Source organism: Molossus molossus, unplaced genomic scaffold (genome assembly GCF_014108415.1).
Source record: "Molossus molossus isolate mMolMol1 unplaced genomic scaffold, mMolMol1.p scaffold_m16_p_10, whole genome shotgun sequence".
NCBI lineage: Eukaryota > Metazoa > Chordata > Mammalia > Chiroptera > Molossidae > Molossus > Molossus molossus.
The window spans coordinates 61,385,391-61,446,864 of NW_023425345.1; the positions used below are offsets into that span (position 1 = coordinate 61,385,391).

The window sequence follows — 61,474 nt, forward strand, 5'->3', positions numbered from 1 at the left end:
TTATCTGGCAGCTCTGGAAGAAAGGTTCCTATCTGGACTTTATAAGGTCAAAATTGAGAGTACAGCTCTCCAATTATCAGGCTTTATAACTCTATTTTTAAAAATAAAACTTAATTTCATCTCTAGTTTTATAAACCTATTTCACTCCAGGCCCGGCCAGTGTGGCTCAGTGGTTGAGCACTGACCCATGCACCAAGAGTTCGCCGGTTCAATTCCCGGTCAGGGCACATGCCCGATCCCCAGTGGGGGGCATGCAGGAGGCAGTCAATTGATGTTCTCTCTCTCTTCAATGTTTCTCTTCCTCTCCCTCTCTAAAAATCAATAAAGAAAAAAAAAAATTTAAACCTTTTCACTCCAATGCACGAGCTTATTTCCCATCTACATCTACAATAGGAGGCGTGGCAAGGCGTTCTCTACACCTGAAAGAAGGCCCGAACAATTTTCCTCTGTGGTACTCATGATTCCCTCTGCTTTCCCCAAGCCCCTGAACAAACACCAACTTCACAGGAAACTGAGAAACCAGAGTACAGTCACCCCATAAAAGAATTTTAGCTTATCTCCCTGACTTTTCCCACCCCACTCTCCCCAACACACACAACAGAGGTCAGTGTGTTGAGTTTGGCAAGGACAATAATTAGAAAAGGTAAAGTGAGGGCTCACAGAACCGCTAATACTAAGTTAAAATTCTAACATCATAAAATTAAGGTGTCAATTCATTCCATTTTTAACCCAGATTAAGGTTTTAACTTAAAAATATGGTAGTACATCTTTATATTCTCTTAATTGCTCATGCTAACAACTTTATTGCATACTACTGCTTCTTATAAGAAGTGAATCCAGGGACCATTCCATTTTATCTCAGACATAACATTTACTAGTTTTCCAAGCATGACAGAAATGGAAAAATATATATATTAGAACAAGAACAATTTACGTTGATTTCTACAACTTGTGTTCCTTCGTGAGCAGTGCCTGATTCTATTAAAATTAACAAATTTAAGTTCAGTCCTATGCTCCATGTAAAAAAAAAAAATCTAATGAGAGACTAATTTACAAAGTACACAAGAATATAATTTTATAATAAATCTTTCCAGTGTTCGCTGTAACTGCATTACATGAAATGTTTCCCTTCACAGAAACTCAGAACAGCTCTTACAAAATTAAACAAAACTTTGTGTTCATCTCTGGCAAGCATTGAACGAAGACAATTGTCACAAAGGATCTAAAAGTGCTGCCTCAGGAGCATAAACCACCACTAACATTCTGCATGGATGAGTCTTGGTGAGTGGCTACTATCTGGGATCTCTTCCTTTCTTCTCGCACCAGTGAACCCATCTCACAGAAAGCCTAAGAGAAAACTAAAGCCATTGAAGAAGTAAAATTCAGCATGTGCTGCTCAAGTATTTCTAAGATAACCATTCTAAAGCAAAATTGGCAGAAGTCATCTCTTTCATAAAAAAAATTAAAACACAAATAAAACCCAAACCAAAAGGCAAATGCTGTTGTTCAATCATCAGATGGACTTACAGAGGGAAAAATATGTGACAACAGCAATAATTCAAGTAAAGTATATGTGAAAAATTAAACACGCCACTTTCAAGTTAAGACAAAAGTGAAGGGAGCTATGATCTTTATATATCAGAGTCAGAAAGCTTAGGCATTATCATCAAATGTTAATCACTTTACAGTCATCAATGAGACTACTGTATATATTTTTGCACCTTGCGCTTGTAAAAGCAGATAAAATATTTAATATGTAATTTACAATGTATTTTACTAGCTCAGCATACAGGATGTATATAGATTATATCAAAGTAGTAGACAGTTAGGGGACTGTGCAAACCCTGCAAAAATAGTACTTCAGGTATCTGCTAATTAAAAAACAAAAACAAAAACAGTTTGCTGTTTAGAAGTGATACAATTCAAACTACCACAAAATACAAAGGGCTGCAAAATGTATACCATTCCAACAACGTACATAAGTTATTAAATAAAGATTTGATTTAAAAGAATATAAATGAAGCCTTTAAGTAGGTCTTTTCTACATGCATATTATTCCTTATTAAAGAAAAAAATATGTAAAAAGGCCATTGGTAATTGCTTTGTTAACATTTGTAGAAAATGCCAATTCTCTGGTCACAAACTCCACTAAGTTTAGCACTTAAGGTCTCTGCAGTGTTATAAACGTAATTTAAAATACTGTTAATTCTATAATTCCATTGGTAAAATAATGTGACTTGGAATATGGCAGTCTTCATGTTGAGGGCAATGATCCACAGTTTGTTTTAATTTCTTAGGTGTGAACAGTTATCCAGAAGAACAGCACCCTCCACCACCACTCTGGACTTGAGGTTCATCATCAATAATCTGTACACCTCGCCTGGCAGCTCCTGGTTGACTGGAGCCATTGCCTTTTGCCCTCTCATCCACTTGTGCTGTTTCTATCATCCCTAAGAGAGGAAGAAAACAAATAATTTAGGACTACAATCTTTGAATTCTCTTTCTATAATTTTAGTATACCACCATGATAGACATTTCTGACTTTAAACCAGCAAAGACACTAAATATAATAAACATTTTGTCAGCTCACTAAACAGCTTTTCCTGCAAGTTTAAAAAATTAATAGGAAGTTTACTTGTCCAGATAATAGCCACAATGACATAAATAGAGAAAAAAAAGTTTTGCCTTTTAACAAATGATTGTATACAAGTATAATCCTTACAATTTTCCAAATATACTTAAAAATATGTCAAAGAAGTCCAAATTATTCCAAGTACTTAAGGTAAAAGATTTATTCTTCAACTAGTAATGCATATTTGACAAAATAAAAGAGTTAAAAATGATGAACAAAGCTGAAGAAGTCACACTATCTAATTTAAAAATACAGTAGAAAGTTTCTCTAATGAAGACAGATATTGGTGAAAGGAGAAATAGAGATCAATGGAAATAGTTCAGATACAAACCCCATACATGGTCACCTGATTTTTGACATATGTTGCTAAGATTATTCAACAGAGGATAATCTTTTCAAGAAATAGTACTGGAACTGGACATATACAAAAATTAACAAAAAATGAATTACAGACCTAAATGTAAAACACAAAACTTCTAGAAGAAAACATACAAGGAAATCTCTATAAAAGAAAATCTTTATATATGCATAACCAATGGACATACACAACAATGCTGGGGGCGGGGGAGATCTGGAGGAGGGTGTCTATGGGGGAAAAAGGAGAAATATCTGTAATAAAATAAATTAATTTTGAAAATTTAAGAAAAAGAAAACCTTTGTGACTTTTGAGTGACAAAGATTTCTCTCATAAGACACAAAACAAATCATAAGAGAAACTGACAAATTGAACATCATTAAATTTTAGAACTTCTGCTCTTTGAGAGACAGTTAAAAATGAAAATGTAAGACACAGACTAGGAGTAAGTAACTGAAAAACACGTATCCGAAAAGATGAGGACAGAAAAGAAGAAATCCTCAGAATAGAACAAGGATTCTTCAATTTGGGTCAAGAGACTGCTCTTGAATGGTAGTTTCCAAACTGAGGTTGTTAGACAAGCCACCGAGATGAAATTAGAAAACATTACAAAATCTAACTTCTACTTAGTTTTCCTCAACTTTAAAATGTTTCTATTTTTTTATGTGTTTTATAATGTACAAAACATTACTGCAGTTGTCCCTCATTTATCGTGGTTAATCCGTTCCAGACTCTAGCAGTTGCACCTGGTGTTAAAGGGTTCCTGGGGTGCTCGAATACATAGGCCTACAGTCCATAAGTACAGTAATTTTAATTTAATTGTAATACAGAGTGTATAATTGACTCAGACAACCAAGCATGCACTGTATTATTTTCACTGTCTTGATCAACGTTTTAATGTATTTGAAAAAACCATGAAAGAGTGAAGCCATGAAAGTCGAAGCGCGAAGTGGTGAGGGACGACTGTAGTTATTATATATGTTCTGCATTTTAAAATAAACATATGGGGAATATTCAACATTTTTTATAAAGACACGTGATTTAAACATTTATAAGCCAGATCTAGAGCCTTTATACTCAAAGTATGGTCTGAAGAAGGACCAGCATCATGATCACTGGGGTTAGATATGAGCAGCTCAGGTCCACACCAGAGCCATTTTAACAAGATCCACAAATGATTGGAATGTACAGCAGTGCTTTTCAACTTTTAGTGTATATCAGAATCACAGAGGGATTGTTAAAACACAGAATCTTGGCCCTACCTCCTGAAATTTTGATTCAGTAGGTTTGGGGTAGGGCTCAAGAATTTGCAGCATCTCTAACACAGTCTCAAGTGATGCTGATGGTGGTGCTGATGCTGCTGATTAGGGGACCTCACTTAGAAAATTACTACTCTAGAAGAATTATGAATGACTTTCAGGTTTTCATAGAACTGAAATTCACTCCAAAGTTTATGTACATGTACATTTTTCTACAGAGAAAAACCAATTGCATCAAATTCTCAAGAGCCTAAGATGTCCATAAATTCAAGGAATGTAATTTGATAAAATCATTTCAATCCATTATTACATAGACTTAGATTTTCCAAAATACGGTATGTAATTTTATTGGTGAGATGAGAAATGACTTTCAGGTTGTATATAAACAAACATTTTCCTTTCTCTCTTTAAATGACTTTTTAATATGGAAAATTTCAAACATATATATAAAAGTAGAAAGAATAAGATAATGAAAATTTGTATGTCCATCACACAATTTCAATCCATACTTGGCAAGCATCCCTATCATTATTTTGAATCAAATCCCACATACATACACACATAAATCACATATATATTATTCATAAATTATTCTAATATGATTTGTAAAAGAACTTTAAAAAAATAACTATGTGATTTTTTTAAAAATTATTTTTATCAGTTTTTCATTACAGATGTTTCTCCTTCCACCCCCCCCACTGACACCCTCCTCCCCGTACCCCCCACCCCTTCCCCAGCTTTGTTGTCTAAGTCCATTGGTTATGCATACAAAAAAAACTCTTAAAAAAAAATAAAAACAAAAAAAACTCTTTTTAAAGCATAACCATACCACCATAATCACATCTAAAAGTTTTACAATACTGTTTTTTTCTAATTTACTTTTTAATTTGATGTAACATTGGGTAATAACATCATATAAAGTTCAAGTGTACAGCACTATAATTTGATATCTGTATATGCTATTATGTGCTCACCACCAAAAGCCTAGTTTCCATTGCTCACCATATAATTTGACTCCCTTTACCCATTCCGCCCTCCCACAGTCTCTCCAATAATTTCTTAATATCATCACATATCCAGTGAATGTTCATAGTTTTGTTTCATGAATGTTTTTTTCACTACTTGGTCAATTAGGATTCAAATAAGGTCCATCCACTGCAATAGATTGTTACATCTCTCAAATCTGTTTTAATCTGTATATTCTCCCTCCATTTATACTTGTAACAGCTATGCATTTTAATATGCATTTAGCACATACCACACTCATAAGATTTCATATCCACTCATTACTGCTTGAAGTAGAGCTAAAGTAGATATTTACATGTAGGTATTTATAAAAAATATTAATAATAGTACTGGTAGATGTGACAAATCATCAATATGGTCATTAATGGAGACTGTAAAACATCACTTTAAACATATTACAAATATTTTAAAAAGAGTCATTTCTAAATATACTAAATCTGAATATACCTACTTTTACAAAGGTCAAGAAAGAGTTCCTCAATTCCTTTGTTTTGTTTGGCTGATGTATGATAATGTTTTGCTCCCACAGATTCTGCATACCTTAAAGAAAAAAATAACATCAGTTATCAATATAAAAAATACTTTTCATGTTTTTGTCATGACTGCTATGTGAATTTTTTTATGGTACAAATTTAGTGACTTTTAACTAATAAGCCCAGATTTAATAAAACTAAGATTATAGCCCTGGCCAGTGTGGCTCAGTTGGTTGGGCACTGTTCTGTGCACCAAGAGGTTGCCAGTTCCATTCCTAATTAGGGCACATGCCCAGGTTGTGGCTCAATCCCTGGTGATGGGGCGTGCAAGAGGCAGCCAATCAATGTTCTGCTCTCACATCAATGTTTCTCTTTCTCTCTCTCTAAAGATCAATAAATATATATTTATATTTTTAAAACTGATAAAAAATAAAAAAAGATTATACATAGCCATTTCACATCTCTGTACATTACCAAATTTTAAATCAGCACAAGTTAACAAGAGTTAACATTGTTAATAACTTGGAACACAAGTATTTGTAAAGATTTTGTGACACACCATTTGATCATGATAGTTTTCTTTTGCATTACTTTATATTTTTCACTTAAATAAATGAGAGTGGCTTATCTTTATATGTTGCCAAAAGTCTAGAAATTACCAACTTTAACATGCTTCACTGAAACCAACAGATAAATCTATATTAAGACATTTGAGTAACACCTAAATGGTAAACCACACTGTGCTAAGAGGAAGACTTCTACTGAGGAGTGATTGTTGGGGGGCGGGTCACTGGGAAAGTGGCAGGGATAATACTTACGATTCTGCTTCCTGAATGGATACATGTCTTTCCTTTTCCAAGTCTATTTTATTACCTAATTTGAAAAAGTAAATGCCAATATTTAACAGTAATTCATTTTGTAACAAAATTAAGCCAATTCTAAATATACAATTGCAACTTTAATCACCTGAAAAAATAATACAAATCCCCATGAAACTTCTAAATGTCCTAAAATTAGAAAACGTAACCCCTATGAGGGTTGATCATGATTATCAAAGTGAATGCCTCAACCTCCCTCAAATGGCTCAATGCACAGCATTCCTGAAGCTGCCATCTGTCAGAGAAAATAACTTTTCCAAAGAGAAGGGCACTATTCCTTCATTTAAGGTATCACAGAGACTAAGATTCACTAGGGAACCTAGTGATAAATCTATGTTTTGTAGGCAAGTGTAAATGGTCCTGAATCAACTTGCAAGGAAACCTAATTGTTCACAAAAATATAACAGGTTAGCCTCTTGGATCCTAAGGGTATTTTTGTTTCCTGGATGATATATAAACTGGTTGAAGAAAGCATTAATTGTATGGCTTTTTAAGCACTTCACCACCACAGAGGAGAAAACTATACTCTGTTTTAAAATCATGAGAGAGATGCCCTGGCCGGTTTTGCTCAGTGGTTAGAGCGTCAGCCTGCAGACTGAAGGGTTGCAGATTTGATTCCCAGTCAAGGGCACATACCAGTGTTGTTGGTTTGATCCCCAGCCCTGGACAGGGTCATGCAAGAGACAACCAACTGATGTGTCTCTTTCACATCAATGTTTCTCTCTCTCGCTCTCCCTCCCTCCTGTCCACTATATCTAAAAAAAATCAAAGAAAAAATATCCTTGGGTGAGGATTAACCAAAAAATAAATGAAAACATGCGAGAACTTAATATATGTACCTTATGACCTAGAGAATATTAAGTGAAATAAGTCAGACAGAAAAAGACAAATACCATACAATTTCACTTACATGTGGAATCTAAAACACAGAATTGAACCAAATACAAAAAAAACCTCACAGATAGAAAAAAATTGATGACTGCCAGATAAGTGGGGAGTTGGAGAGATAAGTGAAAGAGTGGAAGGGATTAAGCTGTACAAATCGCCAGTTATAAAAACAGTCACAGGGATGTAAAACACAGCACAGGGAATATAGTCAATAATATTCTAATAACTATGTATAGTGTCAGATGGGTACTACACTTATCAAGGTGAAAACTATTAAGTTATATGTTTAATCACTATGTTGTACATCTGAAACTAACATGTTTTATGTCAACAGTAACTGAAAATTAAAAGTTTTAAATATATATGTACATCATACAGATGTGAAATGACTGAAAATAAGTTTAGCTTAGCCCTCCTTAAACAAGGGAACCAAACTAAGAGTATGCTAAAAAGCCACCAGAACAAAAGTAAAGTAACTGCAAAATACAGATTCCTTATTAAATACAGGATAGAGGTTAATATGAGTTGGCTGGACACATTAAGTGCTAAAAGTAATGAAAATAACAGATAGAAATGGGGACAAATACCCTAAGGAAGAACACTGCAAACAACATTTTAATTTATTCTATTGACTTAGGGGGTGGGCCTTGTAAATAAAGTAATTTTTCTTAGGACCTTAAAGAATCTAGAAGACAATTTCAGATAGAGCACCAAAGTACCTAGTGAAAGATGCAATGCTTAGAATTGAGAAGTACAAGCCCAGAGATTCTATATATAAAGGATCTCTGAGCACCTAACTGTAAGCAGCTGCAATCAACTGCTTGTCTCCATAGCCTAAGGATGAGAGGGAAGGAAGTAGTCTAAAGTCCAGTAGGTACTAACACATTCAGTAATGAACTCTTCCGTCTTTGAACAGTTATTTGTCTGCCTCAGCATATATTAGTCTTGATTTCCTACATTAAACTTTGTCAATAAAATTTTTAATTTGCTAAATATTATAGCCAATATATTCAACAGTCACCAGAGGAAAAAGTAGTTTTATTTATGCTATAAAGAATGCAAAAAGCACCACCTAGTGGCCAGTGGCTCTAGCAAACAAAGGCACAACATTCTGCCACTCTTAAAAAGATAAAACAGGATTGTCTTCTAGAGGTAGCAAGAACTAAAACCCTATGAATTTTTCCTAGGACTTTCTGCTTCCTTTTTTTTTAAAATATATTTTTCTTTATAGATTTCAGAGAGAGAGAAAGGAAGAGGAAGAGAGAGAAACACCGATGAGAGAGAACATCGATTGGCCGCCTCCTGCATGTCCCCCACTGGGGATTGGGTCCACAACCTGGGCATGTGTCCTGACCAGGAATCAAACCGGTGACCTCTTGGTGCATGGGTCGACATTCAACTAATGAGTTACACCAGCCGGGCTGCCTCTTTTTTCAAATTCCATCTGAATTATCAATATCTTTTTTTTTTTTAAAGGTATAGGGAGAGTACTGCCTCAAATGACTAACTGGAGGAAATTATTGTTTTCTTATTTAATAACATTTTAAACTAACCTAACTTTAATAAATCCAGTTATTCAAATAGCTATTTTAGCCCTGGCTGGTTTGGTTTGGCAGTTGGAGCGTTGACCTGCGGTCCAGAGAGACCCGGGTTTGGTTCCCACTAAGGGGACGTACCTTGGTTGCAGTTTGTCCCCGACCCTGGCTCGGTCGTGCAGGTGGCTGCCACTCGATGTGTCCCTCTCATGTCAATGTTTCTCTTTCCCTCCCTCCCTCCCACTCTATCTGAACAAAACATGGAAAGATGTCCTCGGGTGAGGGTTAAAAAAAAAAGCTATTTTAACTTAATTATTTTAAACAAAAAAAACTTAATCCCTCTATGAAATAACTACTATTTCTTTGAACAGTCAGTGTCCATTATAAATTCATTAAGCACAGACAAAGTCACAGAAAACTGCCTTGGTGATGGGTTATCTTTCCAAAACTCAAAAAGGTACCTTTTTAGTTCCAATATGTTTCAATGCTATGGTGCAGCTAACAGAAAAATTCTAATACATTTATGACACCTGAAAACAAGGATAACCACCAAAGTAAGCACCTACTTAAAAGTATAATACTAGAATTTTTTTTTTTAAAGAACTAGAACCTTATTTTGCTTAGATTGATGGTGTCTGGCCTAGTAGAAGGCAGCTCTCAAAAGCCTTTTAAATCTGAAGAAAATTTCTAGGTCCAGACTCACTTTATAACTGTAAGATTTTAAGGTAAATTACTTAACCTTAGTCTCACTTTGTACAAATATTAGCTAACAAACTTTGCAGGGCTGATATAAAAATATGATCATTGTACAAGGCTTAGCATATAGTACATGTTCAATAAAGAGTAGTTATTAATATTAGACATATTTATCACAGTGAATGAGCAACTGGAAAATCAAACTTGTTATGAGAGCATTAAAGTACTGTCTACTCCTACCCTGCTGGCTCCATTTAGCTAACTTAGTTAACCCAATGCTCTAGGAAATCTTCCCTTCACCCTCCACCCCCTAAATTTAGTTAGGTTTGCTTCTATGCTATCACAGTACTCCATAGTACTCCCCCTGCACAGCATTTATCAAAATATACAATAGTTTGCTTTTCTCTCTCTCCTTACACAATAAACTCTGAGAAGACAAAGATATTATCTAATTTGTTTAGTTATTCACTACACTATCCCCAAAGCCTAGTACATAGAAAGCAATATATAATGTTGATTAAGGATATGGGCTTGAAGTAGCAGACAGACCTAAGTTAAAATCCCAGGTCTACCCACCTCCAATTAGTTATGTATTTTGGAAAGTATCAAGCTCTCCAAGCCCATTTACTGAAGTGTAAAATGGAAATGGCAACAAAATCTCTCTTGCAGTTTGTCAGAGGCTTAAATGAAATAAATGTGTAGTTCTTAGAAATGTACCCGGCACTCAATTAATGGTAACTTGTTAATAATAAATATTTGGCCCTAGCCAGTGTGGCTCAGTTGTGGTTGGGCATTATCCAGTGCACAGAAAAGTTGCCGGTTCGATCCTGGTCAGAGCACAGTCCCAGGCTGCAGGCTCGATCCCCAGTAGAGGACATACAGGAGGCAGCCAATGGATGTTTCGCTCTCACATCAATGTTTCTCTCTCATATCGATGTTTCTCTCTCTTTCCCTCTTCCTTCCCCTCTCTCTTAAATAAATAATAAAAATATTTGTTTAATAAACATACAAATGTTAAGGGCAGACTAGCCCTGGCCGGTTTGGCTCAGCGGTTAGAGCATCCATCGGCTTGCAGACCAGAGAGTCCTGGGTTCGGTTCCCGCTAAGGGCACGTACCTCGGTTGCAGTTTGTCGCTGGCCCTGGTTGGGTCATGCGGGTGGCAACCACTCGATGTGTCCCTTTCACGTCGATGTCTCTCTCTTCTCTCCCCCTCCTACTCTATCTGAACAAAATATCGAAAAAATGTCCTCGGAGTAGGATAAAAAAAAAAAAAAGACTGTAGGCTAACTATTCAAGCAAGCTTCAAAAGTTTAAAAGGTTGTCTTATGTACAGGGAAAGGAACAAATATTTGTCAAAATGCCTTTGCTATACTAAGTGTTCTCCAAATCATATTAAATCTTCACCAGAAGGTATTATTATTTTGAAGATAATAAAACAGAAGAACTACTATAAGTAAAACTACCAGTAATAAAATACTGAACTATGACAGATAATAGAATGAAAATCAATAGGTAAAAAAAAATAATGCAAATGTTCATCAATAGCAAAAGTTTATAAACTGTGGAATATTCATAGAATAAATTATTAGACAGCAGAGAGAATAACACGAACTACATCTATATACAAAAATGTGGCGGAATCTTGCAAACATAATGAAAAGCCAAAGAAACCAGACACAAGAATTCATACTATCTGGTTACATTTATATAAAATTCAAAGCAAAACTCATCCACAAAGTAAAAAGTTAAGATAGTATTTGGCAGTAAGAGATGGTTAGGAGAAGGCAGCTGGATAGTGTTGGGATGAGAAAAGCACCGGTGGGGCTTCTAAGATACTGGTGATACAGCTTTGTTAACTGTGAAATTTTCCTTTTGTGATAAAGGGACTCTCCACGACTAAAATTCCATGTCACATTTGCCAACAGGAAAGAAGAGAGTAAGCTTTTTATATTTTATACCGATCATTAATAAATGGTATATAACATTAAATGAGGATATTTGACCCTACTTGAGGTAGTAAGCTACCAGACACAATATTCCTAAACCTTTTTATAATATGAACATAAAGAATATAATTTAAGTTAATTAAGTTAAGCTTAATACTCATAAGCTTATTTGTCCAGCTATATTTTTAAATGTTACTTTGTAACTTTGCTAAAGTAACAAGCTCTTGAGGCTTCTCTGAGTATATATTAGTCATTTCTTTCTCTCTTCTGAGAGATAATCTGAATCCCAAATAGTCAAATATTCAGTTGCTCAATAATCATAGCCACATCTACTCCCAGTAAGTCCCAAAAACCACACAAAGTCAGGCCAAACTCACTAATAAACTACCTGCAACTTTGGCCCCAAACGCCTATATGGCCTACTACCTCAGTGTTCTATTCTGAAACCTTCCTGCCATCTCGCCTAACATGTAGCATCTCAACTAAAAATTAGGCCAGATCATCTCCCTGGCCTCTTTCCCCAGACCTGCACCCTGATCTGGAACTGTCAAGTTTACCAATCATTTAATGGTGACAAAATGCACGAAACGTAAACTCAAGTTAAAAACAAAAATTCTTAAAGCTAAAAGCAGAATTTGCCCATGTTGACCATTCCACTCTACATCCCTCACTAGTACTCCCCTGGTTTCTCCCAGGCATTTTTACTATATTAGTCATATAGAAAAGAACGGAGAAAACAGCATGAGGCTACTCATCATAAGGATTAATAACATATGCACAGGAGGCATAAGGGATTCAATTTGAATCCCATCTCTGATAGCTGCCTAATATTGTTCAAGTTAATATATCTCCAGAGTTCAGCTTCCTCTATAAAACACTTGTAAGGCAATGAGAGTTACATGAGATAATGTCTACTGAGTACATAGAACAATGTCTGGTACACTTTATTGCTCAATAATTAACTGTTATATCACAGAAATAATAATCAAAAGGAAAAAGGGAACCAAAGAGAAATTTCAGAAGTCCAAGAGAGAGTTTAGAGTTCCATTATTTTATTCTTTAATAATATTCCTCCACCCTAGTATCATGATCTACTTATATCCTTTCTTGGAGTCAAATTTTTCCTTAATTCAAAAATGTATATAGTTAGTGGCTCAGTTGGTTGAGCAATGTCAGAAAGCAGCCAACTGATGTTTCCCTCTCACATCGATGTTTCTTTCTCCCTTTCTCTCTAAGCATGTCCTCAGATAAGAATTTCTTTTTTTTAAGTACATAGTTAAATGTACAGAACAAGAACTAGCTTAAGTTATTGGTTTTAATTTTAGTTCCTGAACTTATTTTCTAAATAAAACTGTATGGTAGAAAACTAAAAGTCAAATTGAAGCAAGGCTAAACCTTACGTGTTTAGCTTCCCACTTGCTTCTCAAGGCATTCCTTGAGGTACAGAGTTTGAATCTCCTAAAAGAGCACTTCCAAATACTGAATTATTCTAAAACATTATGTGTTAAAATGTCATTCTTTTCTCATGTAATTTTAAAATAGAATTACTGGTTTACTATTCTTTAATAAAGCATTAAGAAAATAAAGGATATTTTTCAAAAGTAATGATGCTTACCAACTATACATAAACAGATTTCATTTCCCAACATTTTCCGTAATTCTTTGACCCAGTTTTTTACCTGTGTATACAAAAGAGTTAATATTAAAACAATTTCTGTTACAAGACTACCATTACAACACCCCAAAATTCAACATTGCCAAAATATCTCAGAATTTGGCTAACAGCCCATATATTTAGTTGTTACCGGGAATGATTCACTTTATTGTCAGGTTATATTGCAAACAACACGCATACAAACATCCAATGGAAATATTTCTCTCTGTATCTATATGTAGGTACAGACCGAAGTACTTCTAATCACAAATTTTCATAAGTCTTCCATAGATTCAAGCAAAGTTATTCACCAGAGCAAAAGCAGGTCAACTTCAGCCTCTGATAATAGGTACTTGTATAGAGTCACTTCGGACTTAAGAACACAATAACTTAATCCAACTAGTTCTGAAACAAAGGGCATTAGGAGCTTCGGCATAACACACTTAAAGGAAAAAATATATATATAGGCACCAAAAACACTGGCAAAATAAATATTCATCCTTCAGTATATGACAGGTTTTTTTCAACCCTGGCATTATTGATATTTTGGCTCTGTTGTGAGGGACCTTCTTGTGCAATATATGATGTTTAGGAGCATCCTTGGCCTCCTAACCATTCTATGCCAGGATCACCCTCCAGTTGTGACAACCACAGATGTCTCCAGACATTGCCACCCTCTCTTGGAGGACCACTGGCATACAATGACTCCAGTAACAAACTGATACTTCACTATGGATGAAACATACTAGTAGGCACAGTTGGGAGTAAACTAGAATTAAGAAAATGAATCTTTTGAACTGATTTTAAAGATGCTGACTATAATAAAACAGGATAAAAAAAATAAAAAAACTTGGATACTTTCTTTCATATTCTCTGTAATGGAATTTATTCCGTATGCAATCAAATTACACAGAACTTATACAACTTCCAAAAAAATACACACATGTATCTATAAATTACAAAAATTACATTAAATATGTGGTAAGCATTAACTGTAGCATCTGGTCCTATGGTACAAATGTAATAACAGTGCTATACTCCTGTTCTCCACAAGAATATAGAAGAATGAACTCTTTAGTAAACCTTAAATCTTTATAAAAGCAAAAGTAATCAATATCACCACCTTATCTTTGTAATAGCACTGAATCAGTTTTCTCAGTACAGCCCCATCTTTTTATTTCATTCATGCATGTGTATAAAGTCTTCAGAAAAGCATTTAACTTCCACCCCTAGTTGATTTCACATAAGAAAAATTTGATAGTACTCGTATAAAATGTCCATCCTCATCATTTCAAAGGAAACATGACATAATGCAATTATGTGTTGCTCTGCTCTCTATACATATAGCATCATAAATCTAAACAGTTTAAAATAAACTGTTATTCACCTCCAATAAGTCCCCCTTCTATAGGCATCCAATTCATTACCCCATACATTCTGTGGTGAGTTAAAGATGGTCACAAATTCTTTGCCAATCCTCCTATCAAGAAATAAACTCTATTTCTCCTCCCTTTGAATTTGGGGTAACCATGTAACTTGCTTTGACCAAGAGCACGTGGCAGAGTGATGCTATGCCAGTTCCAGACCTAAGCCTAAAGAAGGCCTGGCAGCTACACTCGGGATTCAGTTGTCATACAAGAAGCTTAGGCTAGAATATGGAATAATGAGAGAGCATGTAGAGAGAATACCAGAAGATGAGACACAAGATAGAATGAGAAGCCATATGGAGTAGAACCAGGATGCCTTGGATATTCCTGGACCAGCCAAATTCCCAGTTCAATGCAGTTGCGTAAGTGACTCCGCTGACACCAAAGGTAGCAAAGGACCCACAAAATCATGAGAAACAGTAAATCATTTTAAACCACCAAGTTTTAGGGGTTTTGAAATGCAGCAAGAGATGAATGGTCACTTTTCAACCTAAGAGATTCAACCTTTTCTTAATCAATAAAATACCTAAATCAATTTTTTAATGTAAAAAGGCAGAAAGGGCCCTGGCCAGTGTGGCTCAGTTGGTTGGAGCATCATCCCATACACCAAGTGGTGGCAGGTTCAATTCCTGCAGAGGGCACATACTCAGGCTACAGGTTCCATCCCCAGCTGGGGCATGTGTGAGAGGCAACCAACTGATGTTTATATATCACATCAATGTTTCTGTCCCTCTCTCCCTCCTCCCCTTTCCACTAAGATCAATTAAAAAACAAAAGGCAAGAAGGGATTACAAATAGCATCAAATCGAAGCCCCAAAATAACTATTTAAAATGTCATTAAATCTGCATGCTGTTTAATTTTTCTACTTTTTTTTAAATGTCAGAGATTTTTTTTTTTTCTTTATTGATTTTAGAGAGGAAGGGAGAGGGAGAGACAGACAGAAACATCAATGACAGAGAACATCAATTGGCCATCTCCTGCATGCCCCCCACTGGGGCTTGGGCCCACAACTTGGGTATGTGCCCTGACTGGGAATCGAACCAGCAACCTTGGTACATGGGTTGACACTCAACCACTGAGCCACACTGGCTGGGCTAATTTTTCTACTCTTTGAACTAAGTTTTTCCACATGTCATTAATAAGCCAAGGGCTAACATATATCTGACTCCATCAGTTAAATACTGGGAAATAGCCCAGCCAGTGTGGCTCAGTGGGTGAGCATGGACATGCACCAAGAGGTTGCCAGTTTGATTCCCAGTCAGGGCACATGCCCAGGTTGTGGGCCCAATCCCCAGTGGGGGACATGCAGGAGGTAGCCAATCGATGTTCTCTCTCATCAATGTTTCTATCTCTCTCCCCCTCTCCCTTCCTCTCTAAAAATCAATAAAAAACAACAACAACAAAAAACTTTAAAAAAATAAATACTTGGAAATAAATGAAAAGAAAAAAAAACTAAAAAGACAAGCAATTTCAACACGAACAAAAGTGTAACTCAAGCCAAGATAAATTTTTGCCTTGGAAATTACCCCTTTTGGTTACACACCCTTGACAAATTCCAAAAGGGACTTTCAGAGGAAAGGTCAAATAAGTAGTCACTACCTTAATGGTGATGAGAATTCAGAGATAAGTTTAATAGTACTCATTTTTGGTCCTAATCAACTTTAAAAATTACATTTTTGGCATATGTTTAAAAAGGGGTAAAAAAAAAATTGAGAAACTTTAAAATAAATACTTTTAAATGTTATAATATATCCTCCAGAATATTTAGTGAGGAGAAAGAGGTTAAATTTTATTTAGTTCTCCTTCTTCCTCTTCACAATTAGGAAGCCCATGTAGACATACCAAGATTTCAGGTGCCAAGTATGCATGTAATCAAAGAAATGCATGTGAGTTTTCTTTAACAGAGAGAAAAAAACCCTGTATTTTTCTGAAGTTTTACTTCAGATTATTTCCCTTTTCTAATATCTAAGAAAGCCAGGTAATAAACAATAAACAATAACTGATATTCATATGGTTAACATGAACTAAATACTCCTTTAAAAAATATGAGCAGTCACCATTTATGTACAAACTACACCTTTAAACCCAAGATTAATCACATTAGTAAACAAATGCATGTTATGGAAACTTGAAAAGCCAGCGTTATTCTTCTATTAAGTCATCTATCCACAAGTAAATAAAATACCTTCTGAAAAGAATCTTCATCTGTTATATCATAAACTAAAATAGCTCCATTTGAATCTCTGTAGTAAATTGGACCCAATGCATGGAATCTCTCTTGACCTGCTGTATCCTAAATAAACAAATGCTTATTAGATCAGAAGAAAAAAAATACATCTGCTACTGCAACTACAGTAAAGTATTGACTAAAAGTTCATGACCACAAAAAGTGGGGCAAAAAGTTACAGATAACCCCAAAACAATGTTAAAAGAAAAAAAGCAGGTTACAGAGACTTTTTAAACATCAAGTTATAGTCAATATTTAATGTTTTAATGTTATACAAGTTTCCATTTTCCCTCCCAACCATCTTCCTCCCCAGCAATCTTCCTATCCCCACTAAATAAACAGTTCAGTTACCTAAGGGCCACAATGACCAAGATAGCATTATAAGCCAGGAATAGGCCTGGCCCCACAGAGGGAAAAGACAAGAAAAACATGCACCTGCCAACAGGTATCCTACTGCATTACTCTTGCCCTACTCTCCACTAGCAACTCTCTTGGAAGACTGGAACATAAACACAGAGGAAAAAAGGCCACATGGCACTGGTAGATGTGGCTCAGTTGGTTGAGCTTCGTCCTGTACACGAAGGGTCATCGGTTTGATTCTGGTCAGGGCACATGCTCAGTTAGTAGGCTCATATGGAGGAGGCAGCCAATCATTGTTTCTCTCTTTTTTCCCCTCTCCCTCCTCTCTCTCTAAAATCAATTAAAATATATATTAAAAAGGCAAGGCTGCTGTCTACCCACCCTGTCCTTTCCTTTCTCTAACATGGAATCCCTGAGTTAACCCTTATAGAGCTGAAAAGTTATGATAGCAATATTCATGTATATAATTGTATTCAAGATATGATTAGCCAGATTTTAGAAAAATATTATTTAAAAAGTTTTGGCTAATCTTCAATAAATTGAAAAAAAAATCCAGAATTTCAAATTATCATTCCTTGACCCAAATAGTTATTAAAGTACCAAAAACAGTAGAGGCCTTAACTCACATAGTTGAAAAGATTAACTTACCCATATGGCAAGGTTTACTCTTTTCCCACCAATATTTAACTTCTTTGTTAAGAATGATGCCTAAGAAAAGAGAGATATACATTAAACAATGCTTCATATAAAATAATGTTTCTTATCAACTATAGATTAATACATCATCTCAATATGAAACTCAAGTTATCTGGAAGAAAAAGTAATCGTTGAGTTTTTATTAGTAACTAAACATTTTCACTGAAGACCAAACACTACTTATATTCTAATCTAAGAAAAAGATATTTTGTTTTATGAAGACATTATAAAAAATACAAAGAAAATACTTTTTCTTAGTTTTTCTCATAAAATTTGATAACTACTCAATATAGAAAGAGTTTGAGAGATTTCTACAATGAGATAAAAAAATGTTTACTGGTAATTTACTTAATGTATGAAAACCAGTATTATTCAAAAATGTTCCTGCAATTATTTTAAAATTCAATTACTTCACCTATATCTAATAATTTTCCTAGGTACTAATGTCACAGAAATGAAACAGTTGAAGCCTTCAAGAAGCTTATAGTCTATTGCAGAAATAAAAATGTAAAGAGATTTATAATATCGTGATAATTGTTAAAAATGAAGGGTCTTGCCAAGAATACTATAAGGGGGGCTAAGAAAGGAAATGTAAAGCCTGCCTGGATGAGTCCAAGACAGCTTCAGAGAAAAGGTAATAATCTCTCTCACATCGATGTTTCTCTCTCTCTCCCTTCCTCTCTCTCTCTCTCAAAAAAAAAAAAATCAATAAAAACATATATAAAAAAAGATTATACAGTAAAGGCATAAAATAAATTAAATGGCAAAATAACAAAAGAAAGAACTTAGAAAATGAAAAGACCAATACATGGTACAAAAATAAATGTGAATAAAAGGGCTTCTCCCACTCATTATAGCATTGAGGCTAAGAACATGAACTTTGGAGCAGAACTTTGTATTTGAATCTCACCTTCGCCACTTATTAGTTATATAATTTATTTGAACTCCACCATTTTTAGGGTTTCAATATGAATTCTATCAAAAGAAACTCAAGATCTGAATCCTATCTAAATATTTAACATATAGGTTAACTTAAATGCCTCTCCAGCATATTTGTAATTAAACTGATCTCTTCAAAACTGGCTTTCATTCCAACTTTAGTATTTTGATCACATTCTCCAAGTCCCTGAGATTTAGAATCTTAGTAATACCACTGAATATTCTTCTTCCTTTGTCATAATATATTCCCCCAAACCTACCAAACCTTGTCTTCGTATTTCCTCTGGAGTTCTATGACGACCAGTCTCATATTATGCCCTAATATAAATAGCTTTGGTCTCACCTCATACTCTGGTCTACATGCCAAGTATCTTCCCAAACTGTCCATGATTTTAAAAAACCTTATCACACCTGGCCAGCGTGGTTCAGTGAACTGAGCATCCCATGAACTGAGAGGACCCGGGCTGTGGGCTCCATCTCCAGTAGGGGGCATGTGGGAGGCAGCCGATAGATGTTTCTCTCTCACATCGATATTTTTTTCTCTCCCTCTCTCTCTAAAAAAGTCAATAAAAATATATTTAAAAAATAAAATGAATAAAAAAACCTTATAACTCATAGGAGGGGTCTCTAATAAGTTATTTTTACTAAGTATGTTTGAACTATATCCTTGGTGGCAGCTAAAACCATAATTTGTCACGAGTTTTGTAAGGATTTCTCAGTAGAAGGGAGTGAATTTCTATCATCCCCTCTGAAACTCACCACCACTCTCCCAAGGTGAGTTTAAGGGACAGTGTTAAGTCTCTCTTAAGAAATCATAAATAGCCCTGGCCGGTTTGGCTCAGCGGTTAGAGCGTCGGCCTGCGGTCCTGAGAGACCCGGGTTCGGTTCCCGCTAAGGGCGCGTGCCTCGGTTGCAGTTTGTCCCCGGCCCTGGTTGGTCGTGCGGGTGGCAGCCACTCGATGTGTCCCTTTCACGTCAATGTTTCTCTTTCTCTCTCTCTGTTCCTCTATCTCCCTCCCGCTCTACCTGAACAAAAAAAATGGAAAAATGTCCTCGGGTGAGGATTAAAAAAAAAAAAAGAAAAAAGAAATCATAAATATACAAAACAATTTTATGGAAGAGTGCTCATCACAAAATTAATTACAAGATTTAAAAAAACATAAAATAACGTAAGTGCCCATCAATAGACAATTTAAAAAATATATACATATAGCCCAGCTGGAGTGTCGACCAATGCACCAAGAGATCACCAGTTCAACTCCCAGTCAGGGCACATGCTCAGGGTGCGGGCCCAATCCCCAGTGGAGGGATGCGCAGGAGGCAGCTGATCCATGTTCTTTCTCATTGATGTTTATATCTCTCCCTCTCCCTTCCTCTCTCTCTGATATCAATAAAGAAAAAAATACTTTAAAAAATAAATAAATACATTTCTGGTCTAGATGGCGGTGTAGGTAAATGCGGTATGGCATCCTACCACAACCACATCAAGGTTACAACTAAACTACAGAACAACCGTCATTCAAAGCCACCTGAAATCAAGCTGAATGGAAGTCCTACAACTACAAAATTAAAGAAGAAGCCACATCGAGACTGGTAGGAGAGGCGGAGGTAGGAGTGGGGGGAGGCACAATGGGCTTGTCCCATATCCACATGTGGCAAGTAAAAATTAGAAGGATACCTTGGCTGGGAAGGTCCCCCATGAGGACTGAGGGGTCCCCGTCCCACACCAGGCACCCCACTCAGGGTTCCAGTGCAAGGAAGAAAAGTCCCCATAACTTCTGGCTGGAAAAACCAGCAGGAACTGAGGCTCAGGGAGGCTGAGGCAGCTGGAGCCCCAGGCAGCTCCTCTTAAAGGACCTGTGCAGGGACTTACTCAGACTTGCTCCCTCTAAGCTCAGAGGGGAAGCAGCTTGAGGGGCGCCAGAGACATAAGGAAAGAAATGAGCTGTTTGGCATTGGAGCGAGGGCTGGAGAGGGGGCTTTCTCCTGGACAGACATGCTGTCAGAGGCCTTTGTTCCTTTGGTGAGCCCTTCCCTGGGGCAGCAGACAGCTGCCATATCTGGGACTCCAGCAACCTGGCTCACACTGATTGCCCTGCCCTGGTGATTCCCTGAGGCCCTGCCCCACCCAACTTTCAGGCCCACCCAAGTTGTTGCCACTTGCTTAACTATAGAATTGACCTGTCTTGGATCCTGCTTCAAGTTTTCTTTCAAACAAGCAGCATCTACTCTCAACTAGCCCCATACCTCCCATTAAGTAATACACTGAAACAAACACAGGGAGGCAGCCAAAATGAGGAGACAAAGAAACAGGACCCGAATGAAAGAACAGAACAAAACTCTAGGAAAAGAACTAAGCGAAATGGAGATAAGCAACCTAACAGGTGCTGAGTTCAAAATACTGCTTATAAGGATGCTCAGTGAACTTAGTGAGAACCTCAGCGAACTTAGTGAGGGCCTCAAGAGCATAAAAAAAGACCAGTCAGAAATGAAGGAGGCACTAACTGAAATAAAGAACAATGTACACAGATTCAATAGCAGAGCAGGTAAAGCCAAGAAGCAAACCATTGATTTGGAATATAAGGAAGCAAAAAACACCCAATCAGAACAGCAAAAAGAAAAAAGAATCCAAAAAAATGAGGATCGTGTAAGGAGCCTCTGGGACAACTTCAAGCGTGCCAACATTCACATCCTGGGGGTGCCAGAAGGAGAAGAGAGAGAACAAGAAATCGAAAACCTATTTGAAACAATAATGGCAGAAAACTTCCCTAACTTGGTGAAGGAAACAGACATACAAGTCCAGGAAGCATAGAGAGTCCCAAACAAGCTGAACCCCAAGAGGCCCACACCAAGACACACTGTTATCAAAATGCAAAAGGTTCAAGACAAAGAGAGAATCAAAAGCAGCAAGAGAAAAGCAGTTAGTTACCTACAAGGGAGTTCCCATAAGACTGTCAGCTGATTTCTCAAAAGAAACTTTGCAGGCCAGAAGGGAGTGGCAAGAAATATTCAGAGTGATGAAAAGCAAGAACCTACAACCAAAATTACTCTATCCTGCAAAGCTGTCATTTAGAATCGATGGCCCTATTAAGAGTTTCCCAGACAAGGAAAAGCTAAAGGAGTTCACTACCACTAAACTGTTATTATATGAAATGTTGAAGGGTCTTCTTGAAGAAAAAGATAAAAAATATGAACAAACAAAATGGTAATGAATACGTATCTATCGACAATTGACTCTACAAACAAAATGAACAAGCAGAACAGAAACATTCTCATAGAGAACATTTTGTTGGTTGCCATATGGGAGGGGGGTTGGGGGAATGGGTGAAAAAGGTGAAGGGATTAAGAAGTACAAATTGGTTGCTAGACTGATGAACCTCAAAGGGAAGGGGAGTTGGAGGATGGGAAGAAATAAACCAAAGAATTTATATGCATATATGCATAACCAATGGACACAGACAATAGTGTGGGGAAAGGCGGGGGGGGGGGGGGGGGGGGGGGAGGGAGTCAATGGGGGAAAAATAAGGAACATCTGTAATACATTCAACAATAAAGATAAGTTTAAAGAAAAGCATGTTAGAAATTTTAAAAAATAAAATAAAATCAAGTACAATTTTATTTGAGAATAAAGCTGAATAAATTTTATGTAACAGCAGGATAGCAGCAAATAATCAAAAGGTGGAAATTTGTGTTATCATTTTTAACCACCTCTGTGAGGCATACTTAATTTGTCCAGACTACTCATACTACTTGTGGTTATTATCTCAGTGAAGAACCCTAGGCTAGAAAGGGGAGAGGAAAGTGGCATAAAATAATACCAATTCAAAGGGGTCTAGGAATATAGGAAGAAAAGAAAGTGTACATACTATGTGCCAAGCACTATATTTGGGCTTTCTCATTTAATCTTTAAAACAACCCTGTTTAGTAGGTAATCAACCCTTATTTTACAGTTGTGAACTTGATATTTAATGAATACAGTGACCACACCCAAGGTCAGCCAATTCAGTCAGGTGCTACTGTAGATGAAAGCCTGTCTAACTCCATAGTGATTTTTCCATTGCTCAAAGCTGCCTATTAGGACATATACACACATTCTTAACCTGGCACTCCTCTATTTGGATGCTAAGTGTTCCTGGACACCAATTCTCCTCCCAAAATATACTCAGGGTAGGCACAAAGTAACAAGGATCAAAGTAATGGTTCATTTCCCACTTTACACCTCCAAACCCTGAGTTACAGCACCACTACTTCTAATTCCAATGACTTCATCTTTCAAACCTTAAGGGTATTAACAAAATTAGCAATCTTACTAGCTCAGGATGCCATCATCACTTGCACCTGATGCTTATTTTGCCCAACATCTTATCTGAAATCGTAGCAGATAATTTTTTTAAATCTCTACTTAAAAAAACAAAACAAACCCTGGCTGGTTTGGCTCAGCGGTAAAAGCATCAGCCTGCGGTCCAGAGAGACCCGGGTTCGGTTCTTGCTAAGGGCACATATCTTGGTTGCAGTGTCCCCGGCTCTGGTTGGGTTGTGTGGGTGGCAGCCGCTCGTGTCTCTTTCACGTCAATGTTTCTCTCTCTCTCTCTCTCTCTCTCTCTCTCTTCCTCTCTCCCCCTCCTACTCTATCTGAACAAAAAATGGAAAAATGTCCTTGGGTGAGAATAAAAAACAAACAAAAAAGAGATTATAGGAGAGAAATAATAGGAACAAATTATATCTGCCAAATGAAAATCTTTTCATAACTTCTTTAATTTTTGTTTTTGTTGTTGTTAGCCAGATCACTTGCTATGCTTGCTAACCAGTGACAAAGCAAAATACCTAAAGTATCATAATATCTGAACTGTGGATGAAAACTTTACTGACTCTAGTATCTTTAGGTTCAGCAGACTTGAGAGAAAGAAAGAGACGGAGACAGACAGACAGAGAGACCAAATGGTAACATTATTTTTGCTACACTCACTAATACTGTTTCAGGCTTAAGTATTTAAAGTATCTATCACTACTTCCAGACTTCATACATGAAAGGATTCAGGCAGATAATTTATAAAATTAGTCCTTTGTAGCAAGGCAATAAAAATTAGCTATTAGAAAACTAAGCTAGATTGCTACAATGGCAATCATATTATAATACATAAATGTAAAAATTAATATGTTGTGCACCTTAAATTTACACATTTCAAATATATTTCAATTTTTTTAAAAAAGAAAACCAACCATTTCTTGTCCTTAGTTTCTAAAAAGAGGGTTTATAATCAGTTTAGTGTCCAAGTAAATACCTCACAGAGTCAAAAAATCACACCTAAGGAGTAGCTCAAAACACAAAGCAGAAAATGGCAGTCAGATATGGAAAATATACACACACACACACACACACACACACACACATATATAGATATAGATATATATAAAACAAGCTGAAAGCCCCAATTCAAAAAAGCTCTTTTGTTAAAAAAATCACCCACCCTTCTATAGCCCAGATGTTTCTAGTAAAATATTGAAGAGAAAAAAAGACTTTGACTATCATATTTTATAAAGATATTATAGATGAATTGGCTGAATCAACAGTGATGTGGGTTCCAAAACTACTTGGAGGATATTTCAGACATTCAAACATTAATCTTACAAACAAGCAAACACAGATTCCTACACCAGAGACTATGATGCCAAGTGCAAAACCAACTGCTAGACGCTGAATGCCAGGTGTTGCTCAGGAGGTTAAGATATATGGGTGGAGTGGAGTCAACTTAGCTTAAGAAAAAATGATACAGCACTACTTTGCTAATCAAATAGCAGGCACCTACTCTACACTTCGGGAGGCAGATAGGTGGAATTTTAGTTAGTATTCTAAAAAGGAAAATGATAGAAGGCATTTAAATTAGAGTTCATAATTTTAAAACACCTTCAATGAGGTGGGGGGAAGGCATATCTAAAGAAAAGAAAGTGATCACCCGAGAGCACAGACACAGAGACATACCAAAGACAAAAGGTGGTTATAATCAAAATGGCACAAACATTTAAGAATATGCAAAGTTCCCTGGCCGGTTTGGCTCAGCGGTTAGAGCGTCCGCCTGCGGTCTGGAGAGACCCGGGTTCGGTTCCCGCTAAGGGCATGTACCTTGGTTGCAGTTTGTCCCCGGCCCTGGTTGGTCATGCGGGTGGCAGCCACTCGATGTGGCCCTTTCACATCGATGTTTCCCTCTCTCTCTCTTCCTCTCTCTCCCTTCCACTCTGTCTGTACAAAAAATGGAAAAATGTCCTCGGATGATAAAAAAAAAAAAAAAAAAAAGAATATGCAAAGTCAAGAAAGCTAACAGTAAAAAGTATCTTTAAAAAAAAAAATGTTTTTATTGATTTTTTTTAGAGAAAGAGACACATCAATTGGCTGCCTTCTGCATGCCCCCTACTGGGGATTGAGCCTGCAACTTAGGCATGTGCCCTGACTGGGAATCAAACCAGGACTTCTCAGTCCATGGGATGACATTCAATCCACTGAACCACACCAACTTGGCCAGTTAAAGTATCTTACTCATCTTTATATTCCCCAGTTAGCACAATGTTTGATACATAACAGGTATTAAATAAACAATTCTTGAATTTAATTGCTTAGGTTCAGCAGTACTGCTTTAATTAATTCCAGAGAAAAAGCAGTAACTACCTCACTACAATTATCTTTCTTGCCTTTGTCAATTTTATCAAAGCCCAAATCAGCAGGGAAATCACATACGAGAGCTTGGGGACTCTATATAAAATTAAGCTTCCTGGGCCAGGTAAAGGACCTTGAGTTCTCAGAGAGCTTGCCTACAAGATCACTTTATAATTATTGGTAACTTAGGAGAAGCGCTTCAGAAAGGGAGATGTACTAAAGCACTCAAGCATGGCAAATGTCACAATTTTCAAAAGGCAAAATTTCCGGAAATGTCAATTCCAGCCAAAACTCTAGAATGGATAATAAATATATATGTGTGTGTATATATATAAAATCTATAAAATGTATATAATATGTATAATCTAGAAACAATTTTAAAATAGTTATCCCTCAGAGACAGCATGAGTTCTCAAAATAATTCATGTCAAATTCAATTACCTTTTTGACTGAGTAACCATGAAAGAAACCAACATAAATTAAGCATCACCTATTTATTCAACAGCAAACATTTATTAAATAAACATATGCCAGGCACTATGCTAGAAACTTTACATATGATGGCTATTTAATTCACATGAAAATCTTATGAGTGAGATTCTTCCATTTTATAAAAAAGAACCAGTTTACAAACATTAAAATAACCAAAATCATGACAGCTATTAAGTAGAAGCCAAAATTCAAACTGAAGTCTAACTTTCCCTTTTTATATCGTCTGGCCACCTCATGCAGAAATACATGTATCCTCTCTTCTGCAAGAATTTGACAAAGCATCTTGTGATATCCCCTGTAGGCAAGACTAATGTAATGTAACTAGGGCAAAAAAGCTAGGAGATCTGTAATGCCAAAATAACTATTTTAACTAAAGGTTTTGTATGCAGTAGGTAGTAATCCACAGCAGTAAGTCTTTTTTATTTTTTTTATCCTCACCCGAGGACATTTTTCCATTTTTTGTACAGACAGAGTGGGAGGGAGAGAGAGGAAGAGAGAGAGAGGGAAACATCGATGTGAAAGGGACACATCGAGTGGCTGTCACCCGCACGACCAACCAGGGCCGGGGACAAACTGCAACCAAGGTACATGCCCTTAGCAGGAACCGAACCCGGGTCTCTCCGGACCGCAGGCGGACGCTCTAACCGCTGAGCCAAACCGGCCAGGGCCACAGCAGTAAGTCTTAAGTCATTTTTTTTGCTTCCATTACCATTAATATGTACAACACTCTATTAATAACCATTTCTCACTAAGGGGGAAAGAAGACTGTGCGCCACGCATAGTCTGAGAAAGCCCCAACCTAACATTCCAAAAGTCTAAAGAAAAATACACCTCTAGTCACATCGCTGGACTACAGTGAGACACCTGTCCCAGAGCTTTGTACTTGGCCCTCTCTCTCCCCCTTCAAAGTCTTTATTAATGACCTGATGAGATATTATAGACAAATATTTGGGTGACAAAGTTAAAATGAGTAGCTAATCTAAACATGGGGAATCATGCCTTCTTCTTTTTTATTCATTTTTTGTTAATCCTCACCTGAGGATCTTTTTTTTCCACTGATTTTTAGAGAGAGTGGAAGATAGGGAGGGAGGAGGGGTGAAAGAGAGACAGAGTGAAACATCAATGTGAGAAAGACACATCAATTGGTTGTCTCCTGCACGTGCCCTGACCGGAATGGGGATCAAACCTGCAACCAGTATGTGCCTTTGACCAGGAATCAAACCTATGACCATTCAGTTGAGGGCCCATGCTCTAGCCACTGGGCCACAACGGCTGGGGCTGCCCTATTCCTCTTTACATGCCCAGGACCTCAAGTGCCTGACCTACAGTTCAATCAATGTATTTTGAACTATAGAATAAAAATTTTAAAGGACATTAACAGATTTTAACCACTGATGCAAATCTATCAAAGTCAAATTTAACAGGTCAGATACATAGGGACAAAAAAACAACTACAAAGACTAAGATAGCAAGCCCAATATCAATCAGTATGACAACTGCCCCCAAAAATCCTAGAACCTCTCTACTTCAGTGTTAGAAAAGGATTTTCAATAGGAGAGGTGACAGCCTGCATTTCTCTGCTCAGTTCAAACCTCCTCTGGCATCATTTCTGCAGCTGAAGGCACCACACTTTAAGGAAAGAAGACAATGAATAAGTACATGTGAGTGTCTAGGAAAGACATCAAAACAGTGAAATGAGGAGCACTTGAAATCTTGCTCCCTGGCATACGTCAGTTTTACTCAAACTGTTACAAAACTTCTCAAAAGAAATAGTGAAATTATTTAGAACAATATCATAAGAGGTCCAGTTAAAGGCACCAGAGCTACCCTGGCCAGTTTGGCTCAGCGGTTGAGTGTCGGCCTGTGGACCAGGGAGTCCCAGGTTTGGTTCCCACTAGGGGCACGTACCACCAAAAACAAACAAACAAATAAATAAACAAACAAACAAACAAACAAATAAAATAAAGGAACCAGAGCTGTTTATACAAGACAAGACTCATGTGACAGCTATCTTCAACTGTCAGAAGAGATGTCATGTGTAACCAAGATGCAGTGGCAGAACTAAGACCGGAAACTGCAGGGAAACAGATTTTGGCTTTACACCCAGAAAAACTTACTGGAAATGAGACCTGTCTATAAATGAAACCGATTCCCTCAGGGAATAGTTTCTTACTTTCTATATCAGTTTATCACACCTCCAAGACAAATGTGGACAATCACTTGACTGAAATACTAAACAAAAGACTGAAACAGAAAACCATAAACTATCTTAGTTCCTCTCAGTCATATAATTCTTTGAAATATGAATGCATGAGAGTGCACTTTGCAAAACACAACTTATTTTAAAAAGATAGGTAGTAAGTACTTTTGTAGAGAAAAAAAGAGGAACTTCCTATCATATCTTCTGATGCGTGATCTCTTCATTTGGAAATTAAAAGCTTACAAGGATTTATTTTATGGATCACACTAAAGTCAAATTTCTCTGAAAAAAGTATAAGAATGAGATGAACTTATATCTAAGAGAAAGAGATTAGACATAATACTGTTTCCATACATTGGTATACAACAAAATCCTCAATTCTGTAATATAATCCAGATACTGTTGTAATGAGAGTTATATAAACATCAAAATTAGGACTTATAGTTCAATACTAGATCTACCATAATTTCATCTTCTCCTGTAAACTGCACAGGACACTGTTGATTCCTAGGATTTGGTAAGGAGAATGTGCTTGGACATGGGTGGGGCTTCTGAGACCTCTTCCTGGAGTTGAGTTGGATGTGAGTGGATCTCTTCTATGGACAGGCTCCAGCAGTGGTTTTTCTGATGTTTTAAAATCTTTAGACCGCTTTTAGTTTCAAGGGGTTTTTCAAATGTATAAGGAAAGTGTAAGTTTTAGGTTAGAGGGCTAAATTATCTTAAAAAAAAAATTGAGAGCTCAATTACAAGAGTTTTCTTTTATCTTAGATCCGTAGCATAAAGGAAGCCACTACAGGGGTGGTTTACCAATATCCAAAGGCGGTGTGACTTAATTGCTCAAAATCTAAAGTTGGACCTGGGTTCAATTTTCAGCTTGGGCAGTATGACTTGTGGCAATATAACCACCAGCAAATTACTCAAGTTAACCAACCCTGTTTCCTCACCTGTAAAATGGGGCTAACAAAACTATCCACCTCCTAGGCTGTTACTAGAATGAAATGACAGAAGAAAGGTAAAGTATTCAGCATATTAAGAACTTGATGTTAGCTACTGTTATTTTACCTAAATGAATTTCTAAACTTCCAAATCATCACAGAAATGTATTTACCCTATAAATCTCATTAGTAGCACTAAGTAACAGCTCATTATTAAAATTGTGTAAGTGTACAAGGATGTAAGGGAAAAAAAGGAGCTTCCTGACATTAACTTTTTCAGATATGCTTTACACAGGGGTAAAAATAGAATATGGAGTCAGAACTGTAACATCTTTGTAAATTCTAGACTTGGTAGTTTAATAATAGCAGCAAGCATCAAATGTCATAACAATTAGAACATTGTGAATTCTATTAATAGCGTTCATGTTTTTACACACTCCACAATCATTAATTAAAATCTATTGTGCAATCTGGGACAGTAACAATAAAGATGAAGAGCTTACAATGGTCCAGGTCCTAAGCGCTTTTATGTATATTTGTCCAGACAACCCTATGAGCTAGAAAGATACTAGATATTATGGTCATTTTAATGGATGAAGAAAGTTTGGCAGAAACAGATTAATTAACTTGCCCAAGATCACACAACTAGTTCAATGGATGGAGGTGGTATATGAACCTAGACAATCAGGCTCAAAAGTCCACTAGAGTTTACTGTCTCTAACTACAATGATAGTTGGATATTTTTCTTCGAAGACGTGCAGCCTGATTTCTTTGGGAGAGAGGGGAGACTGACTACAACTGCTTCAAAGAACTAGTTTCCCTCCCAATAAATGATTACAATCTAACACTTTTCTGAGTAACCACAATGTAACTGCAGAGCAAAGAAGAGAAACAGTATTCACATGACGTTTCCATGCGAATATGGGTCGACCGACCTCGCAGAAGACGACTGACCCACAAGCCAGAACCACGCAGGCAGTAACGAAACTGCGTAACCCACACCGGCAAGCGGTCATTTCAAAATCCCTCCAGAGGTGAATGTTTTGCTAATCAGCACGTTACTCGAAGACAGGACAAAACTGAACTTGCATAAACACTTAGTCATCGGTAAGCGCTTAAATTTCAAACCACCTAGTTCGCAAAATCAAATCTGCGGCTAAGTTCCCAATTCTGAAAGAAACAACCACCAAAAAAGGCGGGGATGACATTTCGGTGACCGTTAGGGTGAAAGCACCTAGGGCCCAAGCGGAAGAAAAACGAAGGGGAAAAACTAGCCCAAAGATGGGAACTCCACGACCTGCGCAGCCGGGGCGCTGGGGACTTTTCGGGGCTCTCCACTCCTGCCAACAGTCTGCCCTTACGTCTAAGGCTGCCCCGACCCCGCGTGCGCCCAGGACGGATTCGGTACAGCAACTGGCAGGCGGAGGGCAGGCCTGAGATCGGCGAGCCCAAGGCGGCCGAGTCCTCACGGCCGGGCCGGGAGGGTAGGGGCCCCGAGGCGCCACCTCCCGTCCGTGGAGCCCGCACCTGCAAAGTGGTGATGTGCTTGTCGTTGAACTTGTTCTCGCAGTAGCGCAGCACCAGCGACGTCTTCCCCACGCAGCCTTCTCCCAGCAGCACCACCTTGAACGAGTAGGCTCGGCCCGCCGCCGCCCCGCCGCCGGCCGCAGCCATCCCGTCGCTTCCCGGCCGCCCGAACCCTAGAGCCGCGCCGAGCTCCCCGCGGCCGCCGCAGCGCCTTCACCGTCGCGGCCGCCGCAGGCCCCTCGCACTGGCCCACAAACCCCGGGCGCCGTCTCCACCGCCTCCTGGGGCGAGGCCTGGAAGGGCCGAGGGAAAGTCCGAGAATGAAGGGCCCCAGCAACCACGTCAGGCACCCGACGAAAGGCGAAGAACACTCCCTCTCCACCTCCCTCTAATGGCGTCTCCTTCCTCCTACGTCACACTTCAGTCACATGGGCGCCGCGGCCGCGGGCGGGCCCTGGAACCCGGCCCCGGAGAACGTGCCTGGACGTGGGCGGGGCTGCGGGGGCCTCCCGGGGGCGGGGCCGATGGAGCGGGCGTCTGCGTGCCGTCCTGGGCTGGGCCCTCGGCCTCCGCCGCCGCTCAGCGTTTGGTGGGAACCTGCTGTTCAGCCAAGCCCAGCTCAGGTGAAATGTTGAAGTGCAAGACGTTGTCGCTCTTGCTCCGGGAATTCTCGCCAAGCTAATGGCCTCTCTCACACGGAGTTGCTGTGAGCCAAACTGCTAAGTGCCCTTCAGTATCTTACCAGTATTTTTCTGTGGGATCCCAAATTATAACTTCTTTTAATTCCCCAGACCGCCAGGTCTCCTCGTCTTTCAGGTCTCAGCTTAAATCGGTAAGGCTTCCCTGACCACCCTTCCTCTGTCCTTCCATCCTCCTCACCCCCAGCCAAATGAGATATTTCGTAACACGAATATACCTTCCTTAGCAGTGTTTACCCCACTTCATGGAAGTTGCTTTGCTGAGTATTTCTCTGCCCTTATTAGGCTGCAGATTTGTTAAGGATAACACTGTGTTAAGACTTGCCCATCTTTTAATTTCTGACTCCAAGTGCCAAGCACATAATTGGCATTTTATAAATATTTGAGGATGAATGAATGAATGGACAATACCTCTTAAGCTGTTATACCTTGGTTCCCCAGATTTTTCTGTTTTCCATGAAGCTTCTGGCATTCCAAATTGACTCCACCTTGATAGACCTGGCTTGTTTGATAATTGCTTATTTTTCCTCATCTGCCTCCTCTTTCTTTCATGAAATACACTCCTCCAAGAAACCATACTGGTGTTTCTGAAAATTTGCAACTAGAAATCTGGTGTTGGTTTGGCAAACATTTTTCCCCATCAGATTCCTTTTCCATTTTAAACCAGATGTTTGTTTGCTTGTTGGTTCATTCATTCATTCATTCATTCATTCACTCATTCAGATATTTGAAGGTATCCACCATATGCCAGGCCCTGTGCTGAACAAGATACAATGTCTTTGTCATTAAGAGCTCACATTTTAGCAGAGAATAGAGACACAGCCAATTATACAATAAATGCTTTCGTCTTGATAAAGCTGTTCAGAATAATTTGTAAACTTATATGGGCACTCAACTGGAGTAACCTTTGGAGGAGAGCTTTGGAAGCAGAGGGAACAGTATGTCCAAGAGCCTCGAGGTACAAAGAAGCAAGCATCTAAAGTTAAGCAATATAAGAGGAAGGAAAAAAGCATCAGATGAGACAGGGAAGGAAGCCAGGGGTCAATACTGAAAGGGCCTTTCAGCAAATGAAGGGTTTTAATCAAGGGAGCTGACATAATCATTGTTGACTTTTAAAAAATCATTCTGGCTGTACTGTAATTTGGAAAATGGATTATAAGAAGGATAGTGTTAATTAGATTTATTTAGAATTAGTCATTAAAGATAACATATCTTTATTAATATCCTCATGATTATATCTGAGGATATATTCTCTACTTCTCTCTGCATTCCTCCTTTCAAGGCCTTTGCATATTCATGAATATTTTCAGAATTAGAGATTTCATTTTGAAGGGGCACCTTCCACTGTTCCTTCTGAATTTTTCATATTGGATTGAAATCTGCCTCTCTCTGCCTACAATTAATTGTTCTTGACCCAACTTACATGGCATGTATCTAATCTCTATTCTTTGTGAAATATCTTCATACATATGAAGAAAGCTATATGGTCTTCCTTTAAGCCTTCTCTTTTCAATATAGCTAATTCTTTCAACCACTGTTAGAATGATATGGATCCCACATCATTTTATAGCTTGATCATCTTAGAACCTATGTACAGTACTTTGCATTTATCACTAAACCAAAACAATTAAAATGTTTTATTGTAAAATAAAACAATTTTTAAAGATAAAATATTTTTTCAGGTTTAGCCTACATTGGGATTTAAGGAAAGTATTGCAAAGGTATATGGATTGCAATAAATTTTGAGCAGAGTGGATAAATATAGATGTAGCCCTAGCCAGTTTGGTTCAGCAGTAGAGCGTCTGCCTGCGGACCAGTGAGTCTCGTGTTTAATTCCGGCCAAGGGCATGTAGCTCTGTTGCAGTTGTCCCTGGCCTGTCCTTCCATCCTCCTTCTTCCCCCACCCCCCACCAAGTGAGGTATTTCATAACAAGAATATACCTTCTTTAGCAGGCATATTCCCTGCTTGTGGTCGTGTGGGAGGTAACCAATCGATGTGTCTCTCTTACATTGATGTTTCTCTCTCTGTGTCCCCCTGCCTCCCTCCTACTCTATCTGAAAATAAATGGAAAAATATCCTCGGGTGAGGATGAAAAAAATAAAAATTTAAAAATAAACTATTTTTTTTGTTGGTAGATATGTGTATTTATTGCCATTTTATTATTTGTATTTTTTATCCCTTTTTTTCCCTTCTTTTTCTTCTTAAAGAAAATCCATTAACATTTCTTATAATACTGGTTTGGTGGTGATGACTCCTTTAGCTTTATCTTGTCTGGAAAGCCCTTTATCTGTCCTTCAATTCTAAATGATAGCTTTGCTAGGTAAAGTAACTTCAGTTGTAGGTTCTTGCTTTTCATCACTTTGAATATTTCTTGCCACTCCCTTTGACCTACAAAGTTTCTGTTGAGAAATCAACTGACAGTCTTTTGGGAGCTCCCTTGTAGGTAACTAACTGCTTTTCTCTTGCTGCTTTTAAGAGTCTCTCTTTGTCTTTGGTATTTTAGTTATGATATGTCTTGGTGTGGGCCTTTTTGAGTTCATCTTATTTGTGATTCTCTGTGCTTTCTAGACTTGTATATCTACTTCCTTCACCAAGTTAGGGAAGTTTTCTGTCATTATTTTTTCAAATAGATTTTCAATTCCTTGCTCAATCTCTTCTCCTTCTGGCACCCCAATGATGCGAATGGTGGTATGCTTGAAGTTGTCTCAGAGGCTCCTTACACTATCCTCATTTTTTATTTTATTAATTAATTTATTTTTGTTACACGTTTCTACTTTTCCCCTCATTGACACCCTCCTCCCCACTCCCGCCCCCCCTTCACAGTATTGTTGTCTATGCCCATTGGTTATGCATATAGACATATAAGTTCTTTGGTTTATCTCTTTCTGCCCACCCCCACCCCCATTTTTTAGGTTTGTCAGTCTGATTCCCCACTTCCATGTCTCTGGGTTATCCTCATTTTTTAAAAATTTTTTTCTTTTGCTCTTCTGATTGGGTGTTTTCTGATTCCATATATTCCACATTGCTGATTTGATTCTCTGCTTCATCTATTTTACTGTTGATTCCCTGTAATTTAGTCTTCATTTCAGCTAGTATATTCTTTATTTCTGACTGGTTTATTTTTATGTTTTCCATCTCCATTTTTATGTTTCCTAGCTTTTTAAGTTCTCACTGAGTTTATCTACTCTTACCCTAAGTTCATTGAATATCCTTATAACTAGAGTTTTGAATTCTGCATCTTTAAGATTGCTTGTCTCCATTTTGTTTAGTTCTTTTTCTCGAGTTTGTTTTGTTGTTTCATTTGGAACATGTTTCTGTGTCTCTTCATTTTGATAGCCTCTCTTTGCTTCTATGTATTTGATAGAGCTTCTATGTCTCCTGGTCTTGGTAGAGTGGCTTTATGTAGTAGATGTCCTGTAGGATTGAGTGGTGCAGCCTCTCTAGTCACTTGAGTTGGATGCTCTAGGTGCGCCCCCTCCCCCATGTAGGCTTTGTGCACCTTCCTTTTGTAGTTGAGCCTTGATTACTGTTGGCATGTCAATGGGAGGGATTGACACCCCTCCCCCCCAGGCCAGTTGGCTTCGAGGATTGGCCATAACCACCATAGAGAATCTGCTGTGCAGGGGCTGACCCCACAGAGCAGGACTAACTTTAGTGGGACTTTGTACCTGCTGAATCCACTTTTGAGTGTGCCACTTTTTGAGGTGGTTGGGTGATGCTTTAGTGGGGTCTGAAGCTGTCCACTGGGTGTGCTGGCTCTGGGGTCTTCCAGGACATCTAGGCCAAGGTCAGCCACTGCCTGAGAGAGCCATCAGCATGAACTACAGAGCAATTTGCAGATGGTTACTACTTGTGTTGGGCTTGGAGGTGCCCAGGAATAGACCACATTGCAAACCAAGGCCAGCTGCCACTAGTGCCAGGCCTAGGGCCACTTAGCAAGAGTATGGGGTACGCAGAGGCCAGATGCTACTTGTTTGAGAGATTTTAGGAACATCCAAAGCATGAGCCAAGAGAGGCTGCTTGTATGGAAAAGCCACTGGAAATGGTTTAAGTGGGTCCACAGATTGGATGGGACAGAGTGCCAGGGAATCAGCAGGATGGGGCAAACAGTGTCAGCCAGACTGATACTCAGATAAGGCACTCATCTGCTGGCTCTGTGCGGGGAGGGCTCAGCAAAGGAACAATGGCTTCTGCTAGCACTTCTATCTGGGAGAAATCTGCCCCTCCAGCCTTTATCCTGATGCTAGACAATGTAGTCCCTCCCCATATGTTCCCAGTACCCTTTTAGCTGCTGCCCCAGTACTGGAGATCAGAGCAAGTGAGTCCAAGTAAGTTCATGTATGGCTCCTCTAAGAACTCTCCGGACTCCAGCAGCCCTCAGACTCACTCAACTATAATACCTATGGGTTTTCACAGACAGAAGCTATGGGGACTTCTCCTCTTAGCACTGGACCCCCAGCTGGGGGTTCTGGTGTGGGGCTGGGACCACCCTCTCCCCACAGGGGACTTCCACAGCAAAGACATCTCTCTTAATTGTCAACTGGCACACCTAGGTGTGGGACCAGCTCGCTCTGCATCTCCATCTGCAGCCTCCTCTTCACATCTCCAGCCATAGCACCTCCGTTCCACTAGATCTCAGGCGGCTCTGAATGATGGTTGTTCTGTAGTTCAGTTGCAATTCTGATGTGGTTGTGGGAGGATGTGAGCACTACATTCAACTGCTCCACCATCCTGACTGGAAGCTCTATAACAGCTGTGTTTGATGCCAAACTGGCATCCACACCTTCTCCTTTTAATCAGAATTCAGTCCTTGCTAACAGGTATCTACTCTCTTCTATGTCAAGGGCTATGCCTCTAGGTTCCAACTGGTTCTGATCTCATTTCCCTTTGGTGATGAGACCCACTATTTCTCCTGTATGTGAAGCAACATTTCAGATGCCTCTTGTTGGCAAACAAAACTGAGCTGTAATAGTAAGCATTGGCCACAAAGGGGCACAAGTAGCTCAATAAAATTTACGAGGTCAGTGTGGCTCAGTTGGAGCATCATCTAGTACACTGAAATGTTGTGGGTTTGATTCTCAGTAAGAACACATACCCAGGTTGCGGGTTTGATCCCCAGCCCTGGTTGGGGAGCATGAAGGAGGCAGCTGGTTGATGTTTCTCTCTCACATTGATGTTTCTCTCCCTTTTTGTCTCTAATAATCAATGAAAATGGGTGAGGATTTAAAAAATAAATAAACAAATAAGACTGGAACTCAGAAGTCCCTCAACATGAAAAAAAGAGAAACCACTGGGAGGTTTTCTTCACAGTTGTAGAAAACAAGAAAGTTCCAAGAAACATATAAGCTAGTGAAGGGAGAAAGTTCCCAACCCATTTATTCCTAAAGTGACAATGTTAACTAAGTGTCTCAAGAGCCCTGGCCAGTGTAGTTGGGTGTCGTCTCTGTGCACCGAGAAGTTGCCGGTTTGATTCCTGGTTGGGGCACGTGCCAGGTTGCAGGCTTGGTCCCTGGCGGGGGTTGTGCAGGAGGCACCTGATTGATGTTGTGCTCTCACAACGATGTTTCTCTCTTCTCCCTTCCTCTCTCTCTAAAAATCAATAAACTTTTTTTTTTTTTTTAAAAAGGTGTCTCAAGAAACTATATATTTTTATCAAAGAAGAAATTTAAGCCAAACTTCCAGATTCTCAGAATTCAACAATTTCTTCTAAAATATATATAATCTCAAAGGTTAAAGGGGGAGAACAAGTAAAGAAGCCAAACACTTTGTTTAATTCTAATGTGTATTTTATATTTCCATTTATAAATTGTATTTTGAAATAACCAGAGCACGAGGTTGTATCAGATGGAAGTATATGCTTGGCATAATTGGCAATAGAATTGTGTAGCCAAAATTTCTAAAGTACTAAAAAGGTTTAGTTCAGAGTGGTAGCAGCCTCACTGAGTCAGTCTAGTATATTCACTTTTAAAACCTAGATGTCAGCAGTTACATGGAACTGGAAATTCTAAAGGGATTTGTACACTTAAACTAGGCCTGAATGACTATATTTTCCAATCTTTTTGAGAAATAAATCAGTGTGGAAATGGAAAAGCTCTTAGAGAAATTTTTTTCTCCTGGTGAAATAATTTAGTTAAGGGTTCTTATGAGAGATTTGTGATGTTGAGATTGGAGAGCTTTTCAATAGCTGCGATGGTCTAATGGGATGTTTGGAAATACACATGTATACTGAGGATTTCAGCATTCAGTAAGTACCACTGGCTTGAGTGTTTTCTCTATTGGCTGCTCATTCCTGTTTGGTAAGGTCTTATTTAAAATCATACCATTTCTCATCTGGTTGGTGTGGCTCAGTGGTTGAGTGTTGACCCATGCACCAAGAGGTTGCCAGTTCGATTCCTGGTCACGGCACATGCCCAGATTGTGGGCCCGATCCCCAGTGGGAGGCATGCAGGAGGTAGCCAATTGATGTTCTCTCTCATTGATGTTTCTATCTCTCTCTCTCTCTCTCTCTAAAATCAATAAATAAAAGAATTTAAAAAAAATAAATAAAATCAATAAAGAAAAATATTTTAAAAATAAAATAAAATAAAAATAAAATCATACCATTTCTCATGCCACTTTTTAAGTACTTTCTAGCATGTATCACTGAATATGACAATTATTTATTTTCCATTACTTGAGCTGTAAACTCTATGGTAGTAAAGATCTGCCTTGCTTACCATTATATCCTGTGTCCAGAATAATGTCTGGAACATGGTAGATGCAAAATAAATGACCAAACCTCCCAAGTACCAGTAATCTTATGCCTTCATTTTTAATAAATTTCTCTCTCTCTCTCTCTCTGCCTTTGTACAAACCTCCAATTCCTTGAAGCTCCATCTGCCAGTGACTCCCCCAAATCCCCATTTGTATAGGTGTCCCTCCTTTGAACCTTTTTTTTTAATCCTCACTCGAGGGCATTTTTTCATTTTTTGTTCAGATAGAGTGGGAGGGAGAGAGAGGAAGAGAGAGAGAGAAACATCGACGTGAAAGGTACACATCGAGTGGCTGCCACCCGCACAACCCAACCAGGGCCGGGGACAAACTGCAACTGAGATACGTGCCCTTAGCGGGAACCAAGCCCCGGTCTCTCTAGACTGCAGGCCGACGCTCTAACCACTGAGCCAAACCGGCCAGGGCTGAACCATTTATTTATTTAATTAACTTTTAAAATATTTTAAAATTGATTTTTAGAGAGAGGGGTAGGGAGAGGGAGAAAGAGATAGAAACATCCATGAGAAAGAAACATCAACATCAATTGGCTGCCTCCTGCAGTGATGACCAACCTTTGGTTGGATAAAGTGGTCCCACAGTACTAGGAAGGCTCATCCCTAGGAAGTCTTAGCATTAGGGTTTGTCTTGCTGAACAATGAGCCATTGGGTATAGGGCAAGACCTTAATCTTGGAGGGAAATCAAGGCAGAATTTTTTTTTTCATCAAAGTGAAAGGCAGGTAAATGGGAGGCAGTCAGGTTTTATGGGCCCCTGTTAAGAAAAACACTCTGGATTATTTCTAACCAACAAGCTACTATGATCTAGGTATTGTTGTCTATCATACTTTTTTATATTTTGCATCCAGTATAATATTCACTTATAGTTTGAGGGCATAACATACATTTTTTTTTTATAATTTGACCATGTGATGGGTTTCTGTTTACTTTGGCCCATTGCAGCTTCTGTTGGAATTAATATAGTTAGTAGTCTTGATTAGGTTAGGAGGTAAATACATTTTCATAATTAGGTTTTGAGGTTTATATATAAAATTCCTTTCTTAATATTTCTTTCTTTTTTTTTTTTTTTTACCAACTTTTGCAATAGCATTTTTTCTAAATTTCATAAGAGAAATTATAAAAAGAGTATTATTACCCTGGCTGGTTTTGCTCAGCAGATAGAGCATCAGCCTGCAGACCAGAGACTCCTGGGTTCGGTTCCCGCTAAGGGCATGTACCTCGGTTGCAGTTTGTCCCCGGCCCTGGTTGTGGTCGTGTGGGTGGCAACCAGTCGATGTGTCTCTCTCGCATCGATGGGTCTCTCTCTCTTCCTCCCTCTCTCCCTCCCGCTCTATCTGAAGATAAATGCAAAAATGTCCTCGGTTGAGGATTAAAAAAAAAGAGTATTATTGATAATGCAAAAAGTTATCTTATACACCTTCAATAATTATTAACAGTTGGGCTATATACATAGGGTTTGAGAAAAGTCTAAACAACAAGTATAATAATTATTATTAATATTAGCAGCAACATTACTTTGTAGGTATACAGGCCTTGTCAGTGTCTCAGGATGGCTGTCTATTTCCGATGTCTGGGCTTTTCATTCTTGAAAGGTCTTTGATCTCCAATGTAGATGGAGGTGAGTATCAGAGTCGGGCAGATGTCCATTCACGGTTAGGCACCTGATAAGGTAAGGTCCCTTTCAACACTGTTGGAGAGTCTTTAATTAAAGTCTTTCCCAATGGAAAAAATCTCCTGGTTTTAAGTCATGGTTTTTGACGTCTTTGTCTCCTAGAAACACACTGTAAAATCAATGTTATTAATTCATCAGTCCATATAACTTGGTTAATGAGCCATTGATAATAATGCAGAATGTCTCCTTTCAGTTTTCCTTATATTTGGAAAACAAAAAGATTTAAAAATTAGCAATATTGAAAACAGTCATAAGAATAATATTCTCAGTTCATTTAGTTCCATAACCATTTTTCTGTTTATCCTGATTATTTGCCAGTATTTTCATGAATTCAGTTATTCCTAAATATTCATCTAGTTCAAAGATACAACCTGCTTAGAAATCTGTAATTTAGAGTAAGTCAGAGTCCTTTTCATGGATTTTTTTTAAAGATATAACATATCTGCAAATGCATTAGAATAAAACAATGACTGTCTGTAAATGACAGAACTTAAAGTGGCATGGTTATAGATTAGATTATAATGCAACTGATTAAAAAACTTTGCCTGTCTGTGAGATATAACATTTCAAGACACCATTTGGGGGGGGGGGGGGGCGGTAAATAATAATCACTGTATCCCGGCTGGTGTGGCTCAGTGGATGAGTATTGACCCATGCACCAAGAGGTCACTGGTTCGATTCCCAGTCAGGGCACATGCCCAGATTGTGGGTCCAATCCCTAGTGGGGGGCATGCAGGAGGCGGCCAATCGATGTTCTCTCTCATCGATGTTTCCATCTCTCTCTCCCTCTCCTTTCCTCTCTCTATAAAATCAGTAAAGAAAAATATATAATAAAAAAATAATAATAATCACTGTCAAATGACATAAAGAATAATACAAAGTTCATATGTATCTTTTTAGATTCAATATACAATTTTAATATATAAAGAACAAATAATATGCAAGATTTTAAGATGTTGCACATGGCTTATCAGAAATGTGCATTGAGCATTGGAAATAATTTATAAACTCCCAATGTGTGGACCACAAAAATCTGGAGTACCACTGCTGGACTCCCCCACAGAAAACCATCACTTTGGCTTGTCCAATGCCACTACCAAGACACCTGCTACCTCTGGGAGGTCCCTGTTTAAACTTGACTTTGAATCTTTGCCAGTTCCTCCCTAGAACAGGCTGACATTTTTAGAACATCCATTTTAATAAAAACATATGTATACAAATAGAACAGTTATTACTACTATTACTTTTATTTGGCAAAGCTTCCCATGTAATTTCAAGCATATTAAATAGGGCTAATTAGTTTAAAAACTTTTTTTCATAAGAGAGAATAAATCCTTGAGGTGTCCCATGGAAATAACTCAAAGTAATCTCTCAGTTAAAAAGAAAAAGTCTTGCCCTGGCCGATTTGGCTCAGCGGTTAGAGTGTCGGCCTGCGGTCCAGAGAGACCCGGGTTCGGTTCCCGCTAAGGGCACGTACCTCTGTTGCAGTTTGTCCCCGGCCCTGGTTGGGTCGTGTGGGTGGCAACCACTTGATGTGTCCCTTTCACGTAGTGATGTGTCCCTTTCACGTAGATGTTCTCTCTCCCTCCCACTCTATCTGAACAAAATACCAAAAAATGTCCTCGGGTGAGAATAAAATAAATAAATAAAAAATAAATAAAAAGAAAAAGTCTTGCCTTGGCTGGTTTGGCTCAGTGGTTAGAGTGTCGGCCTGGCCTGCGGTCCAGAGAGACCCGGGTTCGGTTCCCGCTAAGGGCGCGTACTTTGGTTGCAGTTTGTCCCCGGCCCTGGTTGGTCACGCAGGTGGCAGCCACTTGATGTGTCCCTTTCATGTCAACGTTTCTCTCTCTCTCTCTTCCTCACTCTCTAAAATCAATAAAGACAAAAAAAGTGTGGTCTTCATCTGTTTAGATAGTTAAAAAAAAAAAAGTTTCAAAAATGTAAATTTTGGGAAGGTTGTCAGACTTAACCAAGATTGTGACATAAATTTAGTTTACATGACAAAGGAGAATTAAGTTTGCAGATGGGATTAAGGTTGCTAATCAACTGATCTTAAAATAGTGGGATGAACTCTGGCCGGTTGCTCAGTGGTTAGAGCATCAGCCCGAGGACTGAATCGTCTCGGGTTTGATTCCTAGTTAAGGGCATATATCTGTGTTACAGGTTCATTCCCAGCCCTGGTTAGGGTTGTGCAGGAGGCAACCAATTGATGTGTCTCTTTCACATTGATGTTTCTCCCCCCCCCCCCCTTTCTACTCTATTTAGGAATCAATGAAAAAATGTCCTCAGGTGAGGATTAACAACAACAAAAATAGTGAAATTATCCTGGATTATCCAGGGATGCCCAGTGTAATCACAAGTATCCGTAAAAGTAGAAGTCATGTGGTGATTGCAAGGGGATGGGGGTGGAAGAGGGTATAGAGGAACTAAATGATGATGGACAGAGACTTGACTTGGGGTACTGAACACACAGTACAGTGTACAGAGTATGTATTATATAACTATGCACCTGAAATCTGTATAATTTTGTTGGCCAGTGTCGCCCCAATAAATTCAATAAAGAGGAGGGGGACCCGGCTGGTGTGGCTCAGTGGTTGAACATCTATCCATGCACCAAGAGATTGCTGGTTTAATTCCCAGTCAAGGCACATGCCCAGGCTGTGGACCAAATCCCTAGTGGGGACATGCAGGAGGTGGCCAATCAATGTTCTCTCATCAATGTTTCTATCTCTCTCCCTCTCTGTTCCTCTCTCTCTAAATCAATGAAGAAAAAAATTTTTTTAAAATAAATACAATAAAGAGGAGGGGGGAAAAGTAGAAGCCAGAAACAGGAGATGTAATGACAAAAGCAAGGTCAGAGTGGTATGATCCACCTCTGCTGCTAGCTTTGAAGATATAGAAAAGGAATCATGAAGTAAGGAATGCAGGTGGTCTCTGAAAGCTGGAAAAGGGGAAAAAACACTCTTTCCTCTTGATCCTCTAGAAAGGAATGCAGCTCTTCCAATACCTTGATTTTAGCCCAGGGAGACCTATGTCAGATGTCTTACCTAAAATTGTGGTGATTTGTTATAGCAGCAGTAGAAAATTGGTATTTATAAATGTCATTTAAGTCCCAAATATCTGAGATTTGCCATGTATCTTTCTGCTATTGATTTACAATTCAATTGTTTTGGTTTGAGAACATATTTTGAATAATAATAAAAAATTTATTTTTTCTTTATTGATTTTAGAGAGAGAGTAAGTGAGAGAGAGAGAGAGAGAGATAGAAACATTGATGAGAGAGAACATCAATTGGCTGCCTCCTGCATGACCCCCACTGGGGATTGGGCCCACAACCTGGGCATGTGTCCTGACCAGGAATTGAATTGGCAACCTCTTGGTGCGTGGGTTGATGCTCAACCACTGAGCCACACCAGCCAGACATATTTTGAATAATTTTTTTCTTTAAATTTGCTTAAATTTGTCTCATGGTCAAGAATCTGGACTATTCTAGTGAATAGTCTATGTGTATTTGAAAGGATGCATTTTGTTGTTGGGTCAAGTTTTTTATGTCAATTTGGTCGAGTGAATTGCTAGGATTATTCTGATCGTCCCTATCTTTTTTTTTTTTTAATCCTCACCCAAGGATATTTTTCCATTTTTTTGTTCAGATAGAGTGGGAAGGAGAAAGAGAGAGAGAAACATCGATGTGAAAGGGACACATCGAGTGGTTGCCACCCACACGACCCAACCAGGGCCAGGGACAAACTGCAACTGAGGTAGGTGCCCTTAGCGGGAACTGAACCCGGGTCTCTCTGAACCGCAGGCCAATGCTCCAACCGCTGAGCCAAACTGACCAGGGCCAGATTGTCCCTATTTTTATTGATTTTCTGGTAACTGCTTCTGTGTTGAAATCTCCAACTTGTAGATTTGACTATTTTTCCTTTCAGTTCTACCTTTTATTTCTATTTTCCCCCGTGTATTTTGAAGTTCAGTTGTGAGGTGTGTAGACATTTAGGACTGTTATGTCTTCTTGGAGAATTGACCCATTATTACATAATATCCCTTTTTATTCTTTTTTTTTTTTTTTAATCCTCACCCAAGGATATTTTTCCATTTTTTGCACAGATAGAGTGGGAGGGAGAGAGAGGAAGGGAGAGGGAGAGAGAGAGAGAAACATCGTGAAGGGACACATCGAGTGGCTGCCACCCGCATGACCAACCAGGGCCGGGGACAAACTGCAACCGAAGCACGTGCCCTTAGCGGGAACCGAACCCGGGTCTCTCCGGACCGCAGGCCAACGCTCTAACCGCTGAGCCAAACTGGCCAGGGCCCTTTTTTTTTTTTTTTTTTGAATTTTTTTTATTTATTTATTTTTTGTTACAGATATTTTACCTTTTTACCCCATTGGCACCCCCCCCCCCTCCACCCTGTCCCCGGCTTAGTTGTCCATGTCCATTGGTCATGCATACATGCATATAAGTTCTGTGGTTTATCTCTTCCCACCCCCCCACCCCCCATCCCCTCTTCTGAGGGATGTCAGTCTGTGTCCTACTTCCATGTGTCTGGGTCTACTGTATTCCTCAGACTGTTATGTTCATTATATTCCGTATATAAGTGAGATCATGTGGTATTTGTCTTTTTCTGCTTGGCTTCTTTCACTTAGGATAATACTTTCCAGGTCCCTCCATGTCGTCTCAAAGGATAAGAGATCTTTCTTTCTTACCGCTGCATAGTATTCCATTGTGTATATGTACCACAGCTTTTTGATCCATTCGTCTACTGGTGGACACTTGGGCTGTTTCCAGATCTTAGCTATTGTAAATAGTGCTGCTATGAACATGGGGGTACATATATTCTTCCTGATTGGTGTTTCAGGCTTCTTAGGGTATATTCCCAGCAGTGGGATCACTGGGTCAAATGGAAGTTCAATTTTTAATTTTTTGAGGTAGCACCATATTGTTTTCCATAGCGGCTGCACCAGTCTGCATTCCCACCAGCAGTGTATTAGAGTCCCCTTTTCTCCACACCCTCGCCAACACTTGTTGTTTGATGATTTGTTGATGGTGGCCATTCTGACAGGTGTGAGGTGATACCTCATTGTTGTTTTAATTTGCATCTCTCTGATGATTAGTGATGTTGAGCATTTCTTCATATGTCTCTTGGCCATTTGTATGTCCTGTTTGGAGAGGTGTCTATTCAGCTCCTCTGCCCATTTTTTAACTGGGTTCTTTGTCTTCCTTTTGTGGAGTTGTATGAGCACTCTGTATATATTGGAAATTAACCCCTTATCTGATACATCATTGGCAATGATGTTCTCCCATACAGTGGGTTGCCTTTCCATTTTGATGATTGTTTCTTTTGCTGTGCAGAAGCTTTTTAGTTTGATGTAGTCCCATGTGTTCATTTTCTCCTTTATTTCTGTTGCCTTAGGTGATGTATCAGTGAAAATTCTGCTCCGTATGATATCCGAAATTTTGTTGCCTACATTTTCTTCTAGAATTTTTATGGATTCACGGGTCACATTTAAGTCTTTTATCCATTTTGAGTTTATTTTTGTGTATGGTGTAAGTTGATGGTCTAGTTTTATTTTTTTGCATGTAGCTGTCCAATTTTCCCAACACCATTTATTAAAGAGGCTGTCTTTACTCCACTGTATGCTCTTGCCACCTTTGTCAAATATTAATTGAGCGTATTGCCTTGGGTCCATTTCTGGGTTTTCAGTTCTGTTCCACTGGTCTATATGCCTGTTCTTGTGCCAGTACCAGGCTGTTTTGGTTACAGTCGCTTTGTAGTATAACCTGATATCTGGTATTGTGATCCCTCCAACTTTGTTCTTCTTTTTCAAGATTGCTGTGGCTATTCGGGGTCTTTTTTGGTTCCATATGAACTTTTGAAGTATTTGTTCTAGTTCTATGAAATATGTCGTTGGTATTTTGATGGGGATTGCATTGAATCTATAGATTGCTTTGGGTAGTATGGACATTTTAATTATGTTAATTCTTCCAATCCATGAACAGGGTATGTGCTTCCACTTTTTTATATCTTCCTCTATTTCTTTTTTCAATGACCTGTAGTTTTCTGCAAATAGGTCCTTTACTTCTTTGGTTAAGTTTATACCTAGGTATCGTAATTTTTTTGGAGCGATGGTAAATGGGATTGTTTTTTCAGTTTCTCTTTCTGTGAGTTCATCATTGATGTACAAGAATGCCGTCGATTTCTTGACGTTAATTTTGTATCCTGCTACTTTGCCAAATTCATTTATTAAGTCTAATAGATTTTTGATGGAGTCTTTAGGGTTTTCTATGTACAATATCATGTCATCTGCAAATAATGACAGTTTCACTTCCTCCTTTCCAATTTGGATCCCTTTTATTTTTTCTTCATGTCTGATTGCTGTGGCTAAGACTTCCAGTACAATGTTAAATAAGAGTGGCGAAAGTGGACATCCCTGTCTTGTTCCTGTTCTTAATGGAAATGTTTTTAGTTTCTGTCCATTGAGTATGATGTTGGCTGTAGGTCTTTCATATATGGCCTTTATTATGTCGAGATATGATCCCTCTATTCCTACATTGCTGAGCGTTTTTATCAGAAATGGATGCTGGATTTTGTCGAATGCTTTTTCAGCATCTATTGATATGATCATGTGGTTTTTATTCTTCATTTTGTTAATGTGGTGTATCACGTTTATTGATTTGTGAATATTGTACCAGCCTTGCATCCCTGGAATGAATCCCACTTGGTCGTGGTGAATAATTTTTTTGATGTATTTCTGGATCCGATTTGCTAGTATTTTGTTCAGGATTTTGGCGTCTATGTTCATCAGGGATATTGGCCTGTAGTTTTCTTTCTTCGTAGTGTCTTTTTCTGGTTTTGGAATTAGAATTATGCTGGCCTCATAGAACATGTTTGGAAGTCTTCCTTCTTTTTGAATTTTTTGAAATAGTTTGAGGAGAATGGGTGTTAGTTCTTTTTTGAATGTTCTGTAAAACTCCCCGGTGAAACCATCTGGGCCTGGGCTTTTGTTTGCTGGGAGAGTCTTGATTACCTCTTCAATTTCCTTAGTTGTTATTGGTCTGTTCAAGTTTTCTATCTCTTCCGGGAATAGTTTTGGGAGACTGTGTGTTTCTAGAAATTTGTCCATTTCGCTGAGATTGTCGAATTTGTTGCCATATAGTTGTTCATAGTAGTTGTTAATGATCTTTTGTATTTCCGTGGTGTTGGTTGTTACTTCTCCTCTTTCATTTCTGATTTTGTGTATTTGGGTTCTCTCTCTTTGTTTCTTGGTGAGTCTAGCTAAGGGTCCATCTATCTTGTTTATCTTTTCGAAAAACCAGCTCTTTGTTTCATTGATCCTTTGAATTGTTTTTTTGGTCTCTATGTCATTTATTTCTGCTCTGATCTTTACTATTTCCTTCCTTCTACTTGCTCTGGGGTTTTCTTTTTGTTTGCTTTCTAATTCTTTAAGTTGTGAGGTTAGACAGTCAATTAGAAATTTTTCTTGTTTTTTGAGGTAGGCCTGTAGTGCTATGAACTTCCCTCTCAGAACTGCTTTTGCTGCATCCCATAGATTTTGTGTTGTTGTGTGTTCATTTTCATTGGTTTCCAGGAAGTTTTTAATTTCTTCCTTGATCTCCTCGGTGACCCATTCATTGTTTAATAACATGCTATTTAGCCTCCATGTGTTGAAATGTCTTTGCATGTTCTTGTTGCAATTGATTTCTAGTTTCATGCCATTGTGATCTGAGAAGATGCTTGATATGATTTCAATCTTCTTGAACTTGTAGAGATTTAGTTTGTGTTCTATCATGTGGTCTATCTTTGAGAATGTTCCATGTGCACTTGAGAAGAATGTGTATTCTGTTGTTTTGGGGTGTAATTCTCTGTAGATATCTATTAAATCCATTTGGTCTAGTGCTTCATTTAGAGTCTCTGTTTCCTTGCTAATTTTTTACCTAGAGGATCTATCCAGTGCTGTCAACGGGGTGTTGAAGTCCCCTGCTATGATTGTATTGTTGTCGATTTCTCCTTGGAAGTCCTCCAGAAGATTTTTAATATATTTTGGTGCTCCTATATTGGGTGCATATATGTTTATCAAGGTTATATCTTCCTGTTGGATAGATCCTTTCAATATTATGTAGTGGCCGTCTTTGTCTCTAGTTATGGTCTTCATTTTGAAATCTATTTTATCAGATATGAGAATTGCTACCCCAGCTTTTTTTTGCTTTCCATTTGCTTGGAAAATTTTTTTCCATCCCTTCACTTTCAACCGATGTGAGTCTTTTGTTGAGAGGTGGGTCTCTTGTAAATAACATATAGATGAGTCATGCTTTCTTATCCAATCAGCTACTCTGTGTCTCTTTATGGGAGCATTCAATCCATTTACGTTTAAGGTGATTATTGATATGTACTTATTTATTGCCATTTTTGTTTAGTGTGGTTCTATTTTTCTTCCCATTTCTACTGCTAATTACAGCAGTCCTTTTAACATTTCTTGCAGTCCTGGTTTGGTGCTAATGTATTCCCTTAGCTTTTTTTTTGTCTGGGAAGCTCTTTATTTGATCTTCTATTTTGAATGATAGCCTTGCTGGGTAGAGTAGTCTTGGATTCAGATTCTTGTTTTTCATGACTTTGATTACTTCATGCCATTCTCTTCTGGCCTGTAGTGTTTCTTGTGAGAAGTCAGCTGAGAGCCTTATGGGGTTCCCTTTGTAGGTAACCTGTTGCTTATCTCTTGCTGCTTTTAGGATTCTCTCTTTGTCTTTAATTTGTGGCATTTTAATTACTATGTGTCTTGGTGTGGGCCTGTTTGGGTTCTTCTTACTTGGGACTCTCTGTGCTTTTTGAACTTGATTGCCTTCTTCCTTCACCAAATTAGGGAAGTTTTCTCTCACTATTTTTTTGAATATATTCTCTATCCCTTGCTCCTTTTCTTCTTCTTCGGGGACTCCTATGATGCGAATATTATTACGTTTCCAGTTGTCCCATAGTTCTCTTAAGCTGTCTTCCTGTTTTTTAATAGTTTTTTCCTTTTGTTTTTCTGATTGGTTGATTTTTTCTACCCTGTCTTCTAATTCACTGATCCGGTCCTCAGCTTCCCCTACTCTGCTTTTTTATTTTTTTTATTTTTTTTTTAAAGGTGAGAAGACTGGTAGGGCAGAGTAGTTTTCTTGGATTTATTTTTTTTATTTTTATTTTTTTTTTATCCTCACCCGAGGACATTTTTCCATTTTTTACTCAGATAGAGCGGGAAGGAGAGAGAGGAAGAGAGAGAAGCATCGATGTGAAAGGGACACATCGAGTGGCCGCCACCCACACGACCCAACCAGGGCCGGGGACAAACTGCAGCTAAGGTACATGCCCTTAGCGGGAACCGAACCCGGGTCTCTGTGGACCGCAGGCTGATGCTCTAACCGCTGAGCCAAACCGGCCAGGGCCCTACTCTGCTTTTTAAACCTTCCCATGTGTTTTTCATTTCGGATATGTCATTTTTTATCTCTTCTTGTTGGTTTTTAATTTCCATTTGGCTTATTTTCAGTGTCTCTATGTCCTTACTCATGCTGTTCAGCTTCCTCAAGATCATGGCTCTGAATTCTAGCTCTGTTAACATGCCTAATTGCTCCACATTGATCTCATCTTCGGTGGAGGTCTCTTGCTCTTTCATTTGGCTTCTGTTTCTTTGTTTCACCATTTTGGCTATCACTGTGGGCTTTGGAGCCTGTCAAGTTCTCCCTGTGGGTGTTGGTGTTCTGCTGTTTGTGGCTCCCTCTCCTGTGTTTAGATGAGCGAGGGAGGACCCGCGTTGAACACCACTGTCAAGTCTTACTTTCCTGGTTAAAGTTGCCAGCCCAGGAAACGTACTGTTATCCTCTAGCTTTTTGTCTGGAGGCTAGCAGTCTAGGTTAACTGATGAGTTTTGGGTTGTCAGTTGATTGAAAAACTCCCTCTGGTGCTCAGCCAAGGGGCTTTCACGAGGGTGGGGCAGATGTTGGTTGTTAGTGAGCCTCAATTAGCACTTCAATGGCCCACAGGGTGGGGTTGGATCTCCGAGGGAGGGGCTGCTGCCTCTCCTCAGAGCCCTGGGAAGGAGCAATGTGGCCACCGTCCTGAGTGGCTGCACTCAGCCAAAGCTCTGAGCGCCCTCCAAACCCCGAGTGTCCCGACACAGTTCCAGTCCAGTCTGCCCTCCCTCCGCCGGAGCCCAAGGTGAGTGGCTGTGGCTGTTTCAGCCTCTGTCCCGGCTGCGCTGCGGGGCCGCCTGGGAGTGTGACCCGAGGGCGCCGCTTACAGCTGAGGCCGCTGCCGAGCTGCCGACCGTGGGCTCCCAGCCCCGTCTCGCGCCTTCGCAAGCCTACCGGGATGGAGTCAGTGTCCCTCGTTGTATGGTCCTCGCAAGCTGCTTTTCTGTTGGTTTTTCCCGTTGATTTGTCTGTGTTATAGTTGTAATTCCAGTTTGGTTCTGGGAGACGGTCTGTGTAGCTCCGTTCACTCCGCCGCCATTTTTCCCACTTCCCTTTTTATTCTTTATATTATTCTTTGTTTCAAAGTCTACTGTGTCTGATATTAATATAACTATTATAAGATGCTTTAGATTAGTGTTTGCATAGTATATCTTTTTTCATACTTCTACTTTTAATCTATCTCTGTCTATGGGTTTCTTATAGACAATATTTAGTTGAGTTGCTTTTTTTTTTTTAAAGGATTCTCGTTATTTATCTTTTTAATCCTCACCCAAGGATATTTTTCCATTTGTCTTCAGGTAGAGTGGGAGGGAGGGAGGGAAAGAGAGAGAGAGAAGTGTCAATGTGAGAGAGAGAGAGACATCAATTGGCTGCTTCCCACACAACCCCGACCAGGGCTGGGTACCAAACTGCAACCGAGGTACATGCCCTTGACCAGAATCAAACCCAGGACTCTGGTCCGTGGGCTGATGCTCTAACTGCTGAGCCAAACCGGCCAGGGCTAGTTGAGTTGCTCTTTTAAAAAAAAATCTAGTCTGATATACTCTGTCTTGTTAATTGGTATTCTTGGTCCTAATTAAACCCACAACAGGTATTCAGTAAATTACTTTGCCTTCTAGATCACTAAAACTTAAGTCAACAAATATGTTCTTCATCTTCCAACTCTTCTACTTAATAATAATGGAAATGGCTACAATTATTCAGTATTTTCTATGTACCAGGCTTCTATTTACATGTAATAACTAATTTAATACCAAAAACAATGCTACAAAGTAGGTATTATTAGCATCATTCTCAATTTACAGATAGAAAAACCAAAGTACAGAAAGGTTTAGTAACTTGATCAAGATCATACTAAAAAACATTAGAGCCAACTTCCCAATGTAAGTAGTTTGGCTCCAGATATTAATCTCACATTATATTGCCTCTCCATCATTAAAGGAGTCTTCCAGCGCTAGCCAGTTTTGCTCGCTCAGTGGTTAGAACGTCAGCCTGCAGACCAGAGGGTCTTGGGTCTGATTCCCAGTCAAGGGCACATACCTTGGTTGCAGTTCATCCCGGCCCTGGTCAGGTCATATGGAAGGCAGCCAGTCGATGTGGCTCTATCACATTGATGTTTCTCTCTGTCTCCTTCTCTCTCTCTGTCCCTCCCACTCTATCTGATGATAAATAGACAAATATCCTCAGGTGAGGAAAAGAGAGAGAGAGAGAGAAGAAAAGAGAGTCTTCCATTTCAAATTCACATTTTAAGTAAGATGTCATCATGCATTGTCTCCACATTTTCAGTACTCAAACCACTCCATCTTTTCCATAGCATTCCTCAGGCATAATTAACAAGAATCTTCATATTGTAAAATCCAGGAGACATTTATCAGTTATCTGTTTGGCCTTCTCTGATGCGTTTGACTTTATTAACCATGCCCTCTAAATTGGATTAGCTATATCTTCTCCATGATCCCATAATGCCCTATATATATTCTTATTTTGTGGTTGTGTAATGCATCATAATTATCAAGAGCTTGTCTACTCACTATATCATAAGCCCCTTGATATCAGAGATTATCTTTTACTTATCTTTGTATGCCCATGGCCTACCATAGTGCCTGGCACATTGTAGGCATTTGAAAATATTTTGTTAAATCAATGAATAATTGAAAACCATTTACTGATAATGAGTATATTATTTGTTGTAACTTCTACACAGCCAAACAGAAATCTCTCAAAGGCACAGATTTTATTATCTCCATTATTTATTATGATTGAATAAGAAGGAGGTAGAGGTTGGCTGAGACACAATCAATTTTTTTCTTCCCCAGTGGAATCCCTAGATGCTTTGTGGAAAAAATAAATTAACAATATTTATCTTCTTTATGTCCCTGTAAAGTCCCCAGTGTGGTTTACATTACAAAACAACTTCAAGTGACCTCTGAACTTGACAGCATTCATACCATCTATATGGCTTCCATCCTAGTGTGTTTTCTCCATATTTGGGAGCAAAAGAACTTTCATCAACCATTTTCAGATGCTGTGTTATGTTCAAGAACATCAGGGGTTGCTGCAAAGAATCAGTTTGATTATTAAGTCAAGTCTAGATTTCTGCTGCTCTGGGACTCCTCTTTCCCTAACTGTAAACACCTAGAAAGTGAGGGTGGGGAAATGAAACAACTGAACAACAGGCAGCACAGGATCGCGTTCAGTGAGCAAAGGGAAATAAATTAGGTGAGCACTAGAACTGTCCTGGCTTTCTGCCTGAGGACCATTTTCAGCCACAGTGTAGGAAGGTCTCATAAGAAAATAGAGACTGAAGTGCTGGGATGCTGAGACAGCTAAAATTTGTGGGACAGTGAATAGGAGAGAAAAGAGCCAGAAAAAGAACTCCAGAAATGTGCATAGTAGGTGTTCCTCCCTGGAATCTTTTAGACTAAATTCAAGTCTTGTGTGTGAAGGGTGAAACTTCATGAGGCTGGGAGAAGAACAACTGCTGAAGAAGAAACATTTACAGGGCAGCTGTAATGAGGGAAATTCCAAGAGCTTACACAAGCCTTGGGATCTATCTAGTGCCCATCAGATACTGTCGGATACCCCACTGAATAAATGAGTCATTCAATAGAGCTCTCAGAAGTCCCACCTTAGTAGTGGAGTTAAACTGGCTCTTCAGTAAAGGCTACCTACACACACCTAGAACACTTACAATCAAACCTCAGAAAGATGAAGTTGACCCAAAAGTAACTTCCAGAACAAAGTTCAACACTTTTTAAAGAAATATTGCAAAATCCTTTTTTCTTTAATTCTTACCTGAGGATATGTTTTTGTTTTGTTTTTGTTTTTAGTTTAGTTTTGTTTTGTTTTACCTCACCCCGAGGACATTTTTGCATTTATTTTCAGATAGAGCGGGAGGGAGAGAGAGAAACATCAGATGTGAGAGAGACACACGACCCCAACTGGAGTTGAGGACAAACTGCAACCGAAGTATGTGCCCTTAGTGGGAACTGAACCTGGGACTCTCTGGTTCGCAGGCCGATGCTCTCTCTAATTGCTGAGCCAAACCAGCCAAAGCCTGCAATACTAATGTTTAATGATAAGCCTTAAGTGGATCAAGATGATCCTCAAGTTTAATAAAATCAATACTTTAAATAATGATAATCTTCACCCTGGCCGGTGTGCCTCAACAGGTAGAGCATTGTCCTGTGCACTGAATGGTGCATATAACCGGGTTGTGGATTACCCAGGTGGGATGCAACCTATTGTTGTTATGTTTCTCTCTCTCTCAATTCAATAAATACATATATTAAAAAAATAGAAAAGGATAATTCTCAAGCACTGTTTGTGGGAATGTAAAATGGTGCAGCCATTATGGAAAACAGTATTCAGTTCCTCAAAAGTTATTTTAAAATTACCATATGACTCCAGCAATCCCATTTATGGATACATAACCAAAAGAATTCAAAGCAAGACCATAGAGATATTTGCATGCCTATGTTTATTGTAGCATTATTCACTACAGTCAAGAGATGAAAGTAACCTAAGTGTCCACTGACAGAGTAATAGATAAACAAAACATAAAATAGTTCTGGCCAGGTAGCTCAGTTGGTTAGAGCATTTTCCCAATATGCCAAGTTGTGGGTTTGATATCTGGATCAGAGCACATATAAGAATCAACCAGTGGCCCTGCCAGGTTTGGCTCAGTGGTTGGAGCGTTGGCCTGCGGTCCAGAGAGACCTGGGTTCGGTTCCCGCTAAGGGCATGTACCTTGGTTGCAGTTTGTCCCCGGCCCTGGTTGGGTCGTGTGGGTGGCAACCACTCAATGTGTCCCTTTCACGTCGATGTTTCTCTCTCTCTCTCCCTCCCACTCTATCTGAACAAAATATCAAAAAGTATCCTCGTGTGAGGATAAGAAGGGAGGGAGGGAGGGAGGGAGGGAGAGAGAGAGAGAGAGAGAGAGAGAGGGAAAGAATCAACCAGTTAATGCATAAATGGATGGAACAACAAATCAATGTTTCTTTCTCCATACCTCTCTCTCTGTCTAAAATCAATCAATAAAATATTTTTAAAAAGAGAGAGAAAATGTGGAATATACGTAAAATAAAATATTATGCAGCCTTAAAGAAAGAAGGAAATCCCACTCTGGCCAGTTTTTCTCAGTGGTTAGAGCGTCAGCCTGCGGACCAAAGGCAAGGGTATGTACTTGAGTTGCAGGTTTGATCCCCAGCCCTGATCGAGGTCTTGTGGGAGGCAACCAATTGATGTGTCTTTCTTACATCAATGTTTTTCTCTCTTCCCCCCTCTCTCCCTCCTGCTCTATCTGAAGATAAATGGAAAAATGTCCTTGGATGAGGATTAAAAAACAACAGTGGTTAAGATGGTAAATTCAATGTTATATGCTGTTTACCATACTAAAAACAAAATCCACCTGGCCAGTGTGGCTCAGTGGTTGAGCATCAGCACATGCACCAAGAGGTCGCCATTTTGATTTTAGTCAGGGCACTTGTCCTGGATGTGGGCCCAATCCCCAATGGGGGTCATGCATGAGACGGCCAATTGATGTTCTCTCTCATCCATGTTTTTATCTCTCTTCCCCTCTCCCTTTCTCTCTCTAAAATTCAAAAAAGAAAAAAATTAAAAGAAAACAAAATCCATCCTCTCTCCAGTTAATCACCTTAAATTCATATGTCTATAAAAGTTGTTTTTTTCACCCTGGCCGGTTTGGCTCAGTGGTAGAGTGTCGGCCTGTGGTCCAGAGAGACCCGGGTTCAGTTCCTGCTAAGGGCTTGTACCTCAGTTGCAGTTTGTCCCCGGTCCTGGTTGGGTTGTGTGGATGGCAACCACTCAATGTGACCCTTTCACATTGATGTCTCTCTCTCTCTCTCCCTCCCCACTCTATCTGAACAAAAAATGGAAAAGTCCTCGGGGGAGGATAAAAAAAAAAAAGTTTTTTTCTAGTCTATTGACCCTTTTGTCTTTTCCTGTTATAATATCATATTGATTTAATAGAGTATTTGTATTAAATGTTCAAATTTTTTTTAAATTTTTTATCCTCCCCCGAGGACATTTCTCCATTTCTTGTTCAGATAAAGTGGAACAGAGAGAGAGGAAGTCAGAAAGAGAGAGGACTCCTCATCGACATGAAAAGGACACATCGAATGGCTGCCTCCTGCACAACCCCAAGTGGGGCCGGGGACAAACCACAACCAAGGTACGTGCCCTTAGCAGGAACCAAACCAGGTCTCTCTGGTCCATGGACCGACGCTCTAACCACTGAGGCAAACCAGACAGGGCTATATGTTCCGAATTTAATACGACAATCTCACTTCATTGTTTTTATTTTTCACAACATTTTTGGCTCTTAAGTAACAGTTAACTTTTCATATCGGTGTTAGGAGAATTTTATACAACTCCATAATAAACATAATTAGAGTGACAACTAATTAATATATTACTTTTGGGAGAAATGTTATTTTTTTAAAAAATTTTTTGTTTATTGCTTTTAGAGAGAGAGAAAGAGACGCATTGATTGGCTACCTCCTGCATGCCCCCCACTGAGGATTGGGCCCACAATCCGGGCATGTGCCCTGACTGGGAATCAAACCAGTGACCTCCTGGCGCATGGGTTGATGCTCAACCACTGAGCCACATCGGCTGGGCAGAAATGTTATTTTTTTATGCTAACTTTTCCCATTCAAGAATATAGTGTGTCTTCCCATTTTCTCAGATCTAATATTTTCATATTATGCCTACCAATAATATTTCATTGGTTTATTTTTATATTTTTTATTAATTTATTTCTAAGCATTTTATAGATTTTTCACTATTATGAATGGAATATAGAATATTTTTTCTCATTTTTCATTTCTAGGTTCTAGTTATCAGAAAAGTGAAAAACCTACTGAATTTAGTATACTGCTTTGATATATAGCCAACTTAGTAATTTCTCTTGGTACTTCTATTACCATTTTATTGAATCTGTTGGTTTTTTTAGGTAAATAATGTCATCAGTAGAGAAAGCTAATTTAAACTATTCTTTTAAAGTATATCTTATTATAGTTATTAAAACTTCTAAGACAATCTTAAATAAAGATGATGATACTGTAATTCTATGCCTAATTTCTGATTTTAATTTAAATTGTTTACTTGGCTTGCTATTTAGAATACTACTTGCATGGTTTTAAATAAGTGGTTTTTGTTATATTTTGGTAGTTTCCTTCTACAACTTTTATACTTAAGAGACAGCATAGGGACTTCGCCACAGGCAGAAGGAATGCCAGATAAGCTGACCACAAGAATGCAACCACTCCTCCACTTCCTATAGAAACTGCAAAAGTAGCCCAGCCAGTGTGGCTCAGTGGTTGATCGTTGACCCTTGGACCAGGAGGTCACCAGTTTGATTCCTGGTCAAAGCACATGGCCAGGTTGCAGGCTCAATCTCCAGTGGGAGGCATGCAGGAGGAGGTCAGTCGATGTTATCTCTCATTGATGTTTCTCTCTCTCTCTCCCTATCCCTTCCTTTCTCTCTAAAAATTAATAAAGAAAAAAAATTTTAAAAAAGACAACTGCAAAGTAGTTATCCTTATCTCCCTTCTAACCACTTACCCCAATAAGAGCAGATATTGAGACCACTGTTCCACATGTGCAGTGGAATAAGGTTTGACCACTATACACCTTCCTGGGGTGGTGGTAGTGAGCACACTGCCATCTTGCCCTCATAGCACAGGCTCAGAGATTGTTGCTAAGCAACTAAAAGCAAGAGGAAGTGGTCTGACCCAACAAAGAAAAAAAAATCTATGCCCCACCCAATCTTTACGCAAGCTGTCCTTACCCCAGCCTATTAAAAACCACCCAACAGCCCTGGCGGTTTGGCTCAATCAGTGGTAGAGCATCGCCTGCAGACCAGAGAGTTCTGGGTTCGGTTCCCGCTAAGGGCACATACCTCAGTTGCATTTTGTCCCCCGCCCTGGTTGGTCGTGCAGGTGGCAGCCACTTGATGTGTCCCTTTCACATCGATGTTTCTCTCTCTCTCTCTCTTCCTCTCCCTCCCTCCCACTCTGTGTGAACAAAAAATGGAAAAATGTCCTCCGGTGAGGATAAAAAAAAAATTAGGGCTCAGATCTGGTTTTCTCTGGAAGACCTGAAGTCCAATAAGCATTTCTCTACACCTGTGCTGGCAATGTAGAAAGAAAGCAAGTTGTCACCTCTCTTCTGATTCCATAAATAGAAGTCTTATAACAAAGCAGATAAAAAGAACTTTGGAGCCAGACTGCCTCAGTTCAAACAACAGCTCTGCTGTTTCTGTGATGTGACCTTGGTCAAATAATTCAAACTCTATCTCAATTTTCTTCTTTTCTTTTTTTTTAAATTTAAAAAAAAAATTTATTTATTCATTATTATTATTATTTTTTTTATCCTCACCCGAGGACATTTTTCGATATTTTGTTCAGATAGAGTGGGCGGGGGGGAGAAACATCGACGTGAAAGGGACACATCGAGTGGCTGCCACCCACACAATCCAACCAGGGCCAGGGACAAACTGCAACCGAGGTACATGCCCTTAGCGGGAACTGAACCCGGGTCTCTCCAGACCTCAGGCCAACGCTCTAACCGCTGAGCCAAACTGGCCAAGGCTCAATTCTTTATCCCTTTGGTAAAATAGTAAGAACATTCTTGTGGAGTTATTGTGAGAATTATGAGTCTACTTTTTGTGAAGTACTGAGAATAGTTCCTGACAAGCATTTTCTTTTTCTTTTTTTTTTTTTTCCATCCTCACCCGAGGACATTTTTTCGTTTTTTGTTCAGATAGAGTGGTGGGAGGGAGACAGAGGAAGAGAGAGAGAGAGAAACATCGATGTGAAAGGGACACATCAAGTGGCTGCCACCACACGACCAACCAGGGCTGGGGACAAACTGCAACTGAGGTACATGCCCTCAGTGGGAACCGAACTGGGTGTCTCTGGACCACAGGCCGACGCTCTAACTGTTGAGCCAAACCGGCTAGGGCCATTTATTTATTTTTTCTTAATATATTTTTTTCCTTATTGATTTTAGAGAGAAAGGAAGGGAGAGGGAGAAAGAGATAGAAACATTGATGAGAGAGAACATTGACTGGCCGCCAATGTGGCCCACAACCTGGGTATGTGCCCTGAATGGGAATCGAATTGGTGATCTCTTGGTGCATGGGTCGATGCTCAGCCACTGACCCACACCAACTAAGGCAGCATATTGACTGTTTTTAAGAACTCCTTCTGAAAATGGAGGCATGGATAGTGGAAAAAAGACTGTTAAAACATTGAGCTTTCTTTGTTTCCCTCCCAGTTCTTAATTTTGGCTGCACATTTGAATCACCGAGAAGCTTTCAGAAACACTCTTGCTTTATTCCATACTAGTTAGAGCAAATCTCTCAAAAGGGGGAGCTAGGCAGTAGGAGTGAAATAGAGTAAAATGCTTGCTTTTTCTTTTCTTTTTAAAAAAAAATTTTTTTTTAAATTTATTTATTCATTATTGTTTTTTTTTTTTCTAGCCTGCATTTCTCCCAGGGCCTTCAGGCTACTAGCTCCTGTTACAGATATGCTCATCAACTAGAGGAATTCTGCTTGAGGCTTGAGTTTTTGCAAGAACAGCCCCTTGTCAGAAGGCATGTTTCCAGAAGAGGTAGGGAGATATATACAAAATATTGACTATCAAAGATTTCTGGAGCCTCAAGACGGGACTCAGATCAGCAGAGGTCAACTGACCAGCCAGGAATGAAGAGATTTTCTGATTTTGCGCTCTTCCTTGGATCTCTTTAGCACCTAGCTGTCTAAAAACCCTCACCCTGTCCTGGCCAGTTTGGCTCAGGGTTAGAGCGTCGGCCACGAACCAGAGAGGCCTGGGTTTGGTTCCCGCTAAGGGCACATACCTCCGTTGCAGTTTGTCCCTGCCCCAATTGGGGTCATGTGGGTGGCAACCACTCGATGTGTCCCTCTCACATCGATGTTTCTCTCTCTCTCTTCCACCCTCTCTCCCTCCCATTCTATCTAAAGATAAATGCAAAAATGTCCTCGGGTGAGCATAAAAAAATAAATAAAATAAAATCCTCACACACCTCTGGCCCTGCCCCTCCTCCCTTCCCTTGACATAAAAGATGCCTAAAGTCTAGGTGCTCTTAAAATGGATTTGTGGAAGCTATGAGGCACCCCCACATCTCCTCCATCAACACACCTTTCCTTTAAACTCTGACGTTTTGAATATTAGCCTTTGAAGCATTAAGCACATAAACCTTGAACCAGTAACAGGAATTTTCCAAACTTCCCACATGATTCTACTCTGTAGCCAACACTGAGAACCACTGCCTTAACTCCTACACTAAAGAAAACGCCTGATTTGCCTGTTGATCCACTACTCTTTCACAATCAGTGTAAATTAATTCCTCAGACAGGTTCTTTTAAAGAATGCAGATCTTAAAGAGAGGACTTCAGAATGAGGCTAAATACCAGATTCAAGAAAATCTGGAAAAACTGTAGTCATTTTCTATAGCACTAAGATAAAACCCCAAGTCTGACAAGTTGAGGCTCTTTGAGGGCCCAGCCCTGATTGCCTGCAGCTCCAGCCTCCTTGCGTCACTGTCCCTGCTGCACACTAGGCTCCAGCCTAACCAGCCACCTTGCATTCCTTTCACAGGCCAAGCTCTTTCTGCCTCAGGGTTTTTCTGCTGGCTGTTTTGTGTTTCAGAAATGCTCTCTACTCCCCACCCTTTTTTTTCTTCCTTCCTTCCTTCCTTTCTTTCCTTCCTTCCTTCTTTCCTTTATATTTATTTTTTTAAATATGTTTTTATTGATTTTTTTTTTTTTTGAGAGAGAGAGAGAGAGGAAGGGAGAAGGGTAAAGAAAGAGAGAAACATCAATTGGTGGCTTCCCGAGCCTGCAACCTGGGCATATGTCCTGAGTGGGAGTCGAACCAGCGACCCTTTGGTGCACTGGATGATGCTCAACCACTGAGCCACATGGGCCAGAGCTCCCTATCCTTTCTGTACCTGCCTAGTGCCTACTGTTACTTCCCCAGAAAAACACTTCTTTTTTTTTTTTTTTATGAATTTTTTATTTATTTTTTTGTTACAGATATTTTACCTTTTTACCCCATTGGCACCCCCCACCCCACCCCACCTCCGCCCCGTCCCCGGCTTAGTTGTCCATGTCCATTGGTCATGCATACATGCATATAAGTTCTGTGGTTTATCTCTTCCCACCCCCCAACCCCCCACCCCCTCTTCTGAGGGATGTCAGTCTGTGCCCTACTTCCATGTTTCTGGGTCTACTGTATTCCTCAGATTGTTATGTTCATTATATTCCGTATATAAGTGAGATCATGTGGTATTTGTCTTTTTCTGCTTGGCTCCTTTCACTTAGGATAATACTTTCCAGGTCCCTCCATGTCGTCTCAAAGGATAAGAGATCTTTCTTTCTTACAGCTGCATAGTACTCCATTGTGTATATGTACCACAGCTTGAAAAATACTTCTTGACCATCCAATAAAATCAGTCCCTCTAGGTCCCACTATTCACCAACACTGTAGTTTCCTTCATAACACCTATCACATGCACAAGTATTTATTTATTTGTGTAATTATTGGCCTATACCTTACTCCTAGCTAGACTATAAGCTTTATGTTTATTTTGTTCTATTTCCTTATCTTAGTGATTTGTGCCTAATACTATGCAATATGTCCATTGCTCATGACTAAATATTTATAAAGAATGAGTAAAAAGCTGTTAGTTCTACATTTTGATCCGTAATTGAAAGATTAAAATTTAGTCCCGAAAGGAGTTTTTGATCATCTATTTAAAAATGTTTATGGTTTGGATGAAGAAACTGATATCCAAATACTTAAGTGACTTGGCCAAAATTATTGGACTAATTAGTGATGGGATTAGGACTCTGTTTTATTTCTTCCACTTCTTAGTCCAGTGAACTTTCTAGTACTAAGTAATTCCCTACTGCAGATATAAAACAAGAAAATCAAGAAACAATTATAGATACATGGGATAAATAAAGGTTTATTGCAGTCATCATTCAGTAAAACAGTATTTAATGAAAAGTGTTAGAAGATACTGAAAATTGAACTGAGTTTTCGTTTTC

General features: G+C 39.1%; 1 protein-coding gene across 1 annotated transcript; it reads right to left on the minus strand.

The window, feature by feature from the left end:
• Window positions 1-247: 247 nt before the first annotated feature.
• RAB21 (RAB21, member RAS oncogene family) lies at window positions 248-30,943 on the minus strand. Its single transcript, XM_036251263.1, has 7 exons — window positions 30,797-30,943; window positions 18,007-18,066; window positions 16,957-17,064; window positions 13,305-13,368; window positions 6,564-6,618; window positions 5,724-5,812; window positions 248-2,450 (listed from the first exon to the last, which is right to left on the minus strand). Exons 1-7 carry the CDS (start codon window positions 30,941-30,943, stop codon window positions 2,308-2,310), a joined length of 666 nt encoding a protein of 221 aa, XP_036107156.1. The 3' UTR covers window positions 248-2,307.
• Window positions 30,944-61,474: the final 30,531 nt, after the last annotated feature.

Coding starts and splice junctions, on each gene's coding strand:
- RAB21 (XM_036251263.1), bottom strand. CDS start 30,943: ATGGCTGCGGCCGGCGGCGGGGCGGCGGCGGGCCGAGCCTACTCGTTC. Junction 13,369..16,956: donor ATGAAGATTCTTTTCAGAAG/GTATTTTATTTA, acceptor TTGTATACACAG/GTAAAAAACTGGGTCAAAGA. Junction 6,619..13,304: donor AATCTGTTTATGTATAGTTG/GTAAGCATCATT, acceptor TTTTCAAATTAG/GTAATAAAATAGACTTGGAA.